This window comes from Lynx rufus, unplaced genomic scaffold (assembly GCF_022079265.1).
Source record: "Lynx rufus isolate CCGP_SWC_20201006 ecotype Redwood Valley unplaced genomic scaffold, mLynRuf1.p SCAF_2, whole genome shotgun sequence".
Classification (NCBI taxonomy): Eukaryota; Metazoa; Chordata; class Mammalia; order Carnivora; family Felidae; genus Lynx; species Lynx rufus.
The window spans coordinates 47,617,695-47,689,783 of NW_025814834.1; the positions used below are offsets into that span (position 1 = coordinate 47,617,695).

Below are 72,089 nucleotides of genomic sequence, written 5' to 3' on the forward strand. Positions count from 1 at the left end.
AGAGAGAGGGAGACACAGAATCGGAAACAGGCTCCAGGCTCCGAGCCATCAGCCCAGAGCCTGACGCGGGGCTCGAACTCACGGACCGTGAGATCGTGACCTGGCTGAAGTCGGACGCTTAACCGACTGCGCCACCCAGGCGCCCCAGGAGCTTCTTTTTTTAACATCAATATTCTTTGATGCCGTTGTGAACAAACTTAGAAAGGAGCTTGGACCAATTTTTAGGGTAAAGCCCCTAAAAATTATTTCACAAAACCTGAGAAAAAAAACCTTACAAAGACAAGTACCCCTGGTGTATTGACCACAGTCTTAGCTTCTTCCTATTCCCGTATCACTGAACTATGAACCACCCCACTAGCCTAAAATGTTAACATGAGGATTCTAACAATTCCAAGTAGATGTTGAAACAAAACAAGAAGACTCCATTTGTCCCCTGCTAGAGGAAAATACTAAGACTAGAAGAAATTACCACCATCAAGGATGAATGTGGTAGACTCTGGGTCTGGAGTTCTCTCTTGTCCAGCAAGAGAGCGGACGCAGGATTGAAGCTAACGTCCAGGAGGGGACAAGAGCCCCGAGTAAGGGCCTTGCTCCATTTTTATTCGGATCAGAAGGCTTACAAGCATGATGGACTTGCACAAAGAGACAATGAAATCTTGAACATTAATTAACTCATGGGTGTGGGGGAACAGGGCGGGGGCGGGGGGTGGTTTTGAAGATACAAGGTGTTAGAGGTTTGAGTCAATACAAAACAAAGTCCTTGTGCCGGACAGATGATTGTTTAAGGCAGGCTTGAGGAGCCAAGTCTGTTTACTTAAACTTATCTAGGGGACAAGACAGAGCAGGCTACTTCAGGGTCAACAAGGCACCTTTCTTTTGCTAATTAGTTCCGCTCCAGGCAACTTGCTGCTGCTGTCTATAGCCCTGTATTCAATAACCCTGTATACCTGTTTACCTATTTTGGTCTTTCCTTCCAATGAAAGCGGCTTTCTGCTATTGTACTAAACTTGGCGGGGGTGGAGGGGGGGATGCGCTTCCACCCTGAATACCTAATCTTGTTTACCTAATCTTGGATGTTTTCATCCTGAGATTTCCTATTCCTATACCTTTGTCCTATAGTGGGGGCCTTTGCCTTGTTTACCTAATCCGTTTTACCTAACCTTGTATGCGTTCATCCTGTGGCTTTCTATTTCTTTTTGCCTTGTTAACCCATTGATGCAAACTCAGGGAATTCCTAAGCTTATTCCCCACAGATGAATAAAAAGAAGAAGGCAACTTAGAAAAGATTCTATCAGAATAATAAAAAAGTCACACCTTTCAAGAGGTAGACAAAGGGTGTGCTTTAAAAAAAAGTGTAAATCTTCAGCAGCATCTGTTTTAATGCTTGGTAAAATTCACTAAAACATGGTCTCATGGTTTTATTTTTTAAAAAAAGTAATTTTTTTAAAAAAGGTGATAAGATGTCTGCAATCAAAGGAGAACTGGCTGAGACAAAAGAACTGTATGAAAATTGGCAGAAATAGCAATGAACTAGAATTTTCTAAAGCGTTGTGAAATAAACATTCAATGACATGATTTTTAAATGCCTTAGGATGAAGAGCGAAAATATGAAAAACTCTCACAGACCAAAATGGCAACATAGGTTGTTCCTGACTTCACTCCCCCCTCACAAGAAATAAAGCTCACAACTCTTCAAGAACAAGACACCACTGAGAGAATCCTAGAACATGGGGAATGAAGCTGAAGCACCCCCTGCACCCCGGCGACCAAGACAGATTGCATTAGAAGGGCAAGTGAAGCAGCTACATGTTGATCACAATGCTCCTTCCTCAGGCCAACATCACACCACATGGAGAGGTCTCCCCTAAGCTTCCATTCCCCCAGTGGTAAAAGAGAACCCGGCAACCCCCAGCATTGTGGGTTGCATTGTGAAAGCTTCTACTCTTATCTCATACCATACAGGGGATCTGCCCAACCAATGGGCATATGACTGTGACCGAGAAAGGGGGAGGAGCTTGCAATGGCCAGCACATGGATCTTGGCTGACTGAGTTCACATCTGCAGTGCCCAAGTACTGATCTCAACCAGAGGTTTTACTCATCTGCAGAACAAGCTAGGGGCACACTCTGACCAGAGAACTCAGTGGTGTGCAGATCTGACTGATTCAGAAGAGTTTTGCTAGCCTTAGAGCAGAGTTTGCTCACACCCAGGCAAGAAGCAGAATCATAGTCCCACCCTCAGTGGAGAGTGTCTTCCAGCCCCATCTGACCAGAAAGGTGGTGACAGCTCCTGGGAGCAGTACAGCTCAGCAATGCTTGTGCCAAGAGGCAGGCAGGCAAGCAGAGCTGATCACCCCCAAAGTAAAGCCAGTACTGGGCATGGAGCATTTCCATGCTACACATAGGCAGGGGGATTAACTCATGGCCAAGGCTGAAAGTAGTTCTTGGCCCCTCCACCTGTAGAGCCTGTTTGAGAAATTGAGTAGCCTGGAGCAGCCCTGCCTCCCCCAACCCAAACAAGGGAACTGAGACATAGCCCCACCGGCTCTATAGCGTGCCTTCTATCCTCATCTGATCAGAAAGGCCTGAGACAACTCCTGGAGCTGAGGGGCTGGCAGGCAGAGCCAGTAGTTTGTAGAACAAAGCCAGTGGCCCTGTTCAGTCAGGGGATTTGTGGTGTAGGTCGGCTTGAGTTAAGACAACAAACAAAGAGCCTTACCAGCTTTATAGCTCTTTCTCCCACTATACCTGATCAGGGAGTCAAATTTCTAGCCCCACTCATTAGTGAACACAGTCTTCAGCCTGTTGACCAGAGAACCTACCTGGAGCACACAGGAAGCTGCATAGCCCATCTTGTAAGGGAGAACCTCTGTATACAGTGGCACTCAAACAGAGTGTACAGCCCATGGTTTCCCCTGTCTGCAGAACAAAGCTAGTGGCCTCACCTGACCAGAGAATTCAGTGCACACTCTGGCCTAATTCAGATCCACAAACAATGATCTATACAGGCCTTGGGCCCTGTCCTGCTGCCCTGTCAGGGCAGGGAAGATAATTCACAGCCCTATCTACTACTGAATAGAGTACCCAGTGTGATTATCTATTAAGCCTGACCAGAGAATCTAGGCAACCACAAAGCCAATCCTTCAGCCTCACTTGGGAAAGGAATCAAGCAGCAGTCCTTTCCAACTGTTTTGAGCCAATGACACACCCATCCATCCATGTTCTCAGAGCTGAAACAGTTGCCTCACCCCAAAACAGACCATCATAGCAGGCCCCACCTGCCCAAGGACATTATCAATAAACACACCAGAAACCCAAACTGGGCTGACTAGTAAAGAACTGTCTCTGTCAAAACCTGTAAAGTTTGAAAGAAAAGTCTGATTACTCAAATGTACAGATACTAACATAAGGAATCAAGGATCACAAAAAAAATCAGGTAAGTGTGGCACCACCAAAGGAAACTAATAAAGCTGCAATAACTAACCCTAAAGAAACAGAGATCTATTAACTGTTAGACAAAAAATTCAGAATAATCCTCTTAAGGAAGTTTAGTGAACTACCAAAAAACATAGACAGACAACTAAATGAATTTAGAAAAACAATGCATGAACAAAAGAGAAGCACAAGGAAACAGAAGCCATCTAAAAAAATAAAACAAATCCTATAGTTGAAAAATACAAGAATTGAACTAAAGAATTCAATAGAGAGGTTTAAAAGTAGATTCAATCATAAAGAAGAAACACTCAACTATTTGGAGGATAGGACATTGGAAATTACCTAGACAGAGAAGCAAAACAAAAAAAAAAAAAAAAGAATGAAAAGAATAAAAAAATCCTGTGGAAATTATGGGACACAATGAAAAGAAACAATATTTGCATTATTGGAATTCCAGAAGGAGAAGCAGAAGAGAAAGGGACAGAAACTATATATAAAGCAATAATGGCTAAAAACTTCTTGAACCTGCAGAGAGAAATGAACACCTCAAATAGGTTGAATCCAAATACAGCTAACCTAAGACACATTATAGTTAAATTGCCAAAAGCCCAAGAAAGAATTTTAAGAGCAACAAAAGAAAAGAAAGAAGCTATATACAAGAAAAGCCCTTACAAGACTACTAGTGGATTTCTCAACAGAGACTTTTCAGGCCAGGAGAAAATGGGATGATGTATTCAAAACACTGACAGAAAATAACTGTCAACCAAGAATTCTAAACCTGGTAAAGCTGTCTTTCAGAAACTGAGGGATAGACTTGCTTGAACAAACAAAAGCTGAGGGAGTACTTACAAGAAATGCCATAGAGGTTCTCCCTTACAAGAAATGTTAAAGATGGTTCTTTGAGTGGAAGTAAAAGAATGCTAATTAACATCATAAAAACTTATGGTGCCTGGGTGGCTCAGTGAGTTAAGAGTCAGACTCTTGATTTCAGCTCACAGTTTGTGGGATCAACTCCCCCCCTGTCAGTGCGGAGCCTGCCCGGAATTCTCTGTCTCCCTCCCCCCGTTCATGCTCTCTCTCTCAAAATAAGTAAAATTACAAAAAAAAAAAAAAAAAAAAACCTCAAAAAGGTAGCATAAATCTCACTGATAATAGTAAATATAGTCATAGATTCTACAATATGGTAATAGTGATGCATAATTCATTTACAACTCTAGTTTAAAAAGAAAACAAACCATAACTACAATAATCTGTTATTAGTTACACAATAAGAGTAAGTAAATTATAACAGCAATTACCTAAAATGTGAGGGGGGAGGAGAAGTAACATTATAAAGTTTAAAAATTCTATTAAAGTTAAGTTGTTATCAGTTTAAAATAGGGTGTTATAAACTTAAGATATGTTCTGTAAGCCTTACCAACCACAAGAAACAAACCCTGTAGTAATTACACAAAGAACACAATAAAGAAGTCAAAGCATACTAATACTAAAAGACATCAAAACACACCAAAAAAGACAGGATAAGAAACACAGAAAAACAGATATACAAAACAACCATAAAGCAATTAACAAAATGATAATAGTAAGTTCTTACCTATCAAAAGTCACTTTAAAGATAAACAAATTCTCCAATTAGAAGATATAGAATGACTGAATGAATAAAAATCCAGATCCAACAATATGCTGCCTATAAGACACTCACTTTAGCCTTAAAGACACATAGACTGAGAATGAAGGATGGAAAAAGACACTTCAGGCAAATGGTAAAAAAAAAAAAAAAAGTGCAGTTGTACTATATTTATATCAGATAAAATAGACCTCAATTGAAAAATGGTTAAGGGGCGCCTGGGTGGCTCAGTCGGTTAAGCGTCCGACTTCAGCCAGGTCACGATCTCGCGGTCCGGGAGTTCGAGCCCCGCGTCGGGCTCTGGGCTGATGGCTCAGAGCCTGGAGCCTGTTTCCGATTCTGTGTCTCCCTCTCTCTCTGCCCCTCCCCCGTTCATGCTCTGTCTCTCTCTGTCCCAAAAATAAATAAACGTTGAAAAATGGTTAAAAAAAAAGTCATTATATAATGATAAATGGGTGAATACATCAAAAAGATATAACAATTATAAATATTAATGCACCCAACATCAGAGAACCCAAATGTATAAATCAAAAATTAACAGAGCTAAAAGGAGAAATAAAAAGTAATACAATAACAGTTGAGGACTTTAATTTTTTTTTTAATGTTTATTTTTGAGAAAGAGAGAGAGAGTGAGTGCGGAGGGGCAGAGAGAGAAACACAGAATCTGAAGCAGGCTCCAGGCTCTGAGCTGTCAGCACACAGCTCAATGCGAGGCTGGAACTCACAAGCTGTGAGATCATGACCTGAGTTGAAGTCAGACGCTTAACCAACTGAGCCACCCAGGCACCCCAACAGTTGGGGACTTTAATACCCCGCTCTCAACAATGAATCTCTCATCCAAAGAATCAGTAAGGAAATGGTGGATTTGAATAACACCAGAGACCAAACGGACCTAAAAGACATATATAGAACATTCACTCCAACAGCCACAGAATACACATTCTTTTCAAGTGCACATGAAACATATTCTAGATCGACTCTATGTTAGGCCACAAAACAAGTCTCAGCAAATTCAAGAAGACTGAAATCATACCAAGTATCTTTTCTGAACACAATGGCCTGAAACTAGAAATCAGTAAGTGGATAACTGGAAAATTCATGAACACATGGAAATTTATACAATACTCTCCTGAACAACCAATGGATAAAAAAAGAAAGGAAAAATAAAAAGTTTCTTGAGACAAATGAAAAGGAAAACACAACATACTGGAACTTGTGGGATATAGCAAAAGCAGTTCTAAAAGGAGTTCAAGGCAGTAAATGACTATATTAAGAAGCAAGAAAGATCCTAAATAAACAACCTAGCTCTTTGCCTTAGTGAACTAGAAAAAGGAGAACAATCTGAGTCCAAAGTTAGCAGGAGAAAGGAAATAATAAAAGTTAGAGAAAAAATAAGTTAAATAGGGAACAGAAGATTAGAAAAGACTACCTGACCCAAAAGTTGATTTTTTTGAAAAGGTAAACAAAATGGACAAACACTTAGCTAGACTAAACAAGGCTGACTAAACATTGTAAATGAAAAAGGAGACATTAAAATTGATACCACAGAAATTCAAAGGATCCTAAGAGGCTACCACAAATAACTATACACCAACAAATTAGACAACCTAGAAGATATGGAAAAATTACCAAGACTGAATCAGTAATAAATAGAAAATCTGAATAGAACTGATACCATCACTTTAGAAAATCCTCAGTCAGTATGAAGAATCCACAAAAAATTAAAAGTAGAACTACCATATGACTCACCAATTCACTTCTGGGAATATATCCAAAGATAACAAAAACACTAAATTGAAAAATGCACTTTCACATTCATAGCAGCATTATTTATAATAGCCAAAGCATGGAAACAACCTAAGCATTCACTGATGGATGAACGAAAAAGATGAGGGATATATGTACAATGGACTATTACTCAGCCATAAACAAACAAATAAAAAACAGAAGGAATCCCTACCATTTGTGACAACATGGATGGACCTTGAAGGCATTATGCTAAGTGAAATAAGTCAAACAGAAAAAGAAAAATACTATATGATCTCACTTATATGTGAAATCTAAAACAAAAGAAAACAAACAAAATTAACTCAGAAAAAGACACCAGACTTGTGCGTACCAGAGATGGGGGGAGGAGAATTAGGTGATAGGAGGAAGGTGGTCAAAAGGTACAAACTTCCAGTTACAAATCAGTACTAGGCATGTAATGTACAACATGATGATGATAGCAAACATTGCCATATGACATATAGGAAAATTGTTAAGAGAATAAATCCCAAGAGTTCTCATCACAAAGGGAAATTTTTTTTTCCTTTTTTCTTCCTTTCTTTTTCTTTTATTGTATCTATATGAGAAGACGGATGTTACCTGAACCTATAGTGGCTATTATTTCACAGTGTATATAAATCAAATCATCATGCCATATGCCTGAAACTTATACAGTCATGTATGTCAGGTTTTCTCAATAAAATTGGAAGAGAAAAGCTCTCCCAGAAAGCAGAAGAAAAGGTTGAGAAAAAAATAATGAAACAGTAAATAATAGATAAGAATAACCAAAAAGAAGCAAATAAAATCAGATACAAAATATAGATAATTTGTATTCTTTTTAATGGAACATAAGCAATTATAACATAGACTAAGACACTATGTTGACCAAGTGTTAAAAAAAATATGAAAAACAACTTATGAAATGATCCTGGTTGAAGTCTTAAGTACAAAGAATTTTTTTAATGTTACCAATACATAAAGGATAAAAAAATTAGACTAGTCTCAGAGATATACCCTCTATATCATGGATCACCTACAAAATGTATAGCAATATTTTTAGGGTTAGAGGAGAAAGATTTTTATCCAAGTATTTTATAGCCAGCCAAATTGTCATTCACCTGTGAAAGCAATTTTAAGACAATTTACGTTATTCAAGACTGCAGAAAATATATATTGCACATTCTCTTCCTGCAAAAAGTATTCAAGAAACTATTCGATCAAGAAATGAATCAACTAAATAAAGAAAATAGAGAAGCTGTGTTATAAAAGGGCAGGTGTTGATTAATAGAAACCATTTAAACATAAAATTAAACAACAACAAAATAATAATAAATAAACATAAAATTAAAATGACCCCGGTTTTACTAGTATATATCCTCTAGTTCTTCACTCATTAATCATATGTAGGAGATAAACTCTCCCTATTTAGCTAGATATAAATGCAAATAAAAAATTTGATGCTAATCAAATTTTGCCTTTTTATACCTATTTTTTAATTCTCTTTTTTTAAATGTTTATTTATTTTGAGAGAGAGTAAGCATGAGCAGGAGAGGGAAAGAGAAAGAGGGAGAGAGAGAATCCCAAGAAGGATCCATGCCATCAGCACAGAGCCCAATGTGGGGCTCAATTCCACAACCCTAAGATCATGACCTGAGCCAAAATCAAAAGTCAGACGCTCGACTCAGCGACCCAGACACTCCTGTTTTTTTAATTCTGTAAACAGGTTTTTTCAATGTCTTTAACGTTCTGAAATTTGCTAATCACATATCTAGGTATGGTAGTAATTATTATTCATTTATCCTAATGCTTGATATCCTAAGCTCTTTCCACTTGAAGGTAAGTTCCCTTTGTGGCGGGATTTTTTTTTTTAATTTCACAATCATTTTTAAAACCAAAAAGCTATTTCTGATTCTCTAGTTGTTCCCCAAATTATTTTAACCTCTCCCTCTGGCCCATTTTGTTACTGGTCTAATTTCTTAAAACCACCTTTCCATATTTCTCATATTTTTTTTTCTTTTGGCTTCATATTGTAGTACATTACTAACTTCCACCAAGACCTGAAAGGCAGAAGTGAATGAGAGAGCATGAAGCCCAACTAGCAATTACAGTTATAAAGTCCTTTGGTTTTCTGCAACAATAGTGGAGGTACTGATGTCCAGTCCCTAGCTTCTTGAGTGACTCAGAGGTACTTCTGCTGCAAAAAAAAATCTCATGGTATGAGTAAATAATTTTCCTCAGTGCCTCACTTTAGTATATGATCAAATCTTGATCTCTGTGGCCTTACTAGACATTTTGCAAGCTAGCTTAGATCCTATAATAAATTATTTTGTACCTGGAACCAGCCAGAGTGACTCTCTTGTCCAACCCAATGCTGGCAGGTAAGAAGGAGTAAACTGTTCCACGTTTATGCCTTCACTTATCCCCCCCCCCCCCCCCACCGAGACAGTCAGCACCCTCCATTCATATTTGTTCCTCTAGCGGTTGCTGAAATTTGCCAATGGCTTCATGTATTTATTTTCTATTGGTTTTTAAAAAATTACCACAAACAGTGGCTTAGAACAACACCATTATTAGGTCACAGTTCAGTAGGTCAGTAGTTGAAGCAGGCCCAGCTGCATTCTCTGGTCAGAGTATTAGGAGACTGAAATCAAGATGTCAGCCAGTCTGTACTCTTATCTGAAAGCTCTAAGGAAGAATCTGATTTCAACTTTATTTAGGCTGTGGCAAAGTCCAGTTCCTTAGTGTTATAGGTCTGAGTCCCCATTTCCTCTTTGGCTCTTCTTCCAGAGGCCCCCAGCATTCCTTTAAGGTGGATCCCTCCATCTTCAAGAAAATTATGCTTCATCTCAGACTTCTCCTTCTGCCACCAGCCAGAGAAAACTCTGTGCTTAATTTTATTTTATTTAAAAAAAATTTTTTTTAAGGTTTATTTATTTTTGAGAGAGGGAGAGAGAACGTGAGTGGGGGAAGGGCAGAGAGAGGGAGACACAGAATCTGAAGCAGGCTCCAGGCTCTGAGCTGTCAGCACAGAGCCAGATGTGGGGCTTGAACTCACAGACTGTGAGATCATGATCTGAGCCAAAGTTGGACACTTAACCGACTGAGCCATCCAAGTGCCCCCTGTGCTTAATTTTAAACGAGTTGTATGATTAGATCAGGATGACCCAAATCATCTTCCTTTTAATTAATTCAAAGTCAACTGACAGCAACCTTAATTACATCAGCAAAATCTCTTTGCCATGTAACAGGACATATTCACGGGACAGGGAATTATAGAAGGACAAAGGTCAATGGGGTCATTCTTAGAAGTCTACTACCTCAGTCCTCCCTAGTTTTTTCAGTAGCAGAGGTTGAAACCTTTTTATTTTTTATTTTTTATTATTATTTTCAAAGGCTCTTCAGATGGAAGTCTGGCATCTTAAACTAAAAGTCCCAGTCACACTCACAGTAAGTTGCAAATTTATTTATATTACACTTGGATGTACAAAAAACTGAAGTATGCTTTCTCTCTAAATGATCCAATCACCTTTGCTAGCTACCACTCCACTTGAGCACAAGAAAAAAAAAAAAAAAACCTTTTAGTCTGATTTAATAGCCTTTTTTAGATTAATGAGTATCTATTGCCAAAGAAAAATTGAACTGGACAGGGTTAAACAGTCAAGGAAGACTTGTTCAAAATGATTGCATGGGCACCCAGGTGGCTTGGTCAGTTAAGCATTCAACTCTTAATTTTGGCTCAGGTCATGATCCCAGGATTGTGGGATCGAGCCCCACATGGGGCTCTGAGCTGAGCATGGAGCCTGCTCAAGATTCTCTCTCCAAGATTCTCTCTCTCTCTCTCTCTTCTCCTCTCCCCTGCTCACATTCATTCTCTGTCTCTCAAAAAAAAAAAAAAAAAAAGCTTGCAGTAGAGGAGAGACTGAGAACTCAACTACATTGAAACAAAAGGAGCATTTTGAAGCCTGCAGCAAGCTAGTGGAAAAGTACTAGAGGAGGTTGTTAGGAAGGGGGTTGGTCAATGTATTTAGGCCATCTATGACTGCTAACTGGTGATTACCAAAGTTAGGTTTCATACTGCCACAAAGACCAGGAGATGGGGGCACTATCATTTTTTTTTTTTAGTTTAGTTTATTTACTTTGAGAGAGACAGAGACAGTGCAAGTGGGGGAGGAGCAGAGAGAGGGAGAGAGAGAATCTCAAGCAGGCTCTGCACTGCCAGTGCAGAGGCACTAGGCTCAGACTCATGAAACTGAGAGATCATGACTCCAGCCAATACCAAGAGTCTGGTTGGCTCAACTGACTGAGCTACCCAGGCAGGGGCACTATCATTCTTGATGATTCCATTTCAAAGGGATGGTTCCCAGGTCCTTCAGAAATATACTACCGTGTTGTAAAACTGGCAAGAGGCTGGGAGAAGAGGTACATCTCAAAGGGACAAAGAAAAAAATTACAATTTAATGTTTCCTAGAATAAATGCTCTAAGAAAAGGGAGGTCAGGGACCTACTGGTAACTGGCCCTATTGAACTTTGATTAAAAAAAAAAGAAAGGTATTGTGTTGAAGCACCTGCACTGGAGTCCTCGGTTCTCTTTGCCACTTTCTATTGTCTTGAAATTGCTGAGTTCTGCATCATCTTAGTCAGACACTAGTATACTTCTTCTTGTGCCCATTCTTTATATGTAAACACAGACTCTATATTCAGTGTATGTCTTTAATCCTTGAGGACCAGGACATTACAAGCAGTTCATTTACTCTCTGTCTTCCACTGGCATCTCTGCATATTGCTCACTTCATGTTAGGGGACACTAAACCAAAAGCTGAAGTTCCCCAGTAATCTGCACCTCTCTGACACTATTCCAAAAGTAAACACACCTTCCATAGGTGTTCTCAGTCTTCCCAAACCAATCTCAATGTTTCAATCCATCCCTTGCCTCACCCTCACATCTCCCACCCTCACCCCAACACAAACACACCTATGTTAAGATTAGCAGCTGACTTCTTCCACTGACTTGTTAGTCTTCTTTTCATCCCCCAATGGCATACTCTTCCACTATTCCAAGTCTAATACTCTAGGCCCAGTTTATTCTATCGTACCCTGTAGAGTTAAGATCCATTTATTTATAAAATGTATTAGTTCCTGTCTTTTATGGCTAAGTTGTATTGCTAAAGGGGCTAAAACTCAATTCATGAAACTCAAAGCTTATCAATGACTCATTTCTAGTACCACTTCCCTCATCCTGGGGCAATATGCTTCAAAATGTAACTTGGAAGGGAACATGACAAACTTATGGGAGAAATTTAATTCCCTGATTTAATATTTGCAAATATTACTCATGTCATACTCTCTTAATTGATGAAGGAAACATATGGGATAGTCACCTAGCTATAAGAACGTTTTACAGATATAAAAACAAATGTCTTACATCTAGACTGAAGTTCTAACAATCTGTGCTTTCTCTTTTTAACTTCCATGAAAGTATGAATACTCCTACTTTTATCACCCCCCAAAATGGAATTTATGAACCCACATTTCGCTTACATAAAGTTTATTGTGTCTTAAACATATGTCCTTTCTGAAAATTATGTCTATCACTTACACATAAGTATTATCTAATTACAATAAGTAATTAACAGTTTTAACAATTATTTACTGTTTATTTTTTAAAGTTCTCTTCAAGATAATTCTTAAATAACTATATAATACTTCATATGTATATTATATATAGAAAGAGATATTATATGGATATACATATATATAGTGTATATATACACACACACACTATATATATGGAGAGAGAGAGCAGGAATGGCAATTGAATAAAATGCCTTCACTCTGAAACCCATCTCATCTTGTTAAATAGAAAGTGTAGATTGTCAGTAATTTATACTGAATTTTTAAATTGTGAATATTAATAAATAAACTAATTCAATTTATAATTTCTTTTGGTTTCAATATGAGGTTTTTCCCTAATGTGTGTTTCACTTTAACACCTAGCACCATTAAGTTGACAGTAAAATTGGGATTATGGTCATATGTATGTTAGTTGTTACTAGAATAGAGAAGTAGTAATAAAATTTAGTAAGTTAAGATCTTAGACCTAGGATTGGTGGTGTTTATCTGCACATTTAACATGTGCAAGTTACCATTTCCATCATCTTCTCTCATATCGTGGCCTTTGCCATTTTCTCCTCTCTGCTCTTGACATAGTCTAGTTATGGCCTCCTCCCATGATAAAATAGACAACTATCCTTCATTTTCGCTTATGTTACTGAGCCACCAAGTAGCTATTTCCTGATTTCAATTTCTTAGAAAGATTCCAGTGACATGGCTTCTTTACTTGACTCAACTTTATTACAGCTCTCCCAGTAGAATGCAGTAACACAGTTCGTAGACAATGTGAATTATTTAATCAACATTGCATACCTCAAAAATCTTATTCCTTACAACAGAGATTGTGGATTTGGAGGACAGAGTCAGTGGATTTGGCACTACCCCCCACACCCATCCCTATCTAAATATTCAATTTAGAAATGCTCCTCTGGCTTTAAAACCAAACCCGCCGCACCCTGCACACGTCCCGATTTAAGGATCTAGCTCCCTAGGGGTTAGATTCCTGTCTTTTCTTTCCCCAGCGACTCGCTCAGATTATGCACATAGTGAGCACTCTGGAAATGGTGGAATATTGTTGAACAAAAAGTTACTCTGGGGTTTCTGATAAAGATGATGAATCATCACAGGAAAATTTTAGCACGCAGAGCCCAAACAGTAACCCGCTCGTGCGACTGTCCTAACACACATAATTTACCAGCCCTGCCTGCAGGGAACCAGCAAAAGGAACACGAGAGATTTGACAGCTGTGTCTTTAGCCACCTTTTAAGTTGGGCAGGTCGGCGTATTAGAAACGCTTCCCAGCCAGGAACGTGGCTTCAGGAACGAGCGGAGGCGGCTCTGAGCTGCGGAATCCACTCTCCACCCCTTGCCCTTTGGTTGCCAGCTATAGCTTGGCCGCAAGGCACTCTGGGACATCAGGAAGCTCAACCTTTATCACCAAGGCAACAGGCCGGCACGCGGTTGTCATGGAAACCGGCGGGCACTCGGAGAGTCTCGTAGAGAGGCTGCCTTCGCCCTCACCCAAGCAAGATGCTTCGCCGAGGCTGTAAAGCCTCTGAAAGGCGAAGACACTTGAGCAACCACCTCAGCGGGCAACAGGACCTGGCCCTGAGCGGCAGCATCTACCTCCTACGAGAGATGGGCCCCACCGGCTTCCTGCTGAGGGAGGAGGAGCCGGAAAACAGGGATTTCCGAGTAATTACCACCCCCAACTTGCCTCCACTCCCGCCCGGCCCACCCACCCGGTCCTCCTGAGCCTTCCTTATTTCTAGCCATTTTCACAATCCCTGCGGATTCTCGCTGCCACACCCACCCCACCCGCGCGAGATCCAGACTCTAAAGATGTGCAAATTGCAGAGGGAAGTCGTGTTTTCATAGAAAAGTTTAATTTTGGAAAGTCAGGACTCCAAAATGGCATCCAAATCTTGTAAGATGATGGCACCTGCTTGATGTTTAGGCTTGAAAATGTGAGACGTTTTACTTAAATACATGCTTTGCGTTGCGTGCGTTCTTGGATGCGTTGTTGGCAGTCACGAGCCCTGTAACTAAAACGAAATGAAAATCCTACGACCTATTTCATACTGTAAATACTAAATAAATAAAATCTTTTTCTTTACTCTTTAGTCACTCTAAACCTCCAAGAAGATCCTTTTAAAGTACCGTTTAGGTAGCGATGCCTTGGAAAGGTCTTAATAAAAACCTGAAAAAAAGATATTTTATATTTGCATATCCCACTCTTGCCACTCAAAAATCAGCCACCATCCCACCTCCCGGGTGTTGATTTGGAAAATTTTAATTTAGTGTCCTGCATTCTAAGTACTGAATACAAATTACTAGCCTGTGCTTATTTAAGACATCTTTTTTTTTTTTTTTACTTTGTCCCTTAGAACACTTAGTTAAAAAATTATTTTAGCCAATATAAACTTGGTGAATAAAATTAGTCTTCTCAAGTAAAATTATATACCAATTAGGTGTACAAAACAAACAAAAGATCCAAAATAAGCTAATTTACAAAAAGTCTTTAGCTCCACTGCAAGGCAGAATGAACTTTCATTAAGAAATGTATCGATACAGAGATATTTTTTAGCTTTTTTTTTTTTAATTTTTTTTCCCAACGTTTATTTATTTTGGGACAGAGAGAGACAGAGCATGAACGGGGGAGGGGCAGAGAGAGAGGGAGACACAGAATCGGAAACAGGCTCCAGGCTCTGAGCCATCAGCCCAGAGCCCGACGCGGGGCTCGAACTCACGGACCGCGAGATCGTGACCTGGCCGAAGTCGGACGCTTAACCGACTGCGCCACCCAGGCGCCCCTAGCTTTTAAAATTAGATTTCTTTTCACTTGCCTGAGTCTAGGTCACTGAAGAAGTCTTAAGTGATAATACAAGTTGTTGAGCAAGACAATATGACAGTGAAAAATCAGCCTGGAGACTGGTGTCAAGAGTTAAGATGTCTCCATTGACTATATTCAACGTTTGAAGTCACCTAAACTAAATTACTTCTTGAAATCCCTTTTAATCCTATCGTCTATTAAATTATTTTTATTCTAACTCTAAAAATTAACTGGAGGGTTTTTTTTTTTAAGTATGCATTTTTCTTTTACAGGTTTTCTTAGGAAATCCTCATGTTTGTAACTGTTCCGCATTTCTGAAAGGAGGGGAACTTTGTAAGCATATATGTTGGTAAGTAACTGTAATCCAGATCTGCCACAAAGGAACATCTTGGTATATTGCCTTTTTCATGATTTGAGTACTGAAGGTAATAGAAATTTGTTGTTGGGAGATATAAGGGTAAAATGGCTGTAGTTTTTCAGTATATTTTGGGGTATTTTATTTCATTCTGAAAATTAAATAAAGTTTAACTTGAGAAACATACTACCACCTCTGCAAGTTTTAAAAGTTCATGTTTATAATTTAAAAACTCACTTTTTAAATTCTTACTATCTAAGAATCTTATGTACAAATGTGAAATCTAACTATAAAACAGAAAAAGAAAAACCTCCCTGATTCACATCAATAACAATAATTATGTTCTCACTATAGGATTTCTATTTGCTGTCAGTTAAAAATAAATTCCCAAATACATTTTTATTTTTATTCTTTCTACTGGGTGCATTGTTTGTTTTCTTTGTAAATGCAGTACAACAAACAAATCATTTAATAACAAAAAATTCGTTATGTTTTTTAAATTTTTATTATTTTTATTATTTTCTTCAATTTCTTTAATGCTTATTTATTTTTGAGAGAGAGAGACAGAGTGCAAGCCGGGGAGGTACAGCACGAGAAGGAGATGCAGAATCTGAAGGCTCTGGCTCTGAGCTGTCAGCATAGAGCCAGACACGGGGATCAAACCCACAAACTGTTAGATCATGACCTGAGCCAAAGTCGGCCACTCAACCGACTGAGTCACCCACGTGCCCCTCATTATTTTTTTAATTATGATATTTTCTAATGTATTATTTTTATTTTCAATAAGCATTTTACTATGAATCTTTTAAGATAGTAATAGGACTACACTGAGAATTACTTCTGTTGAATCTGAAAGTTTTCCTTTAGTGACAGAACCTACTTACAGGGAAATCCCAAAAATGAAAATTTTTTAAAAAATTGTTTTAATTTAGTGTTTGGAGTTAGTCTGGAATTCTTTCCCTTCTTTCCATTTTTTCATTCTTTCAACTCATTTTGTTTTACCTATCTGTATTTATATGAACAAATCATGAATTATATTATTATAGAATATTTGTGACTGAAATTGGAGGGTAAAACAAATCTAACAAAAAATTGAGAGAATATGTATCTCACATTTTGAATGCTTTTCTTTATAAGTTAAAAAAAAAAGTCTATACCTTCATTTCCAAAGCTTGTATTACCAAGTTTTTGTTGTTTTGTATTGATCAGTTTTTATTGAGCATTGCTAACACAATTTACTCTAGTTAGCATAGAAGATATAAAATATGGTCCTTTAAAAACTTGCAGTTTGGTTTAATATTAAAAATAATAAATTATGTTTATTAAAATAGTTTTTTTTTCATTTTTTTAATGCCAGCTTCCTCAGGGCAAGGGCCTTCTGTTCTGATTTCTATATAATGTTACTTGTTTTTTACAATATATTAACCAAACTAAATGGAAATATAATTCAAGTATTTAATATACTAAAGTATATTTAATATATTTAAGTAAGAATTTTTTATGTATTTTCAGCTTTTAAAAAAGTCATATTCCATTTCAATTGGCGATATTTGAAGTATTTTTTCTGTCATACATTCAAGTGGTATATGTAGGAAAACAGTATTGGTACTCTCCAGAAAATTACTCCATTTTCAGGACTAAGAAACTTCTAGGGAAGTTTAAAGGAATTACAATGAATATCTCATTCCTTTACTAACCTGTCTCTGTGAATAAATGTATGTTATAAAGAAATACATGGACTCTTTCTGGCAAATCTCTTTATTATAAATGTCTTTTATTTTCATTTATCATACTTTTTTTCACATATGCTTACTTTAAAACATTTATTTAACTACTGTTTTTGTATGAATTTTTTATTTTAATTTCAGTACAGTTAACATTTAACTACTTATTATTATAACAGAAAACTGATGAGAGTGTTAAGTATATTTATAACACCATCAGCAATATAAATTCTATAATGCTACTCCTAATATTAAAATATATCATTTTAGGTTATATCATAAATAAATATTTCTTTTGGTTTTCCACCTGTGAATACTAGGGTCTTGTTGAAAAAATTCAAACTTCCAAGGAATCATGAATGTAAGTTGCATTTCTTCTTTTATTATTTTGAAGTTAACATATTTAATAATTTTTTGTTTAGACATATTCTAAATTTAAACAGTTATTTTCCTAGACAATCTGACAACTATCTGCAGCTCAGTTTGTTGCATTTGAGACACTTGGAACATTTTTCTTCCTTAATAAAAAGTGTAACTTTATATGTCATTTCAAATTCAGGGGCACTTAATAAAAAAAGGGATGAAACAATGGCTAGTTATTCTGAAGGCAAAATTTCCTTCATGTGTGCTAAGCAAAGATTCACAGTGGTTTCTAGGCGTAAAATTATTTTAATTATAAAAAAATCAAATGTAATTTTTTAGATCACAGTAATAGTTGACATGGAACATAATTTCATTCAAAAATATCTACTAACTGAAATTTGTATGTAAAAAATATAAATACATGTTTTTAAGAGTAAGATAGTTTTTATGACAGTACTTAAATTGAGTTTAGAGTCAAGCATATAGGTATGTAACTTTAAGTTCTAGAGTCCTCAAAATTAAAAGAGAAAGAAAATTAATTTTGTTATAGGTCATTTGGATTTATAGATTTTATAAAAAAGATATTGTCATTATGGTAATCACAGTAAACATTTAAAAGTTGTACTAGATAATAAATTAATATTAGTGTTTCACAGACACTTTTTTTTGTACTCTTCTCTCATTTTACACATTCTCTTATCAACAGAGCACTATTTTCAGTTGCCTTCGGGGCAGCTCAGATTTGGAGGTCCCACAGGCATTTTAAAGACCAAATTTCCCCCCCGCATTTGTGCTCCCCTCTTGTATCCCCTACCTCATATATTGGCTTTCCTTTTTCTTTAGTCTCCAAAACTAGAAACCATGGGATTCTCCTTGATTTTTCCTCTCCCAATTTCCTCTCTCCTGTCTAAGGAGTCATTTCATAAATCCCGTTCATATTACATCCTACCTCCTTCTCAACGGTGTTTTCATCTCTCCATCCTCATTCTCACCTTTGTCCAACCTTCATCAGCCCTTCATAGTGTTCTAGAGCCTGTTTCTTTTCGGTGCCTGCACTTGGTTTCTTCCTTCTCCACATTGTAGACAAAAGGTTCTTTCTGGAATGTCACTTAGTTCTCTACTTCATCCTCTCTTCCAATCCCTTCATACACAATGATTGGGTTGTTTGATATTGTATACAATGTTTATTTCTCTATTTCTTCATTTTATCCACCTGAAGTTAAGTGCTCACGCCCTCTCCAAATCTTACTTGTTCTCTACACTGTTTTACATACCATTTTCACAAGCTTCCATACTAGTGCTGTCCAATAGAAATATAATGCAAGCCACATATGTAATTTTCTAGTAGCCATATTACAAAGAGTAAAAAGAAACAAGGAAAGTTAATTTTAATAATATATTTTAATTTAATCTAATACATTAAAATATTACCACATCAACATGTAATCAATATAAAAATATGCAATATTTTTGACACTGTCTTCAAAGTCTTAGTATTTTATACTTACAGAGCATCTCATCTAGACACTATATTTTCAATGGAAATATTTGATCTGCATTTAGATTTTATTTTATTTTATTTTTTCAACGTTTATTTATTTTTGGGACAGAGAGAGACAGAGCATGAACGGGGGAGGGGCAGAGAGAGAGGGAGACACAGAATCGGAAACAGGCTCCAGGCTCCGAGCCATCAGCCCAGAGCCTGACGCGGGGCTCGAACTCACAGACCGCGAGATCGTGACCTGGCTGAAGTCGGCCGCTTAACCGACTGCACCACCCAGGCGCCCCTGCATTTAGATTTTATAAAATAGTCAGTTGAAAAATAGATTCATGTAATACCTAAATTGTTACATATACATACTTACAAATTTTTCAGTAACTATATATTATGAGTTTTCAATTTAAATTTAAGTGAAACAAAATTAGAAATTTAGTTTTTTAGTCACATGAACCATATTTCAAGTGCTCAGTAGTCACATGTGGCTAATGGCTACTCTTATTACAGTGCAGCTCTATACAACCAAATTCAACAAACATCTATTGTACTATGTATTAGCCAGGAGCCTCTGTTAGATACTTCTTTATGAATTGAAAAATGAATACTAACATTTGTGGAGTTTTTCATTTACAAAAGTAGCAATTTCATATGGATCAACCTAATAGTTAATATTCTGTTATCCTTTTTATTTCTTAAAGGCAGAAACTGTGTCTTGTTCTTTTTATAAATATCAGCCTATGGTTGGGAATTTTTTTAAATGTTTTTTAATGTTTAATCCTAAATGTTAATTTTGAAAAATATATACTTCCTACAAAAATAAAAGATCTTTCATATCTCTATATTTAAAAGAAGTTTTGGTCAACATTGAGAGAATCCTATTTGCACAAATATTCAAAAAGTAGAAGTCTTAATCATCTTAAAATTTATCATGTAAATGAAAGCTAGAATGGGGTGCCTGGCTGGCTTAGTCGGTTGAGTAACCGACTTTGCCTCAGGCCATGCTCTCACGGTCCATTGGTTCAAGCTCTGTGTAGGGCTCTGTGCTGACAGCTCAGAGCCTGGAGCCTGCTTTGGATTCTTTGCCTCTCTCTCTTTCTCTGCCCCTCCCCTGCTTGCGCTCTCTCTCTCTCTCTCTCTCTCTCTCTCAGAAATAAATAAACATAAGAAAAAATTTTTTAATGAAAGCTGGAACAAACATACATGATTTAAATTAATTTAAAGAAAGCTATAAATGATTATTCATTTGGATTATGTGAGGGTTTTGAATATCATTCCTAGATTCTTCTAAAACAAATCAGGAAACAAATATTTGCGCTCTAGTGTTGCATATCAAAAACAATTGACTTTTATTTTTGAACATTTACAAAGATGATTACAAAGGAATTTTATTATAAAGACATCAGTTTTTGAACATGGAGCATTATTTTTCCCATCACCCAATAAATGTTTTCCAGCAAAACCTACATTTATCACCTAATAGTTTCTTCTAAAGACAATGTCTATTTTTTTTTATAGTTTACTTTTTAATAGAGAGCTGAGGGACAAAATAGCTAAGAGTCAAAAACGTATCCTTCTCTTTGTTTTATAAAAGTTGGCATTAGAGAAACTTTTAGTTTATCCAACTCCCCTCTCTTCTTTTATAAGGGAGATTCTAAAAGTTCCAATGCTAACAGTAGTCAAAACCCAAAGTATAAACTAGATTTTTTTCCCTCTTCTCCTCCATTTTCTCTTTTTCTTTTTGTCTAGTAAATGCCATCCGTTCCTTTTTTTAATTAAATATTTACAAATAAATTAAGAACCATGTTTAAGAAAAAAAAATTTAAATTCCCACTACAAAGATACAATAAACTTTTTTGCTTCCATTTTCCTTTATTACTTTATATTTATGTATGTCTAATAGTGCATGGGAATTTTGTCCCCTGCTTTTATCACACATTGTTACTTTATACCCATTTTCAATGCTGTGTAATCTCTGTAATTAAAGTCATCAGGGGCTAAATATGGTATATCATAATTTAGTTAACATTATTCTATTGTTACGCATTTAATTTATTTCTAACTGCTTGTCATATTCTTTGTACATGAAGCTTCCTCTTCTTTCAATCATTTGTTTAGCCTAATGTCTCATTAATCAGATTTTGGAGTAAAAGTATTAAAATTTTTATGTCTGCCAACCAGATGTATTGCCAAATTGGTCTTAAAATACTTTTGCTGATTTGCAATTTCAGCTACCTGTCAATTTTCTGCTAGGTTTGGTTTGAGATTCGTGTTTTAGGTACATATTATTACTTAAGCACATAATGAAAGACATGAACAGAATACTTAAGTCCCCAAAGAAAATAATTTAAAAATATGAAGAAATATTTTCAAATGTTAATAACATTTCTATAGTGTAGGGGAAAAAAAAGCCTGTCCTACAAAACACAAAAAAATGCCAGCTACAAGGTTCATTGTAATCTGTTCGTTCCTGGCAAATTAAATAAATTTCCATTCTTCCATACATCTAACATACCCTTAGAACGTCTAAAGTATCTTCATATAACTTTTTTAAATGCAAAAAGAAATGACATAAGGCAAACAAACATAACATTTCATTGATTTACTATTGCTTATTCAATAGGTTTTATTCTGTGTCTGTGTATCATTCTTATTTTAACTAATTTTCTTTTATGTTAATGAAGTTGAACATCTTCCATTGCCCTCTGATATGATTAGCTGTCTTGCTCTTCTCTATAAAAGAATATTCTTTCATAGTCTCATACATTAATTTTTTAAATTAATTTCAGAAGAGTTTGTTTCTGCCTTTCATTTTCCAATTCATGTTATACCACATAAGACATTTATGGCCAGCTCCTCTTATGAACTTTTATGTTTCAATAATTCTGCTGCCCTAGGAAATCTTTATTCCCAAAAGCACAGTTTTTGTTCTTCATTTTCCTCCCTGTCTTTTTTAGAGAGCAGATGTTGCTCTGTCTCTGTGACAAATAGCTCTCATCCTCCAAAGTAATGGTTAATTAAATTATGTTACCCTCTTACATTCCACCTGCCACCCCACCTCATGCAAGGAACAGAGATTTCTATATTGTTCTATGATGTTTTCAGTATTCTTAGTGTTTAATTTGGAAGTCTTTCCAGAAAAAATGAAGGTTTTATTATCTTGCAAGTATTTTAAAATTTATTAAATAATGTATTAAATGTATTAAAGAATGTATAAAATGAATAGAATTCAAGAGGACCAATAACAGATGGCATTTAAATTATGGCATGTTAAGGAGAGAGAAAAGGAAAGGAGCTTGGAATGGAGAAAGGAATAAAGAATCTAGGATTCCCTGATCAAAACTAAATGTATTAGAAACGATTTCTTGTAAGGACAGTAGGATGGAGAAAATTCATAATTCAAAGAATGCACATCCCAAGATTATAAGCAACATAGTTCCAAATAGATTATTCAGAAGAATACTAACCAAATCTGTGAAAGATGTGGCTACCAAGACACTCTTGTAAAAACTGAAAACCAAGACAGGAGAGTAGTTACAATTGAGTCTTGCTTTCCTGTTATCTATTCATTCATTATTCATCTAACAAAGACTAATTTCACTAACTACTCAAATATCCCTGTTTCCCCTTTATGTATTTGTGTCCATTTCTTTTGGTGGTATGTTGATAAAATATTATTTATGGACAAATTGAACAGATTAAAATCTAAGACATGATTATAACACCAATCCAAGGATGAACACTGTCATATAATTAATGCAAAACCTTTACAATGCAACATTTGCACTGACTCTTTTCAGTTATAAGAAAAAAAATATAATTTCCATTCATTTACTTTTATGTTTATTTATTTTTTAGGGAGAGAGAACAAGTCAGGGAGGGGCAGAGAGAGAGGGAGACACAGAATCTGAAGCAGCCTCCAGGCTCTGAGCTATCAGCACAGAGCCTGGCATGGGGCTCAAACCCATGAACTGTGAGGTCATGACCTGATTTGAAGTCAGATGCTTAACCAACTGAGCCACCCGGCACTTCCCATTCTTTTTATCAATGACTCTTTCTTGACCTTTTGGTTCTGAAAAAAAATACAAGAAGTGGTAAATCTCAGTGTAACAATTCAATCAAAACTTTCTGATATTTGAAAGAAAATTCTAACTTTCAGCATAAGTTATTTACATTTCTGTATCTCTAATTTTGCCACTGAATTTTAATAGTTTGGGATTCTTCATAGGTGCTTTGCAGTTAGGTCTTGTGGAAAGAGAAATCAGTGACTTGCTTCGAGGGATACATCGAGTTCAAACTCCACAACAAGGAACAAATGATGAAACTGTGCATATTGAAGAAGATGGGTACATTAAACAGAAGGAAATTGGTTCAGATGATATCTGCTCTATTTGTCAAGAAGTACTTTTAGAGAAAAAACTTCCTGTCACATTTTGCAGGTGACATGTTTTTTCTTTATCTTTGTTATTGAAGTACAATTAAAATACATTATATTAGTTTCAGGTATACAGTATAATGATTCAGCAGTTCTGAGGAATATTTAGTACTCATCAAGATAAGTGTACTCTTAATCTGCATTATCTATTTCACCCATTCCCCTACTCACCTTCCCTCTGACAACCACCAGTATCTTTTCTGTATTTAAGAGTCTGGTATTTTGCTGATCTTTTTATTGTTGTTGTTCATTTGTTTTGTTTCTTAAATTTCACATATGAGTGAAATCATATGGTATTTGTCTTTCTTTGGCTGATTTATTTCACTTAGAATTATACCATCTAGGTTAATCCATGTTGTTGCAAATGACAAGGTCTTATTCTTTTCTGTGGTTGAGTAATATTCCATTCTGTGTGTGTATGACACCTTCTTTATCCATTCATTTGTTGATGGACACTTGGGTTGCTTTCACATCTTGGCTATTGTAAATATGCTGCAATAAGCATAGGGGTACATATATCTTTTGAATCCATGTTTTTGTTTTCCTTCAGCAAATTACCTTTAGTGAAATTACTAAATCATGGTAATTCTATTTTTAATTTTTTGAAGAACCACCATACTGCTTTCCATAGTGGTTGCACCAGTTTGCATTTCCACCAACAGTGCATGAAGGTTCCTTTTTCTCCACATCCTTGCCAACACTTGTTATTTGTTGTGTTTTTTGTGTCAGCCATTCTGACAGGTTTAAGGTGATATCTCTTTGTGGTTTTGATATGCATTTCTCTGACGGTTTGTGATGCTGAGCATCTTTTCATGTCTATATCAACCATCTGTATGTCTGCCTTGGAAAATGTCAGTTCAAATCCTCTGCCCATTTTTTGATCAGATTATTTGGGGGTTTTTGGTGTTGAGTTATATAAGTTCTTTATATATTTTGGATATACCAAAATCAGATATATCACTTGAAAATATCTTCCCCCGTTCAGTAGGTTGCCTTTTGGTTTTGTTGATGGTTTCCATTGCTGTGCAAAAGCTTTTAATTTTGATTAGTCCCAAATAGTTTAATTTTGATTTTGTTTTCCCTGACTGAGGAGACATATCTAGAAACATGATTCTATGGCTGCAGTCAAAGAAATTATTGCTTGTATTTTCTTTGGGGATTTTTATGGTTTTGGATCTCACTTTTCTTTAACATTTTAGAGTGAGAAAGAGAGAGCATGAGCAGAAGGAATGGGAGAGAGGAAGAGAGAGAATCCCAAGCAGGCTCCACATTTAGTACAGAGCCAAACACAGGGCTCGATCCCACAACCCTGAGATCATTATCTGAACCAAAATCAAGAATTGGATGCTCAACTGACTGAGCCACCCAGGCACCCCCAGGTCTTACATTTATATCTTTAATCCATTTTGAGCTGATTTTTGTGTGTGGTGTAAGAAAGTGGTCCAATTTTATTCTTTTTGCCTATAGCTATCTAGTTTTCCCAGAACCATTCATTGAAGAAACTGTCTTCTCCTCATTGTAAATTCTTGCCTTCTTTGTTGTAGATTAATTGACCATACAAGTGTGTGTTAATTTTGGGCCCTCTATTCTGTTCTGTTGATCTGTGTGTCTATTTTTGTGCCAGTATTATACTGTTTTCAATTACTACAGCTTTATATATATCTTAAAACTTGGAATTTGAAGTGCCAGCTTTATTTTTCTTTCTCAAGCTGTCTTTGGCTATCTTTGAGGTTCCATACATATTTTAGGATTATTGGTTCTAGTTCTGCCAAAACTGTTGTTTGTCTTCTGATAGAAATTACATTGACTCTGTAGATTGCTTTGGGTAGTGTGGACATTTTCATAGTATTAATTCTTTCAGTCCTAGGGCATGGAATATCTTTCCATTTGTTGTCTCATCTTCAATTTCTTTCATCAATGTTTTATAGTTAGGTTTATTCCTAAGTATTTTGTTCATTTTGATGCAATTATAAATGGGATTTTTTTTCTTTGTTTCTCTTTTTGCTACTTCATTATTAGTATACAGAAATGTAATAGATTTCTGTAAATTGATTTTGTATCCTGTGACCTTACTGAATTCATTTATTAGTTCTAGTGTTTTTTGGTGGTGTTTTAAAGGTTTACAATATGTAGTATTCTGTGATTTGCAAATACTGAATGTTTTACTTCTTACTTACTAATTTGGATGCCATTTATTTATTTTAGCCTGGTTGCTGTGGCTAGGACTCTCAGTATTATATTTAATAAAAACAGTAGGAGCAGACACCCTTATCTTATTATGATCTTAAAGGAAAAGCTCTCAGTACTTCACTGCTGAGTATGATTTTAGTGTGGGTTTTTTATATATAGTCTTTATTATGTTGAAAAATATTCCCTCTAAACCTACTTTGCTGAGAGTTTCTATCATGAATGGATGTTGTACTTTCTCAATGCTTTTTCTACATCTATTGAGATGATCATATGGTTTTTGTCCTTTCTCTTACTAATGTATCATGTTGATTGATTTTTGAAATTTTTCTAGGGATAGAGAGAGAGACAGAGGATGAGCAGGGTAGGGGCAGAGAGAGGGAGACACAGAATTTGAAGCAGGCTCCAGGCTCTGAGCTGTCAGCACAGAGCCCGACACGGGGCTCGAACCCACAAACCACAAGATCATGACCCGAGCCAAAGTCAGATGCTTAACCAACTTAGCCACCCAGGTGCCCCTGTTTTATTTATTTTTTAGAGAGAGACAGACAGAGACAGAGAATGAGCAGGGGAGGGGCAGAGAGAGGGAGACACAGAATCCAAAACAGGCTCCAGGCTCTGTGCTATCAGCACAGAGCCCAACACAGGGCTCGAACTCGTGAACCACGAGATCATGACCTGAGTCGAAGTCAGAAGCCTAACTGATTGAGCCACCCAGGCACCCCTCCTTCTTCATTTCTGATTTTATTTATTGGAGTCCTCTCTCATTTTCGCTTGATGAGTCTGATAAAAGGTTTATCAATTTTATTGATTTTTTCAAAGAACCAGCTACTGGTTTCATTGATCTCTTCTATTGTTGAGGGGCGGGAGTTGTCTCTATTTCATTCATTTCTACTTTAATTTTTATTATTTCCTTCCTTCTACTGTCTTTGGGCTATGTTCTTTTTCTAGCTCCTTTAGGTATAAGGTTAGGTTGTTTATTAGAGATCTTTCTTGCTTCTTGAGGTATATCTGTATTGCTATAAATTTCTCTCTTTGATCAGCTTTTGCTGCATCCCAAAGATTTGGACCATTGTGTTTTCTTTTTTAGTTGTCTCCATGTATTTTGATTTCCTCTTATTTTTTTGATTAACCCATTCATTGTTTAGTAGCATGTTATTTAGCCTCCATATATTTGCATTCTGTTTGATTTCTAGTTTCATAATGTCATGATCAGAAAATGTGCATGATAAGATTTCATTCTTTTTAAATTTATCGATATTTGTTAGTGACCTAATATGCAATCTATTCTGGAGAATGTTCCATGTGCACTTGAAAAGACTGTGTAGTCTGCTGTTTTGGGATATAATGTTCTGAATATCTGTTAGGTCCATCTGGCCAGTCCTGTCATTCAAAGCTACTCCTTCCTTGTTTATTTTCCGTCTGGCAGATGTATCCATTGATGTAAGTGGGGTGTTAAAGTCCCCTACTATTATCGTATCATTGTCAGTTTATTCCTTTATGCCTATTAATAGGTCCTTTCTGGCTTTAGGTGCTTCCATGTTGAGTGCATAAATATATACAGTTGTTATATCCTTTTGTTGGATTGTTCCCTTTATCATTATTAGTGTCCTTCCTTTTCTCTTGTCACAGTCTTTGTTTTCAAGTCTATTTTGTCCAGTATAAGCATTGCTACTTCAGCTTTCTTTTCACTTTCATTTGCATGGTAAGTGGTTTTCTAGCTCTTCATTTTCAATCTGCATATGTCTTTAGGTCTGAAGTGAGTCTCTTGAAGGTGACATATAGATGAGTCTTTTTTTTTTTTGAAAAATATTTGCTAACATTTATTTTGTACGAGATAAAAATGGGTCCCAGAAAGGCTAAATGAATAGACCACAATCATACAGGTTGTTAATAAAAGAACTATAACACATAACTCTCTCATAAAAACGTAATTAAAAATTCTTCAAAAAACCCATTAGCTCTATCTGAGAAAAAGACTAAAGCTAATTTTTCTTTTTTTATTAATATGAAATTTATTGTCAAATTGGTTTCCATACAACACCCAGTGCTCATCCCAATGGGTGCCCTCCTCAATGCCCATCACCCACTTTCCCCTCCCTCTCACCCTGCCCCTCCCCCATCAACCCTCAGTTTGTTCTCAGTTTTTAAGAGTCTCTTATAGTTTGCCTCCTTCCCTCTCTGTAACTTTTTTTCCCCCTTCCCTTCCCCCATGGTCTTCCATTAAGTTTCATAGGATCCACATAAGAGTGAAAACATATGGTATCTGTCTTTCTCTGTATGACTTATTTCACTTAGCATAACACTCTCCAGTTCCATCCATGTTGCTACAAAAGGCCATATTTCATTCTTTCTCACTGCCAAGTAGTATTCATTGTATATATAAACCACAACTTCTTTATCCATTCATCAGTTGATGGACATTTAGGCTCTTTCCATAATTTGGCTATTGTTGAAAGTGCTGCTATAAACATTGGGGTACGAGTGCCCCTATGCATCAGCACTCCTGTATCCCTTGGGTAAAATCCTACCAGTACTATTGCTGGGTCAAAGGGTAGATCTATTTTTAATTTTGTGAGGAACCTCTACTTGTAAGGAACCTCTGTTTTCCAGAGTTTGCATTCCCACCAACAGTGCAAGAGGGTTTCCATTTCTCCACATCCTCGCCAGCATCTATGGTCTCCTGATTTGTTCATTTTAGCCACTCTGACTGGTGTGAGGTGATTTCTCAGTGTGGTTTTGATTTGTATTTCCCTGATGAGGAGTGATGTTGAGCATCTTTTCATGTGCCTGTTGGCCATCTGGATGTCTTCTTTAGAGAAGGGTCTATTCATGTCTTCTGCCTATTTCTTCACTGGATTATTTGTTTTTCAGGTGTGGAGTTTGGTGAGTACTTTATACCTTTTGGATACTAGCCCTTTGTCCAATATGTCATTTGCAAATATCTTTTCCCATTCTGTCGGTTCCCTTTTAGTTTTTTTGATTGTTTCCTTTGCAGTGCAGAATCTTTTTATCTTCATGAGGTCCCAATAGTTCATTTTTGCTTTTAATTCCCTTGCCTTTGGAGATGTGTCAAGTAAGAAATTGCTGCGGCTGAGGTCAGAGAGGTTTTTTCCTGCTTTCTCTAGGGTTTTGATGGTTTCCTGTCACATTCAGGTCCTTCATCCATTTTGAGTTTGTTTTGTGTTTGGTGTAAGAAAGTGGTCTAGTTTCATTCTTCTGCATGTTGCTGTCCAGTTCTCCCAGCACCATTTGGTAAAGAGACTGTCTTTTTTCCATTGGATATTCTTTCCTGCTTTGTCAAAGATTAGTTGGCCATACTTTTGTGGGTCCAATTCTGGAGTCTCTATTCTATTCCATTGATCTATGTGTCTGTTTTTGTGCCAGTACCATGCTGTCTTGATGATTACAGCTTTGTAGTAAAGGCTAAAGTCTGGGATTGTGATACCTCCCACTTTGTTCTTCTTCAATATTACTTTGGCTATTTGGAGTCTTTTGTGGTTCCATACAAATTTTAGGATTGCTTGTTCTAGCTTCGCCAAAAAAGAGAACTACAGGCCAATATCCCTGATGAATATGGATGCAAAAATTCTCAACAAGATACTAGGAAATCGAATTCAACAGCATATAAAAAGAATTATTCACCATGATCAAGTGGGATTCATTCCTGAGCTTCCGGGCTGGTTCAATATAGGCAAATCAATCAATGTGATACATCACATTAATAAAAGAAAAGATAAGAACCATATGATCCTGTCAATAGATACAGGAAAAGTATTTGACAAAATTCAGCATCCTTTCTTAATAAAAACCCTCAAGAATGTCAGAATAGAAGGAACATACTTAAAGATCATAAAAGCCATTTATGAAAAGCCCACAGCTAACATCATCCTCAATGGGGAAAAACTGAGAGCTTTCCCCCTGAGATCAGGAACATGACATGGATGTCCACTCTCACCGCTGTTGTTTAACCTAGAGTTGGAAGTTCTAGCATCAGCAATCAGACAACAAAAGGAAATCAAAGGCATCAAAATTGGCAAAGATGAAGTCAAGCTTTCACTTTTTGCAGATGACATGATATTATACATGGAAAACCCAATAGACTCCACCAAAAGTCTGCTAGAACTGATAATGAATTCAGCAAAGTCACAGGATATAAAATTAATGTACCAAAATCAGTTCCATTCTTATAAACTAATAATGAAGCAACAGAAAGACATAAAGAAACTGATCCCATTCACAATTGCACCAAGAAGCATAAAATACCTAGGAATAAACCTAACCAAAGATGTAAAAGATCTGTATTCTGAAAACTATAGAGAGCTTATGAAAGAAATTGAGGAAGATACAAAGAAATGGAGAAACAGTCCATGCTGATGGATTGGAAGAATAAATATTTTTAAAATGTCAATACTACCCAAAGCAATCTACACATTCAATGCAATCCCAATCAAAATTGCACCAGCATTCTTCTCAAAGCGAGATGAGTCATATATATATATATATATATATATACACACACACACACACACACACACACACACACTCACCCTGTGTCCTTTGATTGGAACATTTAATTCATTTATATTTAAAAGTATTTATTGGTATATATGTACTTATTGCCATTTTGTTATTTGTTTTATGGTTGTTTTTGTAGTTCTCTGTTCTTTCTTCTTTCTTGCTCTCTTCTCTTGTGGTTTGATGGCTTCCTTTTGTGTTGTGCTTGGATTCCTTTCTCTTTACTTTTTCTATATCAATTATAAGGTTGTTTTTATATGGTTGTCATTTTTATGTGTGGTTGCCATTAGGTTCATATATAACATCCTATGAATATAATAGTCTATATACGTTAATGTTGCTTTAATTTGAACCCATCTGAAGCACTAGGCTTGTAGTTGGGCAGCATTAGTAGTCACACCAGATGCCTGCCCTCAGTCTGTCTGTTGGAGCTGCAGTCATGCTGAAGTGCAGAGTGCTCTCCTGTGTTGTCACCTGAGAGGGCTTCATTGGTAAATGGAGCCAGATGTCAGACTAGATGCCTACCTCCAGTCCATCTGTTGGGGCTGTTGTCACACCTGTCTGCAGGTTACTCTCTCTGCCTTGTCTCCTGAGAGGCTTTCATGGGTGGATGGGTCCAGAAGTCAGACCCCATGCCTGCCCCCATTCTGTGTGCCCATGCTACAGTTGCACTGATTGACAGGGCAGTCTCTGAGCTTCCAACTGTAAGATTTGGCTTCTGGGACTGTGGGTGCACTGGTGTGTGTAGTTACCTTCTCCTCTCCCGAGAGCAGGAGTCACTTTAGAGTGGTGCTGGTCCTTGCCAGGGCTGCCTACGGAGCATGTTAGGGCAAGAGCTGCTATGGGGGGACACCTACTGAGTGGGGAAAGTTGGTTGTCAGGGATCCACATGATAATGTGAGGGCCAGAAGCACTGCAATAGCAAGATAGGTGGAAAGTGTTTAGCTGATTACTACAAACATCCAGGTATCTAGCCTATGGGGCTGGGAAGAGGATAGAAATGGCACCCACCGGCTCTTTTGTTCTTGAAGTCTCTTAATGATCCTTGCCCTTCTAGGGCATGTTCTGAAATTGGTAAATAATCTCCTTCGTGTGTACCCCCTGGTGCTTTTCAAACTGCTGCTTTTATTACTATATCTGGGCTGGGTTATTTGTTATGCTGGCTCCTTAACGGCAGGGACTCAGTTTCCTATCACCCTCTGGCTCTCCTGGAGCTAGGCCCTGCTGGCAGTGTTAAGCCCCATTGGTTTTCAAAGCCAAATGTTATGGGGACTTGTCTTCCCAGTGCAGGTTCCCCGTGCCTGAGGTGCCTGGTGTGGGGTCTCATTCTCTCACTTCTCCATGCTTGTGTTGCCCTTCCCATTGTGGTTAACCTCCACATGGGTTTAGTTCTTGACCACGTCTCTGCTCCCCCTACACTTTTGAATGTTGCATTCTGAACTGTGAAAAATATGTTCTGCCAGTCTTTGGTTGTTTCTGAGTTAATTGCACTGATGTAGCTGTTACCTCAGTGTGTCCATAGGACAACGTGACCTCAGGATTCTCCTACTTTGCCATCTTCCCAGCGTTCTACGTGTTTTTTTCCTGTGGTGATTTAAAGCTTATGAAAAAATTCTAAATTAATATGTTTGTAATTTCTTGTTAGGAGACATGTTGATAGAAAAACAATAAAAAGCTTTACCTATTGCTTAATTTATATTTAAATGGCCTTCTTTTGTTTCCTAACATATATGTTGTAACAGGTCCTGTTCTTATTCTAAATATTTCTAGGCTACAATATAAAGGGTGAAAATTAAAATCTAACTCCACTTTATTCCCTTCTCCCTTCTCCACTTTAAGCTATTAAGGTAAGATAATTTTCACATTTTTGTTTTATACCCATTGGCTCAGAGAAGTTACAAAGAATTTTCTGAGTAAAGATAGTACTTTAATATTCTAAAAATTCCTTTCAGTTTCAAATTCTATCTTTCAACCTAAGTAATTCAAATTTTTACCTATACACAAACATTTATTGAGAGCGTCATATTCATACTATTCTTCAAGGCACTGTAAAGTTGGACTTGGATATTTGGGTAACCATTTGCTATTGAATTTTTCATTTTCTTACTCCTGATTATTTGCCAAAATTTTCATCCATGTAGTTTTTCATATAGCAGCTTCTTTTTTTTATTTTTTTAATGTTTATTTATTATTGAGAGAGACAGAGACAGAATGCGAGTGGGTTGGGGCAGAGAGAGAGGGAAGCACAGAATCTGAAGCAGGCTCCAGTCTCTGAGCTGTCAGCACAGAGCCTGACACGGGGCTCAAACTCACAGGCTGTGAGATCATGACCTGAGCCGAAGGCAGACACTCAGCCGACTGAGCCACCCAGGCACCCCTCATATGGCAGCTTCTATTGCATATTTTTAAATTATTAACTGTTTCCCAAAATATTATTTCTCTCAGTAGATATTTTTCAGGTACTATCAAATATTGTGATTTCTAGAAAAATGAGGTGATACCCCTGCTCTCAGTGATGTCTTTCATTTAAAAATAATTACTATTGTTATAATTTTCTTTTTGGTCAAGATTATATTTATCCTGACTTTAAAAATGAAAAATACTGGAGTGCCTGAGTGGCTCTCTTAATCTCAGGGTTGTGGGTTTGAGCCCTAGGTTGGGTGTAGAGATTACTCAAAAATAAAATCTTTAAAAAAAAGAAAATGATGCAAAATTGTTTGCCACCATTTCATTGGAATGGGGGAGAATTTGTTAGGAATTCTGGTGTATAGATTAAAGATGATAGATTAGGTAGGTGAATAAGATAGTGTTTATGTGTATAATCAAGCCATATCTGGAAAATTGGTTCAGAATCTGTTTTTATAGGAAACAAAGATGGTAGCACAGAAAGTTTTATTTATATAAATACATATAACTTTGATGGATACAAATGGTAAACTCATTTTATTTCTAACAGGTTTGGCTGTGGCAATAGCCTTCATATAAAATGCATGAAGATCCTAGCTAATTATCAGGATATGATATCAAATGCTTCCATGTTGAAATGTCCTCTATGTAGGAAAGAGTTTGCACCAATAAAACTTATTTTAGAGGAATTCAAAAACTCTAGCAAACTTGTAACTGCAGCTGAAAAAGAGCGACTGGACAAACACCTTGGAATTCCCTGTAATAACTGTAAACAATTTCCAATTGAGGGGAGATGTTATAAGTAAGTGTCATCAGTAAAATGATAAACATGTTTTCTAACTCTTTTTAACATTAGAAGACTTGAAGCATTAGAGTACTAGTCATTTAGGCTGGGTTCTTCCTTCTGTATGTAGTATGTTTGAGTAAGTGATGGTTGCTTATTTAGGATTTCCAGACTGGTGATCTATGTCAGCCTAGTACCTCAAAAACTCATTGTTTTATTCCTTCACTTACAGAAAGGTATTGGCTTTGCACTCCAGTCTAGATTGAGAGTCTGAAGTAGCATTCTGTCCTGGAAGCTCTGGACACAGGCTTGTTGCTGTGGCCTAAATGAGTTTCCAAATTCAGAACCCTCCACTTCTAGACTTCTCAGCTTCTGTAACTTTCTTTGAACCATCATTGATATTGCCAAAAACTTCTATAATTGAGCTAGAGGGATATTGACTAGATTGACTGAATATTTAATTGAGTTTCCTGAACTCCAAATTTCAACAAGTACATGTGTTTTTTTGTTTCAATCCTATGCTTCAATGGCAATAAGATAATTATTAGAGAAAACAGTTTTTGTTACTTTTGTACTTAATCCCCAAACTTTCCCGCAATTGTCACACTAAAACATCAATTAATTGCTATGCTTAGGAATTGTGTTTTAATTAAAATTTTAGCTTAACTCTATGTGAAGAAAATATTTTTTTCCAGTCTTCCTAGAAGTACATTATGATGAGCCCAATTCATACATTTTTTAGAACCCTCTCATAAAATCATAAAACTGTTTTTAATCACTCCTGTCAGCAAATGGTAACTTTTCTGGTTTATAGTGTTTTAGTTCTTTGTTTTCCTTATGTGTCACATAGAAGAAAATCAACTGGATCACTGTAAGTAAGAGTCTTTACTGGAAAATGACTGGCCTGAGAAGACTCCAAAGGAACATTTTAACTTGAGAAAGAAGGTCAGAATTTTTGTGAAGGTTTAGCAGGTATTCAGCTAGCATCAGGAATGTTAGTTAAATAGGTTCCAGAAAAAGGAAGGACTTGATCTTCGGTATTAGTAACCATTGTTTTCAAGAGGTACAGATCCAAACAGTAAGAAGCTAAGATAACATGTGAAAGAGGGGGTTGGGAGGAACAGCTGTGAGAGATGAGGACATGAAGCAGACATGGTGTAAAATTCTCAGTCCTCGTTGTTGCCTGTTCCTCAAATTATTAGAGTGTGGCTTTTGTAGATAATTTCAAATCTTTCTTTTAAGTATTTTGTTAATGGTAGTGCACTCTTTTCCTCTGAGTTTTCTGACTGCTCTCTCTGTCTTTGTGGATGATTCTTCACACTACCCCTTGTACAGGAGGAAAAAATTTTCTATACCTTTCTAGGTTCTTTCATCTGGTCTATTAATTAAACTGACGTAAGATTAATAGCAGAAAAAGCAAATTTAAATTTGTTCATGCAGGAGCCTCACACTGACATGAAAGTTTCAAAGACAAGCAGTTAAGGCTTAGAAGCCATCCTGGGCTAAGGAGAAAGGGGGTAGGAGTTCGTGTCTTCAAAGGGAAAGAGGACAATTTATGGGAAGATGGGAAAAACAAATGTCAAGCCATGGTGAGACAATAGGACACAGAGAGGAATTTGAACAAAGAGGTCCTGCTGAGCTCCCTCCAGTTTACCATACCTAGTACATACTCTTTGTAGTTATCTCTGGTAATAGCTCTCTTCCTGGACTGGGCCTCTATCTAAATTCCTTTAGGTAGTTGAGGGGGAAATAAAAAGCTCTTCCTGACTCTTTTTGGGCCTTGATTGACTTGAGCTCAAAGTAATCCACATGCCAAAGTGGCACATTCTGGGGAGACTTGTTCCAAATACAGGTCCACTGTTTTGCTCCCTGCTTACTGCCCTACACTAGGAGAATAATTTCTCCACTCTAGGTTTGGCTTACAATTACTTACCTCTATATCAGTCCTCTCTTACAAATTAAAGAATTTATTTCAATATTTGTGATTTCACCTTCATTTCATTCCCTCAGATACTGACATTTTAGTCATTAGCCTGAAAAACTATTCCCAGTAGTTTTAGTAATGTATTGAGTAGGAGACAAACTAGAAAGCTTTTCAGTTCCTTCTTCATTAGAGTTTTACAACAGAGCCACTTCTTTTAAGAAGTTAATTCTAAATATATATATGTGTGTGTGTGTGTGTGTATGTATATATATATATGTGTATATATGTATATGTATATACATATGTATATATGTATACATATGTATATGTATATACATATGTATACATGTATACATATGTATATGTATACACACACACACACACACACATATATATGTTGAAATATAGAGATACTTAATTTTTTCTTGCCTAGCAAAATTTGGTGTATCAAATAAAATGCTCCATTGCTATGATTGGTTAATGTTAAAATAATAACAATAATAAATTAGTGCATGCGCTTCTAAATGTTTAAAGGACATATTTTCCCAGATTTCTCGTGGAAATAGTTTTCTAAAACTTTAATAACTTGCATAAGAAAATAAGTTTGTTTGATTACTGCCCAGAATATTATTTGTTTGGTAAATATTGCTGCAAGTAAATTAAAATTATGTACTTATTGCAAATTTTTTTATAAATGATGTAAGTTTGAGATTAAAGCTTTTGTGGAAAGTGAAGTTTCTGTTTATTTAATAACATTTTATACATATAACTTTTTACATATTGTGAGAAAAAAGGGAATATAATTTTTATTTTTAAGAAGTATTCTGCTAAGCACAACTCTCGCATTCTTGAAACAATTGGAAAACACTGACTAATCAAATGATAGAATATCTAATAGGCTATAAATCCTATAGGAATTTAGATAAAGAAAGAAATGAAAATTAAGGTACTGTGGAAAGAAATCATGGAAGGATTGTGTGGTAGACAAAATAATGCCTTCCCAAATATGTCCACATTCTTATGCCCAGAACTTACCTAACATAGGGGAATTAAGGTTGCAGATGTAATTAAGATTGCTAAACACCTGACCTTGAAGTAAGAAGATTATTCTTGATTGCCTGGGCCAAATGTAATCACAAGTGTTCTTAAAAGTGGAAAGGGAGGCAAAAAAAGAGTCAGAGGGAGATGTGACTTTGGAAGAAAAGCCCAGAGAGACAAAGCATTGCTTGCTTTGAAGATAAAGGAAAGGACAACAAGCTAAGCCAAGGAAGGTAGACACCTTCTAGAAAATGGAAAGACCAAGGAAAGGGGTCCCCTTTAGAACCTCCAGAAACAAATGCAACCCTGTTGACCCTTTGATTTTGGTCCCTTGAGACCTATGTCAGCCTTCTATCCTACAAAACTATAAGATAATTAAGTTGTGTTGTTAAGTTGCTAAATTTGCTGTAATTTTTACAGTAGTGGTAGGAAGATGATAACAGGTGAGAAAAGATGGGCCTTGTCCTATCTGCCTAGTTCCCAGGAAATTTTAGTTGGAATTTTTCACCTAAACCATCAAAATAATTGGTTTTTTTCTTGTATGTCTTAATATTTTGCCTTTTTAGGTGTACCAAATGCATAGAATATCACTTATGCCAGGAATGTTTTGATAGTTGCTGCCATCTTTCTCATCCCTTTACATTTCGTGAGGTACAGTTTCCATCTTGAATTATATGGTGTTTGTATTTATCCTGTTGTAAATCTAAATAAAGTAAATCTAAGAATAATAATACATAACACTTTGGAATAGAGATGATTGTTTTTTAATAAAAACCTAAGACTCGGGGCGCCTGGGTGGCGCAGTGGGTTAAGCGTCCGACTTCAGCCAGGTCACGATCTCGCGGTCCGGGAGTTCGAGCCCCGCGTCAGGCTCTGGGCTGATGGCTCAGAGCCTGGAGCCTGTTTCCGGTTCTGTGTCTCCCTCTCTCTCTGCCCCTCCCCCGTTCATGCTCTGTCTCTCTCTGTCCCAAAAATAAATAAACGTTGAAAAAAAAATTTTTTAAAAAAACCTAAGACTGTATTTTTAGGAGAATTCTTTTTCATAGAGATGTACAGTGCAACTAACTCTCACATTGGTAGTTTATAAAATCTAACAATAACAAACATCTGATGACATTACACATAAATCTTAAGTATAGGAATTACAGCCACTAAACTTGAAAATTCATTTTAAAAAAAGCTCAGCATTTCTAATTGGCATAACTTATTGACAACAACTTATGGTTTTAAATTTTCTTACATCAACAATAATGAAATTTTATTTCAATCCTTTATACTGTATACTTAGAAGTAAATGCCTCCTGATGTTGAATAATAATTCTACCTTCTACCTATTAGACAAGATAAAACATCCACAAAAAAATTACTATTATTCATTAATATTCTTACCTTAAAAAGTAATGTTATTATAGTAGCTGTACAATAGTATATTAGACTCACGAATAATTTATAAATTTTTAATGTTAAAAGTTTTTAAATGAATATTATTCACATTATGTTGTTAATATGTGGCTGATTTTAATCCACAAAATTAAAAATTTCCATGATTTGCAAAGTAACATTTATTTTTACCTATTACAGAAGAGAAATCAAAGATGGAGATCACTAGAAAACAGATCAGATGAAACTGTAAAATATGTAGATATTAAAAATGAAACAGAAGAAAAGATGCCACATTTTCAAGGAAAGCAATGGTAAGATTCTCAGTGAAGCTTACATTTCTTTTTGTGACGTGGGACATTTAAATAATTTTTCAGTTTGAATAAGTTTTATTCATTCCTTTATTCAGTAAATATTAATTATATCCTAGTAACATTATTATGCAAGTAAAAAGGAAGGCTTTAGAGTCAGACTGCTTGAATCTAATCCTTATACAACTATAAGTTGGCAGTGTGACTTTTGGGTTAGTTAACTACTTTGCTTCTCTTCCACATTTTTTTCATCTTTAAAATGTGGATGGGGTGCCTGGGTGGCTCAATCAGTTGAATGTCTGACTTCAACTCAGGTCATCATCTTGTGGCTCGTGAGTTCGAGTCCCACATTAGGCTCTGTGCTGACAACTCAGAGCCTACTATCCTGCTTCAGATTCTGTGTCTCCCTCTCTCTCTGCTCCTGCTCTGCTCGTGCTCTGTCTCTCTCTCTCAAACATTAAAAAATAATAAATAAATAAATAAATAAATAAATAAATAAATAAATAAATAAAATGTGGATAATTATAAAACCAGCCTCATAGGAATTTTGTGAATATAAAATGGTTCAGACACACAGCAAATACTCAAATAATGTCTGTTATTGTTAATACTACCAGAGATTCTACTAGGCATTAGGGATATAGTAGTTTCCTCAGTAAATAATTGATCATCTAAGTAAATGTAAAATTAAAAATGACATAAGTTATTAAAAAAATACAGGGGGATTTGATACTTGTTTTGAAGCGATTGATCTCTAGGGGAAGGAAGTCTTTTCTGCCTCACTCCCCCACTGTTTCTCCCTCATGGAGGAAGAATGCTGAGTGGATTGGTTGTATTTCACAACCTTGATTGAGCTGTTTATTAGTGGACAGGCCTTCAAATTTTTTGTCATATTCCTTATTAAAGAAAATTAAATATACTGTGTATTAACACATTAGCTATAAAAATATACAAAAGAAATAATTTTGAAAGGATATGGGATAAAATTAGTTTTTAAAAATAACTTCAGGGGCACCTGGGTGACTCAGTCAGTTAAGTGTCTGACTCGATTTCGGCTCAGGTCATGATCTCACAGTCATGAGATGGATCCCCATGTTGGGCTCTGCACTTAATGTGGGGCCTGCTTAAGATTCTCTCCCTTCCTCTCCCTCTGCAGCTCCTCCACTTGCACTCTCTCTCTCTGAGTAAATAAATAAATAAATAAATAAATAAATAAATAAATAAAGTCCCTTTATTAGTAATAATAATAATTTTAGTGAATTATCCAAATAAAAATTGTCCTTACTCTCATTAACACAAAAACACACATACATTTCTGTCCAATCCAGTGGATATTTACCCATGTCCTGTGGGTACTTCAGACACTTTGTAGACCACAGCTCTTATGAAGCATAAAATAACTTGTGGGTATATAATAAGCCTATACTAAGGCTCTCCATCTCCATTTCCTCTGGCTCTGGCTAGGTTCCTAGGCTCTGGCTGTTACACTTCAACCTATTTGGATAATAAATTGTATAACTAAATGTGTTGAAGATATTGTAGGTAGAGACAAGAGAACATTAAGGTAGAGAAACATTCTAGGCAGAGAAAGTGGATTAAGTAAAAGGAGAGAGTTTCAAGATAAGGAATACTCACCACATTAAATAATAAAAATACACAGGTATTTTTTTTTTAGTTGACAATCACAGGTATTTTTTTTAGTTGACAATTAGATGATCTTGGTAAAAGCAGTTTCTGCAATATTATGGAAATATATCTGTAGAGTGATAAGAAACACAATAGAACATAGCATGCAACCCATGAATCAATGAGTAATTTTGACTTTCAAGTCTTATTATTTAAGAAATACATTTCTAAATTTTAATTCCAGTATAATTGACATACAGTGTTATATTAGTTTCAGGTACACAATAGAGTGATTCAACAATTCTACATATAACTCAGTTCTCATCCTGATAACTGTACTCAATCCTCTTCACATACTTCATGCATCCCCCACCCACCTCCCCTTTGGTAACCACCAATTTGTTCTCTATAGTTAAGAGTTTTTTGAGGTGCCAGGGTGCCTCAGTTAGTTTAGTGCCCAACTCTTGATTTTGGCTCAGGTCATTATCTCATGGTTCATAAGTTCAAGCCCCATGCTGGGGGAGCCTGCTTGGAACTCTCTCTCTCTCTCCCTGTCTCTCTGCCCTTCCCCTACTCTCATTCTGTCTCTCTCTTTCTCCCTCTCTCTCTCTCTGTCTCTGTCTCTATCTCTCTCTCTCTCAAAATAAGTAAATACTTAAAAAAAAGAGAGTTTTTTGGCTTGTCTCTTTTTTTCTTTGTTTTGTTTCTTAAATTCCACATATGAGTGAAATCATATGGTATTTGTCTTTTCCTGACTGACTTATTTCACTTAACATTATACCCTCTACATCCCATGTTGTCATAAATGGCAAGATTTCTTCATTCGTTTTTATGGCTGAGTAATATTCCAGTGTGTGTGTGTATACTTCTTTTTTGTCCATTCATCTACCTTCTTTGTCCACTCATCTATCAGTGGACATTTGGGTTGTTTCCATAATTTGGCTATTGTGTATAATGCTGCAATAAACATAGGGGCACATATATTCTCTCCAATTAGTGTTTTCATATTCTTTGGGTAGTACCCAGTAGTGTGATTACTGGATCATAGAATACTTCTATTTTTAATTTTTTGAGGAACCTCCATATTGTCTTCAATAATGGGGCCATACCAGTTTGCATTCCCACCAATAGTACAAGAGGGTTCCTTTTTTGTCCACATTCTCACCAACACATGTTGTTGCTTGTATTTTTTATTTTAGCCATTCTGGAAGGTGTGAGGTGATATCTTATTGTGATTCCCTGATGATTAGTGATGTTGAGCATCTTTCCATGTGTCTGTTGACCATCTGTAAGTCTTCACTGAAGAAATGTCTGTTCACGTCCTCTGCCCACTTTTAATTAGATTATTTGATTCGTGTTGAGTTTTGTAAGTTCTTTATACATTTTAGATGCTAACCACTTGTCAGATAAGTCATTTGTAAATATCTTCTCCCATTCAGTAGGTTGGCTTTTAGTTTTGTTTGTTGTTTACTTTGCTGTGCAGAAGTTTTTTTTATTCTTATTTTGATGTAGTTCTAATAGGTTTTTTGTCTTTTTTGCTTTTTTTTTTTTTTTTGCTTTTGCTTCTCTTTCCTCAAGAGACATAGCTAGAAAGATGTTCTTATGGCTGATATTTGAAGAGTTACTGCCTGTGCTCTCTTCTATGATTTTTATGGTTTCAGGTCTCACATTTAGGTCTGCAATCCATTTTGAGTTGATATTTGTATATGATGTAAGAGAGTGGTCCAGTTTCATTCTTTTGCATATAACTGTGCAGCTGTCCACAAACCATTTATTGAAGATACTTTTCTTCCATTGCATATTCTTGCCTCCTTTGTTGACGATTAATTGGCCATATAATTGTGGGTTTATTTTTGGACTTTCTGTTCTGCTCCATTGATCCATATGTCTGTTTTTCTGCCAGTACCATACTGTTTTGATTACTACAGCTTTGTAATACAACTTGAAATCTGGAATTGTGATACCTCCAGTTTTGTTTTTCTTTTTCAAGATGTCTTTGACTATTCAGGGTCTTTTGTGATTCCATACAAATTTTAGGGTTGTTCTAGTTCTGTGAAAAATGCTGTTGGTAGTTTGTTTTTTTTTAAGTTTATTTATTTATTTTGAGAGAGAGAGAGAGAGAGCACCTGCATGAAAGTGGGGGAAGGGCAGAAAGAGAGACAGAGGATCTGAAGCAGGCTCTGTGCTGACAGCAGAGAGCCCAGTGTGGGGCTCAAACCTACGAACCATGAGATCATGACCTTAGCTAAAGTCAGATGCTTAACTGACTGAGCCACCCAGGTGCCCCTGTTAGTATTTTTATAGAGATTGCATTAAAGCTGTAGATTGCTTTGGGTAGTAGGGACATTTTAACAATATTTTTTTTCAATCCATGAGCATGGGATGTTTTCCCATTTGAGTGTTGGCACTGCACTTGTTCCCACACATGTCTGTGTATCTAGACTGGGGGCTAGGGGAGGGAAATGGTGCCCACCAGCTATTTGGTTCTTGGAATTATCTCCCAAAGATTGCTTCCCCTCCAGCACATACTCTGAGATTTGCAAATACATCTCCTTCCTGTATATCCCAGGCGTTTTTTAAACTGCTGTTTCTATGCTGATCTCAGTGGGGCTGTTTGTTTTGCTCTTTTAGGGTGGAGACTCAGTTTCTTATCCCTCTGGCTCTCCCAGAACCAACCCTTTTGATTTTTAAAGTTCCAGTTGTTAAGCCCCACTGATTATAAGAACTCACAAAGTTAGGCCCCTCTAGTTTTCATAGCTAAATGTTATGGGGATTTGTCTTCTCTGTGCAGATTCCCCATGCCTGTAGTGCCTGGTTTGGGGTCTGGTCCTCCCCCCTTTCCACACTAATGGCATCTCTCCCCATTCTGGACAGTACCACAGGTCAGTTTGGCTCCCAACTGCATCTCTACCCTCCTTACCTTCTTTGATGTAGACTCTTCCCTACATTTAGCTGTGAACAGTCTGTTCTTCCAGTCTTCATGTCATTTTTTGGGTTATTTAACCTGATGTGAGTGTTATGTAGGTGTACAAATGGGACAAGGTGATCCTAAGATACTCCTACTCTGCCATCTTCCCCAGAAGTGTGGAAATACATTTTGTAAGGCTATAGTTGTCATACTGACTCCTCTGATGGATCTGGCAAAGTAAATTGAAAACCTTCTGGAAAAAAATTCACCATTCTAGATGCCATTAAGAACATTATTCATGGGGAGAGGTCATAATATTAACATTAACAAGAGTTTGGAAGAAGTTGATTCCAACCCTCATGGATGATTTTGAGGAGTTCACTATTTCAGTGGAGGAAGTAACTGCAGATATGGTGGAAATAGCAAGGGAAATAGAATTAGAAGTGGAGCCTGAATATGTGACTGAATTGCTGCAATCTCATGATAAAACTTAAATAGGTGAGGGGTTGCTTCCTATGGATGAGCAAAGAAAGTGGTTTCTTGAGAGAGAATCTATTCCTGGTGAAGATGCTGTAAAGATTGTTGGAATGACAACAAAGGATTTAGAATATTATATCAACTTAGTTAATAAAGCAGCTGTAGGGTTTAAGAGTATTGATTAATTTTGAAATAAGTTCTTCTGTGGGTAGACTGCAATCAAGCAGCATCACATGCTACAGAAAAATCATCCATGGAAGGAAGTGTCAGTTGATGAGGCAAACTTCATTGTTATCTTGTTTTAAAAAATTGTCTCAGCCATTCCAACCTTCAGCAACCAGCACCCTGATCAGTCAGCAGTCTTTAACATTGAGACAAGACCAGCAAAATATTATAATGCACTGACAGCTCAAATAATGTTAGCATTTTTAACAGTAAGGCATTTTTTAGTTCAAGTATGTACATTGCTTTCTCAAACATAGTATTATCGCACACTTAATAGATTACAGTATAATGTAAACATAACTTTTATGTGTACTGAAAACCAAAAAATTCATTTGACTTGCTTTACTGTGGTACTCACTTTATTGTGGTGGTCTGGAACCAAACCCACAATATCTCCAAGGTATGCCTGTATTTGAACTATGTTCTGAATGACTTTTGAATAATAGAAATGTGTCTAACCTTTAGCTAAGTTGTGTTTTTAAATGTTTATCTGTGTCATCAGTTGGTAATGGCATCAAATAGCAGTTAATTTACATTGATCTGAGTTATGTTGGTTCGTACTTCTGGTACAAAAATGGGTTTGGTACTTTTAGAGTCACATTAACATAGTCTAACAATACTAAAGTAGTAAACATATCCCAAGGGAAAATGAGTTTCCTCCTAGATTCGTATCTACCAATTTATCATAGTAGCCTGAAATATTTAATGTGGCTTACTGTGCCCCTTACTTCCTACCAGATGGCAGAGTGAATTGGATTGTATTTTTCTAAACACAAGGTGTATGTGTTGGCTCAGACTGAAATAATTTGAGTATATGTTTCTTATTAAAATTTTGTTCTTGTTTCATATACATTAAAAAGTGCAAATCAAAAAATTTCAGGTTACGGTTTTTATTTGAAATGACTAAATTAAATTTTGTTATTTATGAAGTTGATGTTGAAGTTGGATCTATCTTGTTCAGCATCAATATAGTAGATTTTTTAACTTTATAGTGTATGAGATTTATTACCTTCAGTTCAAGAAAATACTGGATTCGTTTACATTATTTATATGGAGGAAATTTACCTGTGCTATTGACTACTTCCTGATCTATAATCACATATAAACATTAATATCTTTCTGCTCATTCTCATTCAGCCAAGTTTACACACCAAAACAAGTGGTAAAGTCACTGCCTCTCTTACTGATTACAAAAACTAGTAAGCTGCTTGCTCCAGGCTACCAGTGTCGACTTTGTTTGAAGGCATTTTGTCTTGGTCAACATACAAGATTGCTACCATGTGCTCACAAGGTAGAAGTCACATCATTTTAGTTTGTCTTTCCTTGTAGGGCCAGTGTTTATAAATGAATTGACAGTTTAAGTTTCTCCTGTCACTTTTTAGTTATATCATGTGCAGAGATGTTCATATTGAACAGTGTATGGTAGAAGAGCCCTAGCAGAGACCATTGAGAAGGCAGCTCTGTCCCCTGTGGATGTATTTTTGTTGATTAGGACTCATTTCTGTATATGCTATCCAGAAAAGATAAATGGCTCTTCAAGTTAGATTATTTTATCTTACTTCAGTTACTTGCAGAAAGAAAAAGCTTATAGAATATTAACTTAACGTGTTTTGTGATTCTTTGGATGAAACAGATGCTTAATTTGACATAGTTTTTATTTCAAATGAATTCACTAGAATTAAAGTCTAATGTTGTTTGATCATTATATATTTGGTAACCAGGTTTTTTTCTGAAATAAAGTTACTGTAAATATTTATACCTTTAGAGTCACCTTTATTTAAAATGTCTGATAGGTTGTTTTCTTCCCAAGAATGTGATTTATTTTTATATCTTTTTATATCTTATATTTTACCATTTTATATCTTACCATTACCAGATCTATTTCCAAGTCTAGTTGGTTATGACTATTTTTATTATTTAATACATGTCATTCATTAGAAAGCAACAGTGAAATTGATGACTTAAGTAGTAAGATTTCATGAGATTACAAAAAAAAAATCCATAGAAGGATTTCCATTTTAATGTTGAAAATAGACATCAGTCCATAACCAATTCAGTTTTACTCTTCAAAATATTTCCATAAAACTTGATAAATTATAGTTATCTTCCATTTTGCTAGTTTTAATAATAACATAATAATGAAACCTGGAGAAATTTGCATAGATAATGTACATTATAAACAAGACAATTATATCTCTGATTAATTTGTAATTTTTTTTTAGTTTCATAGGAAATGTATTGACAGTTGGTTATTATACAAGTGCAATTCATGCCCTATTGATGGACAAGTTATATATAACCCTTTAATCTGGAAAGATACAGCAGTAAATGGACACACACATCAGTCCATTTCAAACACAAACATCACTCATCTGTCAAAACAGGAAGAACCAGAACTTTTCATTCCTGGTACTGGATTAGTCTTAAAACAAAATAGACTTGAAATTTTACCTATCATACCTCAACATGATTCTGAAAAGTCGAATACACCTGAAAGTCCAACAGATACCTATCAGAATATAACAATAGATGATCTATTCTCCATCAAGTTAGATGATTCAAACTCAAGAAGATTAATCTATGAATATAAAATTAGCCAACATTTCCCCAAGTATCTTCAAGATTCACTCACTGAACACATTGGAAAAATGTCATCTCAAGCATTTCTTCCTTCCATTACTAACAAGAATATTATATGTCTCACTGCAATGGAAAGTCCATGTATCAGTGAAAAATGGCACACTAGTCAAAGCCAGAAGATGGCCAAGGACTGTAAACATATTAACCACAATCCAAAGAAGACTCTTGGTACTAGAATAAAAGACAAGAAGAGATCAAATACTTCACTACAAGAAGATTTAAATCTTATTGTCAGTTGGGGTACAAGTAAACTTAGTTTGTCTAAAAGGTATAATAATTATATGAGAAAAGTTAGACAAAAATGTAATCTGTCAAGAAGGCCTGTATCTCACCCTTTAAATACAAAAAGTACTGAGCTATCTTTAATATTGGAAGGAGTTCAGTTATGAAAATGCATGTTTTATCAACATCAGAAAATGTTTGAATATTGAACATAAAAATGTTTCATTTGTAGAACATAAACATCGTATACTCTTGACAAATGTGTATAGAATTCTTTGTTGTCATTTTGCCTATTTGTCTGAATGACTAGCTACACTTAAATGACCCCATTCCTTATAAGACTTAAATCATTAGGTGCTTTGATCAATATGTTCAGGATGTTAATTATGAATAATTTTTAAAAATTTTATTTCATACTGATTAAAATAACTATTTTTACTTAAATTAAGGAAATAGATTTTCCTTGCATGGAGCCACTGTTTTTAAACATTGAACTTGATACATGTAACATGGAAGGATTCTTTCTAGGTCTTTGTGTATTTTTTGCATTTTAATATTCATACAAACCTATAGGCATATTCACACAAACCTATAAGAAAATCCAGATGGTAGTTGTCTCTTTCACTTTATATCCATAATGGTATTTTTTTATACATGAAAGTAAAATAAAATATAGTGCTGTAAGTTATGCCACATTTACAATGGTTTCACTTATTTCAAGAAACTTATAAGTACTACCAAATTTCTTGATACAATCAGTATTAAAGGATCTATTTTTTTAAACCAGCCCCATTTCCAAAATAATGAACTATTGTTTCAAAATATTCACTTGAAAAATATAACCCTTAGATTCTTATTTTGCTTATTTTTAAAAAATTTATGGCTCAGTATCTTTTCAAATTTTTGTATTAAAATATTGATATTATTTCATTGACTTTTATTATCTATGACAAGGAAAAAAACCTCACATAATATTTTTGCCACAGTGTTAATGGAATACATAGTTCTATGAAACAGATCTTGAAGACATCAAACAGAAAAAGTTCTTTGAAATAGCATTTGAATTTAAAGAAATGACTAAATTGAAGTTAATCACAGACAGAAATCACTAAAATGTAGTTCAGAAATAGTAACCGAGAGTTCATTAGACCATGAGCTACATTTTTAAATGAATGGAAAATTTGGTTCATTTTTGATATGTAAATGGAGGACCAAATACATTTGTCAGCAATCACAAATTTTATCAGCCTTTTTTTTTTTCCTTTGGTAAATTAAGGTGAAGCAAACTGCAAAATAACTTTCCAATTAATCAAATATTATTTATGTTCTAATTGATATTCTTTTTAAAAGAATTCTTCCAAAAGGAAAAGGAAAGAAAATGCTTTGGAAAGCAAAGTATATGAAAGAGATATAAAAGAACCATAAGAAATTGGGATGTTAGTAAAGAAAAAAAAAGATTTATTATTTAGTTTAAAGAAAGATATACTATGGACACTATTCCTATACTAGTCAAACTTATCATGATCATTCTGCAATTATTTGAGTTTTTATTATTGCAGTAGTATACTATACATAAAATACTACACCCATGATTTTGAAAGGAGAGTAGATAACTACTGGAATAAAAATTTCTTAGATTATGAGCAAGCTTTGCCCTGAAAGAGTTAGGGATATGAATTAGGTGACAAAGCGGAAGAGGATAAATAGTTCTCTGGTTTGTTATTAGACAAAATGAATTTCATAGAAGATGTCTGATTTCTAAGAATAGAGGTAATCCTATTTATGAAGAAGAAGATGTGGCCTGAGATCAAGGGTAGTGATGAATGACCTAACAGCCTGGTCAGGGACCTAGAAGAAGAAACATTGAAAGATTGCAGACAAGCAGGCTAGGTGCAGATGGACATATGGGTGAGGGTCCTGCCGAAAGCTCCACCCACTGGGAGAATTTTCTCTTACCACTGCCTTTAAAGGCTACTCCTAGTGAGGCTACAGGGCAGTTGGCCATCCATTTTCAGTTTTCACCTACATATCCAGCCAACCCATCCAGAAGCCAAGACCACATTTTTTTCTCTGTCAGTCAGTCATAGGTTATTAACCAAAGGAGGGACACTGGTCCAACATTAATACTGATGAATGACATGGCAGTCTGGGCTCTCTGCTGATGCAGCTTGCCTTCTGATACTGCTAAAGTTATCTGGATGTACTGCTTCCACATGATGATAGTTTGCTGCTGCACCCAACCAACTTTATGACATGATGGCTCTAATAGACTCCAGCTCATGATGGGCATTTATGGATACATGATCAATCAAGTGGAATACCATGGTCAGGGGCTCCTCCACCAGAGCATGCCATGAATTGTTTTTCAAAAGGCAAATTTTATGGCCTTGCTCCAAAACCTCAGAAAGCACATGTGATTCCCCTATACATGGGCTTGCCACAAGCTCCACTGGTCATGTTACTTATCATCAATACTTCTAATATTATAGGGCCTTCCAGGTTGTATGGCCAGAGCAGCATTATTGCTTATACCACAATCTAGACCTGTGGCAGAGCTCTTGTGTGTCCCAAGTGCCACCAAACCTAGCAGCCATTAGTGTCAGCCATATGGGCCACAGCAGTATTCCCAGATGTGGGATAATGGAATATACTGCTCCATAACTCAGAGATACCAACCAGGTGTTAAACTTCCTTTTCTGTTGTGGGGAGTGAAAGATGTGATCATTTGTCTTTTATTTTGGAGTGGATATCTGGCATGCCTCTGTCCACAGAAACCCCCAAAATTTTACTAATGAGAAGTCCCTGAATCTCTCTGGAGCACGATGTGTCTACCAAGGGGCAGGGTCAGATTTCCTGGCTACTAGTTTGAAATTTCCACTTGTTACAATGATTTCATCTACCTGGATTTTGACATTTAAGTGCTACCACTTGGCCTTTATTTAGATCCAGTCACCACCACCACCACCCCACCCCCCCACCCCGTGATATCCACGAGCCTATTAGCAAGGGCCTTTCCTACTCTCAGCCCTAGGTTATAGAAGAGACCTACCACTGAACTTTTAGTGATTCTGGTGTTCAAAGCAGAACAGTTTATAACTTTGGTTAATGGTATATTTTGCAGGCCTTTGATGGTGGGGCTTTTGGCCTTACAAAGTGTATTTACTCCAGCATGCTGGCTTCCATGGGTTTTTAAATCCCTTGGCCTACTGTTTGCTATGGTGTTCTGGTATTTCAACTTAGCATTGGGCATTGCTTTTTCCACATCTCTAGGAGTCATCTCCATAGTGAATACACCATCACCTGTATTCCTCACCAAGCTGATTAACCCAATATCCCTAGAAAGTTTGCAAGTTAATAAACTCACCCTGCCCTATCATATATTCTGGTCCCCTTGATTAAGCACTCTCAGATTTCAGACCCACAGATTCTCCTCCAGTACACAATGTCTAGGTCTTACATATTCTTTAGGATATTAGGCCTTATTAGCACCAGCATATTCCTGAGTTCTTCTGTGACTTAACCTTAATTATATGCCTAGTGGCCATAAAAATGTAAGGTCGGATTCTGGAGGGGGTAAAATGATGTTTTGTGGGGAGAGGACTCTGCATTGCCTTCAAGTAAGGGGGGTGGGCAGGCTAGCTCTTTAAGAGAAAGGGTCGGCTTACTTTAGCATTTTCAGAGAGTTCAGAAGATTCAAGTGGTTCCAAATGTACAGGGTCATCCACACAAATGTTCTCTTCCCAAATGTTAGGATCCCATTCTTCCCCAACCAGACCCTGATCTTATCATAATTAACCTGCCTTGATTGGGCATTTAATCTTATCTGGAGTTCTACCACTCCATTAACTCCTGATCCTCAGTATTTCCTCTGCTTCCCTGCAGGAGAGTGTTTTTGTAAGCTACCAGGAAGGTCTGTTGGCTTTCACACTTGGAGTTTCATTGTGAATATCTTTTTCTAGGGTAGCAGTGGGCTTGACATTAGCCATCCATTCTCATTGTCCTAATAATTAGTTTCCCCAGTACTTCTCAAAGGTCTGATTCTTTATGCAAGGAATATTTTCCTACCCCAGGGGTATACTCTCATACCTCACCAACAAAGAGAATTTTAATAATTGGGCATACACCTTCTGCCCAGGATGTCTGTGTTCCCCTTACCAATGACAGGGTCCTCATTGCAAGCTGGGCTGGAAATGATTCATCTCTCAAATCCCAATATTTCACCTAATTTCTCCTACCCCTCCCATTGCCAACTGGCAAAGGTTATTTCTTCCAAAAGCAAATGTTTAAATAGAAATCGGTATGCAAGCTGTTCATTAACTATCAACACCTGTGGAAAGGAGGAACATGAGCCTGTCTTTATTTGAAATTTTGATGTTCATCATCTCTCCTTACCCTGGTCCCTTTTCTGGGGAAAGAAAACCAACTTTGTCAGAGGGAGAAGCAGAACTGTAAAGACTTGTTCATACTCCCGCTACAATCAGTCATGGGATATAGGCCATTATCTTGGGTGTGCTCTTGGCCCAGGTAATGCTCTGCAGCTGAGGCAGATGCTAAAAGAAGCAGCAGCTGCAAGCTGTTAGCAGATTGCACGCTCAGGAGCCAAGACAAGTCCTTTTTTGAAGGCCGATCTGGGCAATGCATCTCCAGTTTACTGTAGGCATAGAGAAAATTACTGAATTAAAGAGACGTTTAGAAGGTGATTGATAAGAAAAAGGAGGAAATAGAAGTCTAAACAAACTTTTTTCTGTGGTAGCTATTACTTGTGCTCAGAGATATCTGGTTCCTTTCTGGCCATTTACTACACTTCCTAGCCCCTTTGTGGTTAGGTTGAGCTCTGTGACCAGTTCAGACTAAGGAAACGTAAGAAAAAGTGAAGGCTGTCACTTCCTGCTAGAGACTGTGAAAAGCTCCTCCGCTGTCCAGTCTCTCTTCTGCAGCCACAGTACTTGCAGAACCACAGAAAATTTGTTCTAGGTGGTACAGCAACAAAAGAGTGGAGCGTCCAACAGCTCGAACCCTGAGGTAAGCACTTAAACATAAGTTTGGAGGTCAGAAGAAGTTTGGGGTGAAAATACAAATTTAAGGGGCATAGGCATGCTGATGGAACCTACATGAATAAATATCAGCTAAGGAGTGAATACAGCGTAAATACATGACACTGGACAGAGCTCTGAAGAATGCTAACATTAAAACTCAGGAGAATAGACTAGCAAAGGAGGCTGAAAAAGTAAGAAATGTTCTAATGTGGTATCTAACAATATAACTATTCTATCTTCATATGACTTTTGGTGACTCTGTGAAATTACTTAATTCCTCCCCCCCTTAAAATATAAGATATTTGGGGCAAGGACCTTGTTGTCTTGCTTACTGCTGTATGCTTAGCATACAGTGCTTGATAAACATGGGTATTCTATAATATTTGTTGAACTACTGAATTATGAAGACAAGTGACCAGATAGGAGGGAGGCAAAAAGAAAAAAAAATATGTGGTATTAGAAAACCAAAGAAGGAAATCTAGTCAATTAGTAGGTATTGGTCAGGTAAGATCAGGACTGAAAAATGTAATTTTGCTTTAGCAATAAGGAGAATGTTAGTGAACTTAGCTAGGAGAGTTTTGGTGGGGTGGTGGGAGCAAAGTCCAGATTAGATTGGGTTGAAGAGAAAACGGCAGGTGTGGGCATGGAAACAGGGAAGGTATACAACTCAAGACAAGAGATTATGAATGAGAGAAGAACAAAAAGTAACTGGAAGGAGGTGTTTGTTTCAAGGTTTTTTTTTTAAGCTATGACTTAAAACTATTTAAATGTCATTAAAAATACATCTGGTGTGTGTGATAATTGATAGCAGACAGATAAAGCTGGTGTGTATGATAGCTGATAAGGACAGAAGGATCTAGAGCATAGATGTCAGGATAGCCTATAGTGGGATGCAGGGACATATCCACTATAACTGAAGGGAGCAGTGCCTAATATAGATGTAGATAGGTTTAGATGCAAAAGGTGGTGAAATTGCAGTCTAGGTCAGCAGAGAATAAAGAAGTGGTTTAAGGTTATTGGAAAAGAATTAAAGAAACTATTTTATTGAGAGAAATGGAAAGTGAACTGGTGAAGGATGATAGCAATTCAGGCAATTTTAAGGTTCTTTTAAGTTTGCTGGCTATACATTTATACAGTGCTACCAATCTGACTCATTTGGATGATGTTTAGCAAGCACAATGCAGTCTATGTGTAACCAGAGAAGTTGAAGGGTTGAATTCATCATGGTTTGCATCTCAGTAGGCAGTTCCAATTAAAGGAAAAGGGGCAAGCAAGTTTGAAGCCTCAGCAAGGGAGAGATCAAAGAGACTCAAAATCTGAACAAATTAGAAGAGACTGTAGGAAAAGGCTGACTCACAAGACAAGATAAATAAGTGAAATGAATTGGAAGACTAAGACTGGTCAAACAGGAGTTCTTAGGCAGACAAGCTACAAAAACAGGAAGTTTGGGTCAGAGAAAGTGATACCTGAAGAAGAGACTTCAGAAGGAGGCAGGTTTCAGTGAGGTTCCAAGTATGGCCATGGGTTGGTGGAGGCGACAGAAAGAACCTGCAAGAATGAAAACAGGAAGGAAGAATGAGACGCAATGGCAATAACTGGGTCAACCTCCTAGACATTAACATCCTCCTTGATAAGAGGAGTTAGGGAGGAAAGAAAGTTCATAAATCTGTTGCCAAAAATCCTCAGTAGGGGAGTGTCTACAAGGTCTACAAAGGAGGGACTATGTATAAAAGAAGAGAAATCAAGAAATGGTAAACCTTCAAGGGAACTGGCATTTTTTTTCCAATATATGAAATTTATTGTCAAATTGGTTTCCATACAACACCCAGTGCTCATCCCAAAAGGTGCCCTCCTCAATACCCATCACCCACCCTCCCCTCCCTCCCACCCCCATCAACCCTCAGTTTGTTCTCAGTTTTTAACAGTCTCTTATGCTTTGGCTCTCTCCCACTCTAACCTCTTTTTTTTTTTCCTTCCCCTCCCCCATGGGTTTCTGTTAAGTTTCTCAGGATCCACATAAGAGTGAAAACATATGGTATCTGTCTTTCTCTGTATGGCTTATTTCACTTAGCATAACACTTTCCAGTTCCATCCATGTTGCTACAAAGGGCCATATTTCATTCTTTCTCATTGCCACGTAGTACTCCATTGTGTATATAAACCAAAATTTTTCTCCATTCATCAGTTGATGGACATTTAGGCTCTTTCCATAATTTGGCTATTGTTGAGAGTGCTGCTATAAACATTGGGGTACGAGTGTCCCTATGCATCAGTACTCCTGTATCCCTTGGGTAAATTCCTAGCAGTGCTACTGCTGGGTCATAGGGTGGGTCTATTTTAATTTTTTGAGGAACCTCCACACTGTTTTCCAGAGTGGCTGCACCAGTTTGCATTCCCACCAACAGTGCAAGAGGGTTCCCGTTTCTCCACATCCTCGCCAGCATCTATAGTCTCCTGATTGGTTCATTTTGGCCACTCTGACTGGCGTGAGGTGATATCTGAGTGTGGTTTTGATTTGTATTGCCCTGATGAGGAGCGACGTTGAGCATCTTTTCATGTGCCTGTTGGCCATCCGGATGTCTTCTTTAGAGAAGTGTCTATTCATGTTTTCTGCCCATTTCTTCACTGGGTTATTTGTTTTTTGGGTGTGGAGTTTGGTGAGCTCTTTATAGATTTTGGATACTAGCCCTTTGTCCCATATGTCATTTGCAAATATCTTTTCCCATTCCGTTGGTTGCCTTTTAGTTTTGTTGGTTGTTTCCTATGCTGTGCAGAAGCTTTTTATCTTCATGAGGTCCCAGTAGTTCATTTTTGCTTTTAATTCCCTTGCCTTTGGAGATGTGTCAAGTAAGAAATTGCTATGGCTGAGGTCAGAGAGGTCTTTTCCTGCTTTCTCCTCTAGGGTTTTGATGGTTTCCTGTTTCACATTTAGGTCCTTTATCCATTTTGAGTTTATTTTTGTGAATGGTGTGAGAAAGTGGTCTAGTTTCAATCTTCTGCATGTTGCTGTCCAGTTCTCCCAGCACCATTTGTTAAAGAGACTGTCTTTTTTCCATTGGATGTTCTTTCCTGCTTTGTCAAAGATTAGTTGGCCATACATTTGTGGGTCTAGTTCTGGGGATTCTATTCTATTCCATTGGTCTATGTGTCTGTTTTTGTGCTAATACCATGCTGTCTTGATGATGACAGCTTTGTAGTAGAGGCTAAAGTCTGGGATTGTGATGCCTCCTGCTTTGGTCTTCTTCTTCAAAATTACTTTGTCTATTCGGGGCCTTTGGGGTTCCATATGAATTTTAGGATTGCTTGTTCTAGTTTTGAGAAGACTGCTGGTGCAATTTTGATTGGGATTGCATTGAATGTGTAGATAGCTTTGGGTAGTCAATTTCAAAATTGACATTTTGAAAATATTCTTCCAATCCATGAGCATGGAATGTTTTTCCATTTCTTTATATCTTCTTCAATTTCCTTCATAAGCTTTCCATACTTTTCAGCATACAGATCTTTCACATATTTGGTTAGATTTATTCCTAGGTATTTTATGCTTCTTGGTGCAATTGTGAATGGGATCAGTTTCTTTATTTGTCTTTCTGTTGCTTCATTGTTAGTGTATACGAATGCAACTGATTTCTGTACATTGATTTTGTATCCTGCAACTTTGCTAAATTCATGTATCAGTTCTAGCAGACTTTTGGTGGAGTCTATCAGGTTTTCCATGTATACTATCATATCATCTGCAAAAAGTGAAAGCTTGACTTCATCTTTGCCAATTTTGATGCCTTTGATTTCCTTTTGTTGTCTGATTGCTGATGCTAGAACTTCCAACACTATGTTAAACAACAGCGGTGAGAGTGGACATCCCTGTCGTGTTCCTGATCTCAGGGAAAAAGCTCTCAGTTTTTCCTCATTGAGGATGATGTTAGCTGTGGGCTTTTCATAAATGGCTTTTATGATCTTTAAGTATGTTCCTTCTATCCCGACTTTCTTGAGGGTTTTCATTAAGAAACGTTGCTGAATTTTGTTAAAGGCCTTTTCTGCATCGATTGACAGGATCATATGGTTCTTATCTTTTCTTTTATTAATGTGGTATATCACGTTGATTGATTTGCAAATGTTGAACCAGCCCTGCATCCCAGGAATGAATCCCACTTGATCATGGTGAATAATTCTTTTTATATGCTGTTGAATTCGATTTGCTAGTATCTTACTGAGAATTTTTCATCCATATTCATCAGGGATATTGGTCTGTAGTTCTCTTTTTTTACTGGGTCTCTGTCTGGTTTAGGAATCAAAGTAATACTGGCTTCATAGAATGAGTCTGGAAGTTTTCCTTCCCTTTCTATTTTTTGGAATAGCTTGAGAAGGATAGGTATTATCTCTGCTTTAAATGTCTGGTAGAACTCCCCTGGGAAGCCATCTGGTCCTGGACTCTTATTTGTTGGGAGATTTTTGGTAACTGATTCAATATCTTCGCTGGTTATGGGTATGTTCACGCTTTCTATTTCCTCCTGATTGAGTTTGGAAGAGTGTGGGTGTTTAGGAATTTGTCCATTTCTTCCAGGTTGTCCAGTTTGTTGGCATATAATTTTTCATAGTATTCCCTGATAATTGCTTGTATCTCTGAGGGATTGATTGTAATAATTCCATTTTCATTCATGATTTTGTCTATTTAGGTCATCTCCCTTTTCTTTTTGAGAAGCCTGGCTAGAGGTTTATCAATTTTGTTTATTTTTTCAAAAAACCAACTCTTGGTTTCGTTGATCTGCTCTACAGTTTTTTTAGATTCTATATTGTTTATTTCTGCTCTGATCTTTATTATTTCTCTTCTTCTGCTGGGTTTAGGCTGTCTTTGCTGTTCTGCTTCTATTTCCTTTAGGTGTGCTGTTAGATTTTGTATTTGGGATTTTTCTTGTTTCTTGAGATAGGCCTGGATTGCAATGTATTTTCCTCTCAGGACTGCCTTCGCTGCGTCCCAAAGCGTTTGGATTGTTGCATTTTCATTTTCGTTTGTTTCCATATATTTTTTAATTTCTTCTCTAATTGCCTGGTTGACCCACTCATTCTTTAGTAGGGTGCTCTTTAACCTCCATGCTTTTGGAGGTTTTCCAGACTTTTTCCTTTGGTTGATTTCAAGCTTCATAGCATTGTGGTCTGAAAGTATGCATGGTATGATTTCAATTCTTGTGTACTTATGAAGGGCTGTTTTGTGACCCAGTATGTGATCTATCTTGGAGAATGTTCCATGTGCACTCGAGAAGAAAGTATATTCTGTTGCTTTGGGATGCAGAGTTCTAAATATATCTGTCAAGTCCATCTGATCCAATGTATCATTCAGGGCCCTTGTTTCTTTATTGACCATGTGTCTAGATGATCTATCCATTTCTGTAAGTGGAGTGTTAAAGTCCCCTGCAATTACCACATTCTTATCAATAAGGTTGCTTATGTTTGTGAGTAATTGTTTTATATATTTGGGGGCTCCCGTATTCGGCGCATAGACATTTATAATTGTTAGCTCTTGCTGATGGATAGACCCTGTAATTATCATATAATGCCCTTCTTCATCTTTTGTTACAGCCTTTAATTTAAAGTCTAGTTTGTCTGATATAAGTATGGCTACTCCAGCTTTCTTTTGGTTTCCAGTAGCATGATAAATAGTTCTCCATCCCCTCACTCTCAATCTGAAGGTGTCCTCAGGTCTAAAATGAGTCTCTTGTAGACAACAAATAGATGGGTCTTGTTTTTTTATCCATTCTGATACCCTATGTGTTTTGGTTGGCGCATTGAGTCCGTTTACATTCAGTGTTATTATAGAAAGATACGGGTTTAGAGTCATTGTGATGTCTATATGTTTCATGCTTGTAGCGATGTCTCTGGTACTTTGTCTCACAGGATCCCCCTTAGGATCTCTTGTAGGACTGTCTAGTGGTGACGAATTCCTTCAGTTTTTGTTTGTTTGGGAAGACCTTTATCTCTCCTTCTATTCTAAATGACAGACTTGCTGGATAAAGGATTCTCGGCTGCATATTTTTCCTGTTCATCACATTGAAGATCTCCTGCCATTCCTTTCTGGCCTGCCAAGTTTCAGAAGAGAGATCGGTCACGAGTCTTATAGGGCTCCTTTTATATGTTAGTGCATGTTTATCCCTCGCTGCTTTCAGAATTTTCTCTTTATCCTTGTATTTTGCCAGTTTCACTATGATATGTCGTGCAGAAGATCGGTTCAAGTTACGTCTGAAAGGAGTTCTCTGTGCCTCTTGGATTTCAATGCTTTTTTCCTTCCCCAGATCCGGGAAGTTCTCAGCTATTATTTCTTCAAGTACCACTTCAGCACCTTTCCCTCTCTCTTCCTCCTCTGGAATACCAATTATGCATATATTATTTCTTTTTAGTGCATCACTTAGTTCTCTAATTTTCCCCTCATACTCCTGGATTTTTTTATCTCTCTTTTTCTCAGCTTCTTCTTTTTCCATAATTTTATTGTCTAGTTCACCTATTCTCTCCTCTGCCTCTTCAATCCGAGCTGTGGTCGTTTCCATTTTATTTTGTAGCTCATTTATCGCATTTTTTAGGTCCTCCTGACTATTCCTTAGACCCTTGATCTCTGTAGCAATAGATTCTCTGCTGTCCTCTATACTGTTTTCAAGCCCAGCGATTAATTTTATGAATATTATTCTAAATTCACTTTCTGTTACATTGTTTAAATCCTTTTTGATCAGTTTGTTAGCTGTTGTTATTTCCTGGAGATTATTTGAGGGGAATTCTTCCGTTTGTTCATTTTGGATAGTTCCTGGAGTGGTGCGGAACTGCAGGGCACTTCCTCTGTGTGTTGGTGGTTGGGGCCGCAGTCTGACCTGATGTCTGCTCCCAGCCCACCGCTGGGGCCACAGTCAGACTGGTGTGTGCCTTCTCTTTCCCTCTCCTAGGGGCGGGATTCACTGTGGGGTGGCGTGGCCCGTCTGGGCTACTTGCACACTGCCAGGCTTGTGGTGCTGGGGATCTGACGTGTTAGCTGGGGTGGGTAGGCAAGGTGCATGGGGGCGGGAGGGGCAGGCTCAGCTCACTTCTCCTTAGGTGATCCGCTTCGGGAGGGGTCCTGCGGCAGCGGGAAGGAGTCAGACCCGCCGCCGGAGGTGTGGATCCGCAGAAGCATAGCGTTGGGTGTTTGCGTGGTGCCAGCAAGTTCCCTGGCAGGAACTGGTTCCCTTTGGGATTTTGGCTGGGGGATGGGCGAGGGAGATGGCACTGGGGAGCGCCTTTGTTCCGTGCCAAACTGAGCTCTGTCATCCCGGGGCTCAGCAACTCTCCCTCCCGTTGTCCTCCAGCCTTCCTGCTCTCTGAGCAGAGCTGTTAACCTATAACCTTCCAGATGTTAAGTCCCGCTTGCTGTCCGAACACACTCTGTCCGGCCCCTCTGCTTTTGCAAGCCAGACTCAGGGGCTCTGCTTGGTCAGCGGGCCGCCCCTCTACCCCGGCTCCCTCCCGCCAGTCCGTGTAGCGTGCACCGCCTTGCCGCCCTTCCTACCCTCTTCCCTGGGCCTCTTGTCTGCACTTGGCTCCTGAGACTCTGTTCTGCTAGTCTTGTGGCAGTTTACTCGGTTATTTAGGCAGGTGTAGGTGGAATCTAAGTGATCAGCAGGACGCAGTGAGCCCAGCGTCCTCCTACACCGCCATCTTCCAATCGAGCGGAACTGGCATTTTTATGAGAAAGTCTGGAGCTGTGATCTGAAAACATCAACGAGGAGTACAGAGAACTTGACCCCACTCCGTGATCCTGATGCAAGGACAGTGTGAGAAAATAAATGTTTTCTGACAGGGCTTCAGGAAAGAGAATTTCTCAGAAGGAACACACGTTAAAGCAAGAGGGGAGGGAGGAAGGAAATGAAGCATTTTATGAAAAGACCACAGGTGTAGGGAGCTCATGGTAATGGAATCAGAAGTCCAGAGAAAAAAGGTAGGGGTTTGGGTTGGGAAGCGGAGTGTGCTGTTAGGGGAGTGTTGGGAAGAAAGGAAACACAAGGTATTCTAGAAATAAAGGTGAGCATAAGAAGATGGGACTTTTCTTGAGAAGTAACCAACAAATGGAAATTTGAGGCAGAGTTAACAGGTCATTTCTAAGATTGACTTTTAGTTGCCACTCGGTTGTGGACAGGTAGGGAGACTCACAGGTGGATATGACCTTCAGCACTGGATGCTCCTTAAACTCAATATCTCAGTCACAAATTTATAGGCCCAGTCGTGTTGCCAGGTGTTATGGCAATGAAGCATGTAGTGAAGCAGCAGGAGCCTAAATCAATGGAAGGCTGCTGGGCAGTGCAGCTGTGCACTGGTGGGAAGAGTAACCAAGAACCCAGGGGGAACATGGCAGGAGACTTGGGTAAAAGGAAGCTGGCTGGCTAGTTGGCTCAAACCCTTTTCTGTGTCTCTTAATTTCACCTGTCAGAGTGTAAGAGCTGAAAGAATTTGGAGGGGGTCCTGGGTTTTTTTTAATGAGGAAAAATAAAGTTTAAAGGGTTTTAATGTCAAACCCAAGGTGAGAAGCCAAAATGAGAACAAAAAGTCACATTTTCTTCTAGTCTGACACTAGAACATAGTGGTGTTCTTTCTTAGTCTCTTTCTCTGAGTTTCTTTCAGATTTTAATTGAGGGAGTATTATATTATCCCATTTTAAACAATTTTTTTTGATTTTATGTTTTCTGGAGCTTGTAAATAAAAAACATTGTTCTTAACAGTGAAATGTAGTTATAGTCAGTATTATACGGAGCACATACGTTCATGAATATTATCATGTTCAGTTACTCCATATAATGTTTCCTTTACACATGGTAATAAATATTTTATTCAAAGCCATTAAAATGAAATATTCAGAGGTACACATTTGCAACAACATTTCCAAAAGCAATTAGAAGATTACAAACTGATGGAAATATTTTCTAAGTGATGTCTACTGTGAAACAAGTTCTACTTTTAATCTGTTCTTTGAAGAGGATGACCAATTTTTTTTAAGTTGAAATGTCATAATGGTTGGATGAGTGAGCGATCCCTTTGGGCTGGAAGGAGCATTTTTCAAGTTGGAATAGGAAACATTGATTTATATAAGACAATTTGGCATATCCTGGATGTTTAAATCATTGGAGAGGCTCTACTGTTTGAAAGTTAGATTTCAGCTGTTGAATAAATTGTACTGTTTTGTGGCCATCTGTTCCATAATGAAACACATTCGTTAGATGTATACTTGTTCAAATATTTGAAATCCTGAGAGTAAGAACTGGAAGATATAACACTAAAGATAAAATTGTGCTTTCGATGCAACTTAATTAGCATGTTACTCTTATAGTGTAAAGGAGCATGATAGTGAAGAAAATTTAAATATTTTAAGTAGTTGCTTTTATTTGAAAAATGTCAATAATTGACCAGAAGTATTTCAGTGATATTTCAATAATATCTGAAAAAAGAGCACCTGGGTGGCTCAGTTGGTTAAGCATCTGACTCTTGATTTTGGCTCATCATCTCATAGTTATGAGATCAAGCCCTGCATCGGGCTCTGCACTGAGCATGGAGGCTGCTTAAGATTCTCTCTCTCAGAGTGCCTGCGTGGCTCAGTTGGTTAAACATTGGACTCTTGATTTCGGCTCAGGTCATGATTTCACCATTTGTGAGATTGAGCCCCGCGTCAGGCTCTATGCTGATAGCTAGGAGCCTGCTTGGAATTCTCACTCTGTCCCTCTTTCTTTGCCCTTCCCTTGCACTCACTTCCTCTATCTCTCCCCCAACACCCCCAAAAAAAGAATAAATAAACTTAAAAAACACACACACACAAAGTAGTTAGTATTAATTATAGGTAATATCAGCTGTTCACACTGAATATTTTAGAACTTTATACCTTTCCTAAAGTAATAGTTAAAACTGTGATTCAATTAAGAAAATGCATTCAAGAGCATACACAATTACATTTATTTTTCTATTATAGAGATTTTATAAAAATAATTTTTAAAAATGGAGGCATGAATATCCTGTTTGTATAGCATCAAATGATGTGTTTTTGACCTAGCTGAAAATATTGTAAAATATTTTTGAGTTTTAAATATTTTGCATTTGTAAGATAAGTCAGGTGAAGAAATCTGGTCAACAATTACCAATCTTACATAAACATTGCATGTATTAAATATTCTGAATTTTTTTTGTTTATTGATGCTTGAAAGTAATATGTTTTAGACTGAACTTAAAGATGAAGGCCTTCTTATAGTTTTTGCCAATATGTGTAACTTTTATAATTGTTGTAAGTGTTTTGCAGTTACATACAAGACCTAGAAAAATCGCTTTTAAGATTCAATCAAGTAGAACCAGAAAATGGTTTTCAGATTATGTTGTCTTTTTGTTTGGTAGGATTTTGTGAAATGAAAGGGGAATAGAAAAGGAGAAGCAGTAACCTGAAGGAATAGTACTCAGCGTACTGATGTTAGGAGGGAGCACATTTTTTGTACAGGGTAATCTTTTATTTCCTTTGTCCTATTCTGTCCCAATGCCAGGAGTTACACAGCCCCTTGAAATGGAGTGTTTTGATGGTGATGATTGATGCCCAGATAATGCTCTCTGGACCAAGGCTAAGGATGCAGGCACCTTACTATATACATTTCTGGAAAGAATATGAGTTAATGTCCATTAGCCTCCAAATGGTAAATTTCAACAGCTGCTTGGAGAAGATGGTGGGGGAAAAGTTGAGGGTCTGAGAAATCATTTCCTTAAAGCAAGATTTAAGAAGCCTGGAAAGTTTTCAAGATCTATTATGAAAATGAAAGCTAACTTGCTTGGCATCTAACCTGTATTTGCTTGGATTAAAAAAAATAGTTGTTGGGGCGCCTGGGTGGCTCAGTCGGTTGAACGTCCGACTTCAGCTCAGGTCACGATCTCGCGGTCCGTGAGTTCGAGCCCCGCGTCAGGCTCTGGGCTGATGGCTCAGAGCCTGGTGCCTGCTTCCGATTCTGTGTCTCCCTCTCTCTCTGCCCTTCCCCCGTTCATGCTCTGTCTCTCTCTGTCTCAAAAATAAATAAAATGTTAAAAAAAATTTTTTTAAATAAAAAAAAATAGTTGTTTTTATTGAAATATAATTGGCCCAAAATACTGTATTAGTTTCCGGTATACACAATAATGATTTTATATATGTATATATTAAAAATGATTACTACAATAAGTCTAGTTAACATCCATCACCACAGTTATATATTTTTTCTTATGAGAACTTTTAAGATCTACTCTCAGCAAATTTCAAATATGCCACACAATATTATTAACTAAAGCACCATGTTAGTACATTAAACCCTATTGCTTTTATGTAACTGAAACTTTGTATCTTTTGGCCACCTACCTCACAGATAACCCACCCCCACCACTAGCAACCACCAACCTGTTCACTGTCTGTAAGTTTGGTTGGTTGATTGTTTTTAAGATTCAATATATACGTGAGATGATACGGTATTTATCATCCTCTGATTTATTTTACTTAACATAATGCCCGCAAGGTCCAACCATGTTGTCCAAAATTTCAGAATGTGTACACACACACACACACACACACACACACACACACATATACATCACATCACATTACATTTTCGTTGGCTATTTCCATCATGTCTTGGCTATTGTAAATAATGCTGCAGTGAAAATGGGGGTACAGTTTTGGTATATTGTATTTCCATTTTCATTTCTCTCAAGGTGTTTTTTGACTTCTCTTTCAACTTTTAACTTCTTTTTTGACCTATTCGTTGACCATAGCATATTGTTTAGTCTCTGTGTTTTTGTGAATTTTCCAATTTTCTTATAATTTCTAGTTTCATACCATTGTGGTCAGAATAAATGTTTGATATGGTTCAATCTTCTTAAATTTATTAAGAATCATTTGTGATATGATCTAACCTAGAGCATGTTCCATGTATGCTTAAGAAGAATGTGTATTGTGCTGCTGTTCAATGGATTGTTCTGTAAATGTCTGTTAAGTTCATTTTATTTAATGTGTCATTTAGGTCCAATGTTTTCTTATTGATTTTCTGTCTGGGTGATTAATCCATTGATAAAAGTGGACATTAAAGTCCTCTACTATCATATTGCTATCTATTTCTCACTTCAGGTATGATAATACTTCATATATTAGGTGTTCCTATATTGGGTGCACAAATATTTACAAATATTATAACCTTTCATTGGAGGAAGAGTTTTATCATTACATAATAACTTTTTAAATTTTTATGTTGCTTTCTTTTTGAAGTATAGTTGACACACAGTCTTACATTAGTTTCAGGTATATGACACAGTGCTTCACCAACCCATATGTTATATTATGCTCACCACAGTGTAGCTACTATCTGTCACTATGCTAATACCACTTACTATATTCCTTCTGTTGTGCCCTTTATCCCCATGAGTTTATTCCATAAATGAAAGCTTATATCTCCCACTCCCCTTTGCCCATTTTGCCCATTACCTTACCCACTTTTCTTACAATCTTGAGTTTATTCTTTGTATTTATGAACCTGTTTCTGCTTTTGTTTATTCATTTGTTTTTTAGATTCCACATATAAGTAAAATCATATGATATTTGTCTTTCCCTGACATTTTACCCAGCATAATACCTTTAGGTCCATCCATGTTATTGCAAATGGTGAAATCTCATTCTTTTTCATGATATCCCTGTGTGTGTGTGTGTGTGTGTGTGTGTGTGTGTGTGTGTGTGTGTGTATGCATGTGCACACATGCTCACACGCATGTATACTATGTCTTCTTTATCCATTCAACTGTCAGTGGACACTTGGTTTACTTCCATGTCTTAGCTATTGTAAATACTGTGCAATAAACATAGAGGTGCATATATCTTTTGGAATTAATGTTTTCATTTTTTCTGGATAAATACACAATAGTGGAATTACTGGATCATATGGTCATTGTAATTTTAATTTTTTGAGGAAACTCTATACTGTTTTCCATAGTGGCTGTACCAATTACATTCCCACCAACAGTGCATGAGGGTTCCTTTTTCTCCATATCCTCATCAGCACTTGTTATGCCTTGTCTTTTTATTTTAGCCATTCTGACAGGCATGAGGTGATGTCTCATTGTAGTTTTCATTTGAATTTTTCTGATTAGTGATGTTTAGCATCTTTTCATATGTCTGTTGGCCATCTGCCTGTCTTCTTTGGAAAAATGTCTATCCAAGTCCTCTGCACATTTTTAAATCAATTATTTGGTTGTGTTGTTGTTTGTTGTTGTTTGCTGTTGATTTCTATAAGTTCTTTATATATTTTGGATATTAACCCCCCATCAGATATGTTATTTGCAAACATCTTGTCCCATTCAGTAGGTTGCTTTTTCATTTTGTTGATGGTTTTTTTTTCACTGTGCAGAAGCTTTTAATTTTAGTGTACTCCCGATATTTTATTTCTGCTTTTGTTTCCCTGGCCCGAGAGGAGATATCTGGAAAAATGTTACTAAGGTCAATGTGACTAAGGTCAAAGAAATTACTGCCTGTTTTCTTCAGGGATTTTTATGGTTTCAGGTCTCACGTTTAGATCTTGAATCCATTTTGAATTTATTTTTGTGTATGGTGTAAGAAAGTGGTCCAGTTTTATTCTTTTGCGTGTAGATGTCCAGTTTTCCCAATACCTGTTTGTTCAAGAAACTATCTTTTCCCCATTGTATATTCTCTTTTGTCATAGACGGACCATACAAATTTGGGTTTATTTCTGGACTCTCTGTTCTGTTGATCTTTGTGTCTATTTTTGTGCCAGTATTTTACTGTTTTGATTACCACAGCTTTGTATATATCTTCAAATCTGGAATTGTGATACCTCTGGCTTGTTTTTTTTCTATCTCAAGATGTCTTTGGCTCTTCAGCATCTTTTGTGGTTCCATACAAATTTTAAGATTATTTATTCTAGTTCTGTGAAAAATGTTGTTAGTATTTTGATAGAAATTTCATTGACTCTATAGATTGCTTTGCATAGTATAGTCATTTAAATATTAATTCTTTGACTCCTGGAACTTGAAATATCTTTCCATTTGTGTCGTATTCAATTTCTTTCAATGGTGTTTTAAAGTTTTCAGAGTAGAGGTCTTTCATCTCCTTTGCTAAGTTTATTCCTAGGTATTTTATTATGTTTGGTGAAATTGTAAGTGAAATTTTTTTCTAGTTTCTCTGCTATTTCATTATTAGTATATAGAAAAACAACCAATTGCTGTGTATTAATTTTGTATCCTGCAATTTTGCTGAATTAATTTATTACTTAAAGTTGTTTTTTGGTGGGATCTTCAGGGTTTTCTCTGTGTAGTACCATGTTATCCGTGAATAGTGACAATTTAATGTCCTCCATACTAATGTGGATACCTTCATATTTCTTTCTCTTGTCTGATTGATGTGGCTAAGGACTTCTAATATGATGAATAAAAATAGCAAGAGTTTCCATTCTTGTCTCATTCCAGATCTTAGGAAGGAAAGCTCTCAGTTTTTCACCAATGAGTATGATGTTAGCTGTGTCTTTTTTTACAGATGGCCTCTATTACATTGAGGTATATTCTCTCTAAAGCCACTTTGTTGAGTTTTTGTCATCAACATTATAAATTTTATCAAATGCTTTTTATGCACCTATTGAAGAGATAATATGATTTTTATCTTTTGTTAATGTGGTATATATCACTTTGATTGATTTGGAAATATTGAACCACTCTGGTGAATAATACTTTCAATGAATTTTTTAATTCATTTTAATGCAGTTTGCTAACATTTTATTGAAGATTTTTGCATCAGTGTTCATCAGGGATAATAATGACCTTATTTTTAAATATTAATAGGGGGGGACTAGGAAGATGGCGGCGTAGGAGGACGCTGGGCTCACCGCGCGTCCTGCTGATCACTTAGATTCCACCTACACCTGCCTAAATAACCCAGAAAACCGCCAGAGGATTAGCAGAACAGAGTCACCGGACCCAAGTGCAGACGAGAGGCCCACGGAAGAGGGTAGGAAGGGCGGTGAGGCGGTGCGCGCTCCACGGACTGGCGGGAGGGAGCCGGGGCGGAGGGGCGGCTCGCCGGCCAAGCAGAGCCCCCGAGTCCGGCTTGCAAAAGCGGAGGGGCCTGACGGACTGTGTTCCGACAGCAAGCGCGACTTAGCGTCTGGGAGGTCATAAGTTAACAGCTCTGCTCAGAAAGCGGGAAGGCTGGAGGACAAAGGGAGGGTGAGCTGCGGAGCCCCCGGACGACAGAGCTCAGTTTGGCGGGGAACAAAGGCGCTCTCCAGCGCCATCTCCCCCGCCCATCCCCCAGCCAAAATCCCAAAGGGAACCGGCTCCGGCCAGGGAAATTGCTCGCTCCGCGCGAACACCCAACTCTGCGCTTCTGCGGAGCCAAACCTCCGGCAGCGATCTGACTCCCTCCGGCTGCACAGGGCCCCTCCTGAAGTGGATCACCTAAGGAGAAGCGAGCTAAGCCTGCCCCCCCTGCCGCCGTGCACCTTGCCTTCCCACCCCAGCTAATACGCCAGATCCCCAGCATCACAAGCCTGGCAGTGTGCAAGTAGCCCAGACGGGCCACGCCACCCCACAGTGAATCCCGCCCCTAGGAGAGGGGAAGAGAAGGCACACACCAGTCTGACTGTGGCCCCAGCGGTGGGCTGGGGGCAGACATCAGGTCGGACTGCGGCCCCGCCCACCAACTCCAGTTATACACCACAGCACAGGGGAAGTGCCCTGCAGGCCCTCACCACACCAGGGACTATCCAAAATGACCAAGCGGAAGAATTCCCCCCAGAAGAATCTCCAGGAAATAACAACAGCTAATGAGCTGATCAAAAAGGATTTAAATAATATAACAGAAAGTGAATTTAGAATAATAGTCATAAAATTAATCGCTGGGCTGGAAAACAGCATACAGGACAGCAGAGAATCTCTTGCTACAGACATCAGGGGACTAATGAACAGGCACGAGGAGCTGAAAAACGCTTTAAAGGAAATGGAAAACAAAATGCAAACCGCCACAGCTCGGATGGAAGAGGCAGAGGAGAGAATAGGTGAACTAGAAGATAAAGTTATGGAAAAAGAGGAAGCTGAGAAAAAGAGAGATAAAAAAATCCAGGAGTATGAGGGGAAAATTAGAGAACTAAGTGATACACTAAAAAGAAATAATTTACGCATAATTGGTATCCCAGAGGAGGAAGAGAGAGGGAAAGGTGCTGAAGGGGTACTTGAAGAAATCATAGCTGAGAACTTCCCTGAACTGGGGAAGGAAAAAGGCATTGAAATCCAAGAGGCACAGAGAACTCCCTTCAGACGTAACGTGAATCGATCTTCTGCACGACATATCATAGTGAAACTGGCAAAATACAAGGATAAAGAGAAAATTCTGAAAGCAGCAAGGGGTAAACGTGCCCTCACATATAAAGGGAGACCTATAAGACTCGTGACTGATCTCTCTTTTGAAACTTGGCAGGCCAGAAAGAATTGGCACGAGATTTTCAGGGTGCTAGACAGCAAAAATATGCAGCCAAGAATCCTTTATCCAGCAAGTCTGTCATTTAGAATAGAAGGAGAGATAAAGGTCTTCCCAAACAAACAAAAACTGAAGGAATTTGTCACCACTAAACCAGCCCTACAAGAGATCCTAAGGGGGACCCTGTGAGACAAAGTACCAGAGACATCACTACAAGCATAAAACATACAGACATCACAATGACTCTAAACCCGTATCTTTCTATAATAACACTGAATGTAAATGGATTAAATGCGCCAACCAAAAGACATAGGGTATCAGAATGGATAAAAAAACAAGACCCATCTATTTGCTGTCTACAAGAGACTCATTTTAGACCTGAGGACACCTTTAGATTGAGAGTGAGGGGATGGAGAACTATTTATCATGCTACTGGAAGCCAGAAGAAAGCTGGAGTAGCCATACTTATATCAGACAAACTAGACTTTAAATTAAAGGCTGTAACAAGAGATGAAGAAGGACATTATATAATAGTTACAGGGTCTATCCATCAGGAAGAGCTAACAATTATAAATGTCTATGCGCCGAATACCGGAGCCCCCAAATATATAAAACAATTACTCATAAACAGAAGCAACCTTATTGATAAGAATGTGGTAATTGCTGGGGACTTTAACACCCCACTTACAGAAATGGATAGATCATCTAGACACACGGTCAATAAAGAAACAAGGGCCCTGAATGAGACACTGGATCAGATGGACTTGACAGATCTATTTAGAACTCTGCATCCCAAAGCAACAGAATATACTTTCTTCTCGAGTGCACATGGAACATTCTCCAAGATAGATCATATACTGGGTCACAAATCAGCCCTTCATAAGTTTACAAGAATTGAAATTATACCATGCATACTTTCAGACCACAATGCTATGAAGCTTGAAGTCAACCACAGGAAAAAGTCTGGAAAACCTCCAAAAGCATGGAGGTTAAAGAACACCCTACTCACGAATGAGTGGGTCAACCAGGCAATTAGAGAAGAAATCAAAAAATATATGGAAACAAACGAAAATGAAAATACAACAATCCAAACGCTTTGGGACGCAGCGAAGGCAGTCCTGAGAGGAAAATACATCGCAATCCAGGCCTATCTCAAGAAACAAGAAAAATCCCAAATACAAAATCTAACAGCACACCTAAAGGAAATAGAAGCAGAACAGCAAAGGCAGCCTAAACCCAGCAGAAGAAGAGAAATAATAAAGATCAGAGCAGAAATAAACAATATAGAATCTAAAAAAACTGTAGAGCAGATCAACGAAACCAAGAGTTGGTTTTTTGAAAAAATAAACAAAATTGACAAACCTCTAGCCAGGCTTCTCAAAAAGAAAAGGGAGATGACCCAAATAGATAAAATCATGAATGAAAATGGAATTATTACAACCAATCCCTCAGAGATACAAACAATTATCAGGGAATACTATGAAAAATTATATGCCAACAAATTGGACAACCTGGAAGAAATGGACAAATTCCTGAACACCCACACTCTTCCAAAACTCAATCAGGAGGAAATAGAAAGCTTGAACAGACCCATAACCAGCGAAGAAATTGAATCGGTTATCAAAAATCTCCCAACAAATAAGAGTCCAGGACCAGATGGCTTCCCAGGGGAGTTCTACCAGACGTTTAAAGCAGAGATAATACCTATCCTTCTCAAGCTATTCCAAGAAATAGAAAGGGAAGGAAAACTTCCAGACTCATTCTATGAAGCCAGTATTACTTTGATTCCTAAACCAGACAGAGACCCAGTAAAAAAAGAGAACTACAGGCCAATATCCCTGATGAATATGGATGCCAAAATTCTCAATAAGATACTAGCAAATCGAATTCAACAGCATATAAAAAGAATTATTCACCATGATCAAGTGGGATTCATTCCTGGGATGCAGGGCTGGTTCAACATTCGCAAATCAATCAACGTGATACATCACATTAACAAAAAAAAAGAGAAGAACCATATGATCCTGTCAATCGATGCAGAAAAGGCCTTTGATAAAATCCAGCACCCTTTCTTAATAAAAACCCTTGAGAAAGTCGGGATAGAAGGAACATACTTAAAGATCATAAAAGCCATTTATGAAAAGCCCACAGCTAACATCATCCTCAACGGGGAAAAACTGAGAGCTTTTTCCCTGAGATCAGGAACACGACAGGGATGCCCACTCTCACCGTTGTTATTTAACATAGTGCTGGAAGTTCTAGCATCAGCAATCAGACAACAAAAGGAAATCAAAGGCATCAAAATTGGCAAAGATGAAGTCAAGCTTTCGCTTTTTGCAGATGACATGATATTATACATGGAAAATCCGGTAGACTCCACCAAAAGTCTGCTAGAACTGATACATGAATTCAGCAAAGTTGCAGGATACAAAATCAATGTACAGAAATCAGTTGCATTCTTATACACTAACAATGAAGCAACAGAAAGACAAATAAAGAAACTGATCCCATTCACAATTGCACCAAAAAGCATAAAATACCTAGGAATAAATCTAACCAAAGATGTAAAGGATCTGTATGCTGAAAATTATAGAAAGCTTATGAAGGTAATTGAAGAAGATTTAAAGAAATGGAAAGACATTCCCTGCTCATGGATTGGAAAAATAAATATTGTCAAAATGTCAATACTACCCAAAGCTATCTACACATTCAATGCAATCCCAATCAAAATTGCACCAGCATTCTTCTCGAAACTAGAACAAGCAATCCTAAAATTCATATGGAACCACAAAAGGCCCCGAATAGCCAAAGGAATTTTGAAGAAGAAGACCAAAGCAGGAGGCATCACAATCCCAGACTTCAGCCTCTACTACAAAGCTGTCATCATCAAGACAGCATGGTATTGGCACAAAAACAGACACACAGACCAATGGAATAGAATAGAAACCCCAGAACTAGACCCACAAACATATGGCCAACTCATCTTTGACAAAGCAGGAAAGAACATCCAATGGAAAAAAGACAGCCTCTTTAACAAATGGTGCTGGGAGAACTGGACAGCAACATGCAGAAGGTTGAAACTAGACCACTTTCTCACACCATTTACAAAAATAAACTCAAAATGGATAAAGGACCTAAATGTGAGACAGGAAACCATCAGAACCTTAGAGGAGAAAGCAGGAAAAGACCTCTCTGACCTCAGCCGTAGCAATCTCTTACTCGACACATCCCCAAAGGCAAGGGAATTAAAAGCAAAAGTGAATTACTGGGACCTTATGAAGATAAAAAGCTTCTGCACAGCAAAGGAAACAACCAACAAAACTAAAAGGCAACCAACGGAATGGGAAAAGATATTTGCAAATGACATATCGGACAAAGGGCTAGTATCTAAAATCTATAAAGAGCTCACCAAACTCCACACCCGAAAAACAAATAACCCAGTGAAGAAATGGGCAGAAAACATGAATAGACACTTCTCTAAAGAAGACATCCAGATGGCCAACAGGCACATGAAAAGATGTTCAGCGTCGCTCCTTATCAGGGAAATACAAATCAAAACCACACTCAGGTATCACCTCACGCCAGTCAGAGTGGCCAAAATGAACAAATCAGGAGACTATAGATGCTGGAGAGGATGTGGAGAAACGGGAACCCTCTTGCACTGTTGGTGGGAATGCAAATTGGTGCAGCCGCTCTGGAAAACAGTGTGGAGGTTCCTCAGAAAATTAAAAATAGACCTACCCTATGACCCAGCAATAGCACTGCTAGGAATCTACCCAAGGGATACAGGAGTACTGATGCATAGGGGCACTTGTACCCCAATGTTCATAGCAGCACTCTCAACAATAGCCAAATTATGGAAAGAGCCTAAATGTCCATCAAATGATGAATGGATAAAGAAATTGTGGTTTATATACACAATGGAATACTACGTGGCAATGAGAAAAAATGAAATATGGCCTTTTGTAGCAACGTGGATGGAACTGGAGAGTGTGATGCTAAGTGAAATAAGCCATACAGAGAAAGACAGATACCATATGGTTTCACTCTTATGTGGATCCTGAGAAACTCAACAGGAACCCATGGGGGAGGGGAAGGGAGAAAAAAAAAAAAAAAGACGTTAGAGTGGGAGAGAGCCAAAGCATAAGAGACTGTTAAAAACTGAGAACAAACTGAGGGTTGATGGGGGGTGGGAGGGAGGGGCGGGTGGGTGATGGGTATTGAGGAGGGCACCTTTTGGGATGAGCACTGGGTGTTGTATGGAAACCAATTTGGCAATAAACTTCAAAAAAAAAA

The 72,089-nt window shown here is 37.3% G+C and overlaps 1 protein-coding gene across 1 annotated transcript; it reads left to right on the plus strand.

Moving 5' to 3' along the window:
• Positions 1 to 13,968: 13,968 nt before the first annotated feature.
• On the plus strand, positions 13,969 to 46,456 carry ZSWIM2 (zinc finger SWIM-type containing 2). The gene is made up of 9 exons (XM_047082634.1): positions 13,969 to 14,133; positions 15,544 to 15,620; positions 17,671 to 17,711; positions 23,437 to 23,647; positions 33,305 to 33,556; positions 37,067 to 37,151; positions 38,082 to 38,194; positions 44,565 to 44,718; positions 45,650 to 46,456. The coding sequence occupies exons 1-9, from the start codon at positions 13,969 to 13,971 to the stop codon at positions 46,454 to 46,456; spliced, it is 1,905 nt and encodes a 634-aa protein (XP_046938590.1).
• The last annotated feature ends 25,633 nt before the right edge of the window (positions 46,457 to 72,089 follow it).

What these genes read in the sequence shown, in the direction of transcription:
- ZSWIM2 (XM_047082634.1), top strand. Translation starts at nt 13,969, where the DNA reads ATGCTTCGCCGAGGCTGTAAAGCCTCTGAAAGGCGAAGACACTTGAGC. An exon ending in CTTTGTAAGCATATATGTTG is followed by an intron (nt 15,621 to 17,670) that starts GTAAGTAACTGT and finishes TGTGAATACTAG; the next exon opens with GGTCTTGTTGAAAAAATTCA. An exon ending in TGCTACCATGTGCTCACAAG is followed by an intron (nt 44,719 to 45,649) that starts GTAGAAGTCACA and finishes ATTTTTTTTTAG; the next exon opens with TTTCATAGGAAATGTATTGA.